Source organism: Triticum urartu, chromosome 5A (assembly GCF_056163025.1).
Source record: "Triticum urartu cultivar PI428250 chromosome 5A, HENAU_Tu73, whole genome shotgun sequence".
Classification (NCBI taxonomy): Eukaryota; Viridiplantae; Streptophyta; class Magnoliopsida; order Poales; family Poaceae; genus Triticum; species Triticum urartu.
The window spans coordinates 175,343,823-175,415,911 of record NC_141877.1 but is presented as its reverse complement, the minus strand read 5'-3'; the positions used below and the strand labels follow the sequence as shown (position 1 = coordinate 175,415,911).

General features: G+C 44.8%; 1 protein-coding gene across 1 annotated transcript; it reads left to right on the top strand.

Moving 5' to 3' along the window:
- The first annotated feature begins 62,836 nt into the window (after positions 1-62,836).
- On the top strand, positions 62,837-63,535 carry LOC147970717 (uncharacterized). The gene is made up of 2 exons (XM_087523584.1): positions 62,837-63,067; positions 63,116-63,535. The coding sequence occupies exons 1-2, from the start codon at positions 62,837-62,839 to the stop codon at positions 63,533-63,535; spliced, it is 651 nt and encodes a 216-aa protein (XP_087379710.1).
- The last annotated feature ends 8,554 nt before the right edge of the window (positions 63,536-72,089 follow it).

Sequence of the window (72,089 nt, the reverse complement as noted above, 5' to 3'; positions counted from 1 at the left end):
GAGGGATCAAGCTGACATCGTCATAATGCGGCGTGGGGATTCTCCAATTCTCCTTGTCATAACCCGGCTGACACTTGGTGAGGTCAGTGTCGTTCCCAATAAGAGTAGCCACCGGACATATATCCTTCACACAGGCGGTGAAATCCTTATCATTAAACACGGTGCCATCTTCCTTTAAACTTGGATACCCAAGAGCAATATCAGTGGGGTCTAGTTCTGGAAGCCACGCCTTGGCCCGGCTCAATGCGGCTATAGCTCCGGCTCTTGCAGATGCTCGTCTTAACTCTTGGATTCGCTAAGGTAGCACAGCAAGCCGCTTCAGCACATCTTGCAGGAGATAGGGAACATCATTTGATAAAGCCACAACGGCCAGAGCACGTTGTGACCCGGTGTAGAGTTGTTCCACCAGAGTATAAACCGCCTTCAGCTTGATCACCATGTTCTGCTTGAGATTTGTGCTCCTGGGGCCTGCGTTATTAAGCACAAGGTGAGTCAGAGGAAACAACTAAAATGGTCATTTAAGGTTTGAGTAAGTCACTCACCAAAGATTGATGAGACCATTCGAGATATCTGGCGCTTTAAGTCGGACAGTTCGGCCATTGCTTCCGCAAGCGATGCCTCCGCTGTCTCGGCCCGGGTCACCAGTGCGGCCTTTTCATCAGCCCAAATTTTCTTCTCCGATTCAAAATTTTTCTTCAGCTTCTCTTGTTCAGAGACGTTGAATTCAAATTTGGAGATAGCCTTTTGATTTTCAATCTCCTGGGCTGCCACGCGGTTCTTCAGGTCAACAATCTCTGATTCAAATTGACTTAGGATGGCCTGCATTGCACCGGATAGTAGTCAAGATTACGGTAAATAATATTAAGTCCCAAGCACTTTGCAAGCAAAGATGTTTGGCACTTGGGGGCTAATGTGTATTGCAAGTGCTACAACCGGGTTAAATGTCTTTTTCCTAAGCCAGATAAGCAGTGCTAGGCAATTTTCTAAAGTCTACATCATATTTACTTATAAGAAATAGACTTGGGGGCTGGTACAGTAAGTATGGTTAAAGAAAGCTAGCATAAGTCATACCTCAGATTTTTGCTGTATCTGCTTCACCATGTCAATTTCCAGGTCACGGCTGCTATGTACTTGATTGATATAGCCGGAGACGATCTCTCCAATACTCAAATGAGTATAGTCAGTGACGTCCAGCTTGGCCTTTCGGCGTTCTACCAATTCCTCTTTAGAACACTTGGCAAGTACAGTTGGCTGTGCCGTCTCAACAAACTGAGTCTTGAGAATCTCAACTTCCGGATCATTTGCCTTGGCGGGGCTAGGAGCCTCCGGGTTACCAGAATCATTGAGGGTTCGCTCAGTAGGCGGGTCAGAGGAAGATATAGGAACATCATGAGATGGTTGAGGCGGCGGCTCGTGAGCAGAGGCGTCAGGAGCAGTTGTGCCCAGCTCTGGTTCAGTCACAACTGGCTCTTGGGGCGGCTTATTCTTTTTTGCCCTTTTGCTGGGTTTTACTTGCACACTATGGAAAAGGTAGAAAGGTTAAATACAAAAAATATGAGTAAAATAAGGCATAAGGTACAACAAGTTCATATTACCCGGGAGCAGTTTTGAAGGCTGGCATGTTGGACTGCATAGACTCACCGGAGGAAGGTGAAATATGCTGATAGTTGGAGTCCGAAGAATTGAGAGGCTGACGAATGAAACCCGCCAAAGGAAAAAAGGTGTAAATCGGAGATAACCTCAGCCTGGCATTTCCTGGTCACATCAGGTAAGCCGGAGGAGAGTTCCGCGTCTTGGCTGGTCCAGGTCTGCCTCCGGCTCTCATAAATCTGTCGCTTCAAAAGAAATTGAGGGTCTTGGTAAGCTAAAGGATGTGAAAATCTTACTTTCCGGGTCACTCTTCGGATTTTCAACCTCGGTAAAGGCTCTGAGTCGGAGGAGATTATAGTTACCTCTTCAACAGCTTGGCTGTTGCCTGTATCCCCCTGAAAGGAATTAATGTCAATAACATGATGATAAAAGAGTTAGAGGAATTAGGATTTACCTCTTCTTCATCATCCTCAGTATCATCCAGTTTCATCATATCTGAGGCGCTGGGTTTCCTCTTTCTTGAAGTTCCAGTCTTAGCGGTTCTTCTTTCGGCTCTTTTCGCTGCTCTGGCATGTTTGGCAGCCTCATGGTCATACTTGACCTTCCAGAAGTTGCTATTTGCCTATGAATAAGGATAAAGGGTTATGAGTAAAGGTAAGGTATAACATAATAAAGATAATTGTGGAGGATAATAACACACTGGAGGGGCCGGGTTCTTCTTGCAGAAAGGAAGTAAGCCAAAGGCATTACTAGTCACCGTGCCCTCTTTCAGCAAAGACTGGGTTGTAGCTTCCACCGCATCATCTGGTAAGTCGTCAGGACTATGACGCAGTGGGTCATCCTTTTCGCCTGAGTAAGTACACATTAAGTCAGGGCGGCGGCTTAACGGAATCACTCGCCAAGCAACCCAGACTCGGACCAGGTCGATGCCATCTTAACCATTCCCCAAAAGAGCTTTGATTTTCTTAATAGTGGGGGTGAGTGACAGACGCTCAATAGCAGTAAACTTGTCCGGCAACGAGTGGTTGGATTCAAGGCGCAAGGCGCAGAAGCCGGGAAGCGGGTTTTCACCATCCGGAGAAGTGTCCTGGCAGTAGAACTACGTTTGGTTCCAATCCTTTGGATGACTCGACAGTTCAGCATAAGGGAAAAGGCAGTCTCTCCGTCGCTGAATTGAGATGCCGCCAAGTTCTAGACTAGGTCCGTTGGCGCGCTCATTCTGCCGGTTCAAATAGAACAACTCCCTGAACAAAAGTAGGCTAGGTTCTTCTCCAAGGTAGACCTCACAGAAAACTTGGAAGTTGCAGATATCTGACACGGAAATGGGCCCGATGTCTTGAGGTCTTAAGTCAAAGAAATGCAGAATGTCTCTAAAGAATTTTGAACTGGGAGGAGTAAATCCCCGGCTCATGTGATCGGTAAAAATGATCACCTCCCCTTCCTTGGGTTGAGGTTTCTCTTCAGATGGTTCAGGAGCACGATAAGACATGACATCCTTCTTGGGCAGATGGCCAGACTTTACAAACTCGGACAGTTTGTTCTCTATTACAATGGATGGGACCCAGTTGCAGGTAACCAGAGGTTTAACAGCTTTGGGTGCCATTGGGTAAATTGAAGCCTACAACAAGATAAAGGAAATTTTTTCTGGTTCATCATAACCCGGAGAATAAACATTATTGGGTTATTTAAGATGGCGGCTTAAGAAGGGGCCTAATGACATGCATGTAACTATGTGATAATGTTTAACAGTTGCAGGTATTAAAGATGATTAAGGTTTTCTTAAGTTGCTAGAGGCAAGCGGTGGTGACGGCCGGTATTATCTTAAACCGGCTACGCGGACTACTATGGCTGAAATAGAGTCAACAAACATAGTTTTTTGGCTAAGTGTGGAACAAACAGGTTTCACAAGTTGCCATCATTATTTTGGATCAAACGATGCTCTGGAAAGGAAAATATTTCTTGATCTAAAACAGTACAGAGAAGTTCATATACTTGCGGAAGGCTTCCAAAACAAGGGAAATGAGATCTGTTCTCATACAGGATAAGCACAAACATTTTCCGCAGCAGTTCTAAGTTGTATTTATAATCTAAACAAGGCATTGGAGGTGAGAGCTAATGGAGGTTTGCGTCGGGCGGCGATGAACAACGACGAACTCAAGACGGTTTCAATATAGATCTGAGAAGGGGGAAAAGAGGAACTCACAGATGCGGAAGAACCGCGGAGGGTCGCCGTCGTTTTCTGGTCAAGTTCAGGGTGATGCAGCGGCCTGAGTCGGTGAAGACGAGGGGGTCGACGGCGGCGGCGGCGGAGGAGCTTGAGCAGCAAAGAAGGAGGTGCGAGGAGGAAGACGACTGAAGGAAATGAAAAAGACCTAGGTCACATCTATTTATAAGGAGGGGCCGACCAAGACGGCACGAGAAACAAGTAGACGGAATATCATTTTACAACAACCACGACGCCTCGATTCTCGGGATGGTCAGTAAAGGCAAAGATCCGTTGGAGGATATGACGGAATGAAATATGAGTTTTATTGAAGATGACGTCACGGAGATTTAACCCGGATCCAGATGATGACGTCACGGCGGGTTCAAGTTTCCGCGCAAAACAGAAGACTGAAGGCCAGTTCATAAGGTTTTTAAAGATTGACATGAACCAGTTCAAATCAATCTGGGGCCTAATGTTGGGGATATAACTATTTATGTAAGCCGCCCAGGAGGGGCCGAGTTACGCAAAGAGAAGCCCATCTGAAGCCCAAAACCAAGACGTGAAGATGGCGGTTCAGTAAAGGGTCTAAAGGCCCACAGGCGATTTATGGCCCATGGTGATAAACCACCATGAGGGCGTGACTTGTATTGTAAGGTAGAAGTAACTAGTCATCGAGCCGGACACTGTTTATGAGCCGGCCGGGACTCTGTAAGCCGTAGGGCGTCAACCCGTGTATATAAGGGGACGACCCGCTAGCGGCTTAGGGTAAGAAACAACAAATCGAGAACCGGGCATAGCGTATCTTGCTCCCTGGTCATCGAAACCTCAAGCAATTCCAACCCAACTAGACGTAGGCCTTCCTTCACCGTAAGGGGCTGAACTAGTATAAACCTCGCATGTCCTTTGTCCCGATGAACCCCTTCAAGCTTCCTAGCTGCGATGGCTCCACGATTAAGTCCTTGCAAGAGGACATCTTCCATGACAATTCCACGACACAACTCAAATAAGTTTTTGCTACTGTAAAATTTGACGTAGTATCAGATTAGTAAACGAAGCTTCTTTCTTTCGCCGTTTGAGTTTCGTTGCTCCGTTTGATTTGATTCTTTTTGCGAACCGGAGTTCTTACGTTGAAACTTCTGGTCAACACTCTTTTAATTAAGTTTTGCTTGTGCATCGTTGCTTGTTACTTATGTATGCTATCGTTTTCTTGCGATAGAACACCCGGAGTGCGAAGCGTGCTACTACGAGTCCCTAGGTTTCACAGATTGTCACCAAGGCAAGTAACACTTTGATCATACCCCTTTATCACCCAGTTTTTATGTATTAGTTCCAATCCTCAAATATTGCATGATTAGGATGTCATTAACTTGTGGGTTCGGAAGTAGTTGTTGAGGTAGAACCTATTGCCCTGTTACATTCAAACCCTTGGGAGTTACTCTACGCGTTTCTTATATTGCTATGCTATGCTCGTAGACGTGGGTTGGGTTTGAGTGAAATCCATGACAGGTGTGAGCTTGTTAATTAATGGTTCAACTTAAGGTGGCAACTTAAATTAACAACCGGGTGGATTGAGGCATCTGGAGTACCCAGTGTTGCCTGTATTTTTTTTGGAAATTACGGAGTACCGGTGTGATCTTCCTATGGACCGCCACCCAGGCTCAAAGGGAACTAAGATGATTCATGCTAGAAACTTCCGTGTGCAGCCACGAGCTATTATGGGCACTAGCATAGTTGAGTAAGTTATATGAAGCTCTTGAAGAGGCAGATCAGCAGGTAGTGGGATGTAGGTTTGGTATGGTCTATCCGGAGTAGAGAGTTAATGTTTCTGAAAGACTGTGACTCGATCATCCGTTTCTCAAACACCCTCTAGTGCGAGAAATCCAACGGAGGCGATTGAGTCTTGTGGGGAAAAGTGTGCAAACCTCTACAGAGTGTACAATATAATCATGGTTAGCCGTGTCCCCGGTTATGGACAATTCTTGAGTATCTAGTACATGGGTTATCGCAAGTATCTCATCATGTTTAACTAATATTGTTGGGTTGTTAATCACTTTAACTGGGATTGAGTTGGAGGAACCTTCTCAATATTGTTCAACCACCATGATAGTTAAATTAAAATCTATTCCTTTGTTGTAGGGAAAAATTGGATTTTCGCAAAACTGTAACCATAGAGCTTTCCACCAGCTAAATATGCATGTAGTGATAGCATTATTCTGTTCTTGCTCTACTGTGTTACTTTGCCAGCATATTCCATGTGCTGACCCGTTTTCGGGCTGCAATGTATTATGTTGCAGACTTTTCAGACGAGGAGTAAGGTTCGTTAGGCCGTTGCCATGCAGCTCAGCTATGCCGTTGGAGTTGATGGACTCACTTTATCTTCCAAGCCTTCCGCTGTTATCGTATTAGATGGCCTTAAGCCGCATTACTGTAATGAGTTCTCTCTTGAGATATTCGATGTAATAAGTGTGTGATTGCTACTCTATTATAAATCCTTCGAGTACTGTGTGTGTCAGCATTACCGATCCAGGGATGACACTGAAGCACAGAGACTTGACCATCTGAGGTCGGGTCTCTACAAGATGGTATCAGAGCACACAATGAGTGTAGGACACGACCACTAAGATAAACCCTAGGTCACCCTTCTCTTCTCATTTCTAACTCCTCTCCATTTTCTACTCTTTAGGGTGACAGAGATGAAGAACAAGTTTGCACAACCGGATGAAGACACACCTTTTGGACGCCACTTGAAGGAAGCAACTAGGTACTTGAACATTGGAATACCAAGCTTCACTGGGACGTACAACGCCACTTTACCTGAAGAGGAGCGCTGGATGATTCAAGTACAAGTTCCAGGAAGGACGTTCTCGCCAACTTCTAAACCCATAGACTTTTCTTTCGAAGCACCCACCTGGAGTCTAGGCAAGAGCATGGCAGCCCACATTACCATGGGATGCATTGGAGAAGTTTATAACAAGGAGCTTAAGGACACTATTTACCAAATATGTGGGCGCCGAGATGAGCAATGGGAAGTAATCAGCACCAGGAAGGATAGATACATTGCAGCTTTCATCCAGGAGTTAAACCAGCACATCCGACATCAGGAAAACCAGATGTGCGCGGACATGATGGACTTGAAGAAGGCGAAGACTAGGATCATTGAGATGGAGGAAGAACTCAAGTTTACCCGCGATGGATATGAGGAGGAAATCAAGACACTACTGGAGAAGAATGACGACTTAGTCAAGAAGATCGGAGTATTCATGGGAGGACCAGCACCAATAAAAGAAGAAGAAGAAGAACCCAAGGAGATACGCCCCGAGGACTACATCATCATCGACGACACCGGTTCCGATCCTAGTGATGATGACTTTGAAGACGAAGCTGGAGTAGACATCATGGAGTCTTCCACCGACCAAAATTTCTAGATGACTACCATATATCACTAGTATTCCCCCATGTATTTAGTAGTAGATGAGCACTTGTGCGATAGTTCTAGATTGTTTGTATGCCCTTGCTTGATTGATTGAGTGAAATGATTGTGTTTATCTCATGTGCATATGGGTAGTGTTTTCTCATTAGACATCTTTTCTATTCTAAATCTCTTCCATCTAAACCCCTCAGATGCCTCCGAGACGTGACACCGGTTTTGCTTTCCCACCGAAGCTCACCTAGTTGATCCAACAGCAGAATAATTTGATGCAATTACTAGTTCAGAACCAGGGCAACAACAACAACAACCAGCCGCCCGTGGACAACCTATCCTGTTTTCTAAGGTTACAACCGCCGGTGTTTTCTAGTAGCACCGAGCCCATAGTTGCAGACAATTGGCTATGCCGCATTGGAAGGGAGTTGACCACCGAAGCTTTGCTGTACATCAATTGGATGGAGTAGCAGCCTCATGGTGGGAGAATTACACATCCACTTTTCCTATAGCCAATGTCACTTGGGACCACTTTCAGCAAGCTTTCCGCACAACCCATGTCTCCACTGGAGCTATGCAGATGAAGAAGCAGGAGTTCCGCAACTTACGTCAGGGGAACCGTACTGTGGCTCAGTACGTGGACGAGTTTAGCAAGTTATCTCGCTATGCCCCTGATGATGTGGCTACGGATGCCGCGAAGCAGGAGAAGTTTATGGAAGGGCTGAATGATGAGATGAGCATGCAGTTGATGGTAGCAACCTTCAACAACTACCAGGAGTTGGTAGACAAGGCTCTTATGATTGAAGGGAAGCAGCAGCAGATTGAGAGCCGTAAGAGGAAGTATGGACAGGGGAAGTATAACTCAGGAGCTCAGCAGAAACCTCGCCTAACCCCGAACTCGGGAGAACTTGTTCATAACCATGGAGGTCAGAACCACACTAGAGGAGGATCGCATAACCACAATATGGATCTAAGAATGGGAATGGGAATGGAACCAACAATAATCATAACCGCCCCAACCCAGCCACACCCGCCAAAAGGGACTTAAGTCATGTTACATGTTTCAAGTGCGGGAAGACTGGACACTACGCCATGGAGTGCCCTGAAGGAAAGAATGGAAATGGAAATGGGAGCGCTGGGAAGAAGCCAAATCCATTCAACAAAGGCCAAGTGAACCACGTTAACGTGGAGGAGGTTGAAGAGCAGCCGGACGCGGTAATAGGTAAGTTTTTGGTTAAGTCATTTACCGCTCTTGTTCTTTTCGATACTGGTGCATCACATTCATACATATCAAGGGGATTTGTGGATAAGGTTAAACTACCAACCCAAACCCTTAGGGCCCCTCTTTTAGTAAGTTCACCCGGAGTAGAGTATATGGCTAGCCGATGGTGTGACCAAATACCCTTAACCATCGGAACACATGTTTTTCCGTCCAACCTAATTATCTTGGAGTCACAAGGATTGGATGCGATATTGGGTATGGAATGGATGTCAAAATTTGGAGGAAGCATTAACTGTGCTAGTAAGTCAATTTATCTCACCACCCCGGTAGGAAAAAGGATTAAGTATGTATCTAGGCATGTGCCTAGGAGGAGTCAAGTGAATGCCCTTACGGGATTTGTTCAAGAGGAAGTGCTTGTAGTGAAGGATTACCCGGATGTTTTTCCAGAGGAGTTACCAGGCATGCCACCGGATAGAGACATTGAGTTTTTGATAGAGCTATTGCCAGGTACAGGACCAATATCCAAGAGACCCTATCGGATGCCCACAAATGATCTGGAAGAAATTAAGAAACAGATCAACGAGTTATTGGAGAAAGGAAATATTCGAATAAGTTCATCACCTTGGGGAGCCCCAGTACTTTTGGTTGAAAAGAAGGATAAATCCCTGAGGATGGTTGTGGATTATCGAGCATTAAATGAAGTGACAATTAAGAACAAGTACCCACTGCCAATAATCAACAATCTGTTTGATCAGTTGCAAGGAGCTAAAGTGTTTTCGAAGATCGATTTGCGATCGGGATATCATCAGTTGAAGATACGAGAGAAGGATATACCGAAGACAACATTCACAAAACGATATGGATTATACGAGTACACGGTCATGTCATTTGGACTGACTAACGCCCCTGCCTATTTCATGAGCATGATGAACAAGGTGTTCATGGAGTATTTGGACAAGTTTGTTGTGGTGTTTATTGATGATATTATGGTATACTCGAAGAACGAGGAGGAGCACAAGGAGCATTTGCGCTTAGTTCTTGAGAAACTCAGGGAACACCAGTTGTATGCTAAGTTTAGCAAATGCGAATTTTTTTTGAAGGAAGTCGGGTTCCTTGGACATGTTATATCGGGAGAAGGTATAGGAGTAGACCCCAGCAAAATTCAGTCAGTCACTGAATGGTTGGCACCCACTTCAGTTAGCGAGATCCGCAGTTTTCATGGACTCGCAGGATACTACCGGAGATTCATTGAGAACTTTTCCAAGATTGCAAAGCCAATGACTGAACTGTTAAAGAAGGATACTAAGTTTAAATGGACAGAAGATTGCGAGGCAAGTTTCCAGGAGTTGAAGAAACGGTTGACTACAGCGCCAGTGCTAACACTGCCAGATATACATAAGGAGTTCCAAGTGTACTGTGATGCCTCACACTTGACTTGGATGTGTGCTTATGCAGGACGGGAGAGTTGTTTCATATGCCTCACGACAACTAAAACCTCATGAGTTGAAGTATGCCATGCATGATTTGGAGTTAGCAGCCGTAGTGCATGCATTGAAGACCTGGAGACATTACCTTATTGGAAAACGTTGTGATGTGTACACGGACCATAAGAGTTTGAAATACATTTTCACCCAGAAGGAGCTGAACCTTAGAGAGAGGAGATGGTTGGAGCTTATAAAGGATTATGACATGAAGCTACACTATCATCCAGGAAAGGCCAATGTCGTAGCAGACGCTTTGAGCCGGAAGAGTTATGCTAATATCCTTGAAAGTAAGGGACTACCGAAGGAATTAGCATAGGACATCATGGAACTTCGATTGGAGATTGTTCCTAGAGGATTTATTGCAACAATGGAGGTCCAGTCGACATTGCTGGACAAGAATCGGGAAGCTTAGGAGCACAAGGAGATTGCCGAGATAAGGGAGAAGATGAGCAAAGGAAAGGCCAAAGGTTTTCATGAAGATGAGCACGATACCCTATGGTTTGAGGACCGAATCTATGTGCCCAATAACCAGGAGATCAGGAAGTTAATACTTCAAGAGTGTAACACCCTCGATGCGACTATAGCTCCCACGTGTCGAGGCACGACTTAGAGACATAATCGCATTGAAGGCATATGTCGCAAGTTAGGCAATCTTCACAACATCCCATGTAATATAACTAATAAAGGGGAGATAACATAGTTGGCTTACACTCGCCACGTTAATAAAGTACATAAATAACATTACATCAACCAAACACTCATGGCCCGACTACGACGCCAAAATAAAAGATAACCCAACAAGCGACACGGTCCTAATCACCCCCAACTGGGCACCACTACTGATCATCGGGAAAGGAAACATAGTAACGTTGAGAGTCCTCGTCGAACTCCCACTTGAGCTCATACGCATCTCCTGGAGCGGAATCATCAGGCCCTGCATCTGGTGTAATAGTAATCTGTGAGCCACAGGGACTCAGCAATCTCGCACCCTTGCGATCAAGACTATTTAAGCTTATAGGTAAGGCAAGGTAAATATGTGGAGCTGCAGCAAGCGACTAGCAAATATGGTGGCGAACTTATTCGCAAAAGAGAGCGAGAAGAGGAGGCAATGCACGAGCGAGAAGCGAGAAAGCAACCTGCGCAAACAATACTCCAACACCGTGTCCACTTCCTGGACTCCGCCGAGAAGAGGCCATCACGGTAACACACTCAGTTGATTCATTTTAACTGATTAAGGTTCAAGTTATCTACAACCGGACATTAACAAATTCCCATCTGCCCATAACCACGGGCACGGCTTTTGAAAGTTCAATCCCCGCAGGGGAGTCCCAACTTAGCCCATGACAAGCTCTCACGGACAACAAAGGAATAGACCTCCTCCCAAGACGTTTCGATCAGACTCGGTATCTCGGTTCTTCAAGACACTTCGACAGGTTAAAACAAGACCAGCAACACCGCCCGAATGTGCCAACAAATCCCGATAGGAGCTGCACATATCTCTTTATCAGGGCACACTCAGATTGTCTAAACATCCGGTAGGCCAGCCCAGAGTTTCCCCTGGTAGCCACCGGCGGCTGACAGTTTGGACCAACACTCAGAGGAGCACTGGCCCGGGGGGGTTAAAATAATGATGACCCTTGAGTCTGCAGAACCCAAGGGAAAGAAAAGGCTAGGTGGCAAATGGTAAAACCAAGGTTGGGCGTTGCTGGAAAAGATTTAATCAAGGTGAACTATCAAGGGGATCCCATTATAACCCAACCGCGTAAGGAACTCAAAAATCCGGGAACATAACACCGATATGACGGAAACTAGGGCGGCAAGAGTGGAACAAAACACTAGGCGAGAGGCCGAGCCTTCCACCCTTTACCAAATATATAGAAGCATTAAGATAACATGGCAATATAATGATATCCCAACAAGTAAATAAAGGTTCCAACAAGGAACGGCCCCCAATCTTCACCTGCAACTAGCAACGCTATAAGAGGGGTTGAGCAAAGCGGTAACATAGCCAATCAACGGTTGGCTAGGACAATGGTGGGTTAGAGGTTTGACATGGCAATTTGGGAGGCTTGAAATCAAGTGGTAGGCATCGTAGCAATGGCATAGCAAAAGAGCGAGCAAACTAGCATAGCAAAGATAGTAGTGATTTCGAGGGTATGATCATCTTGCCTGCACAGTTGTCAGAGTTGACTGGATCCTCAAAAGCAAACTCAACGGGCTCCTCGTTAGCGAACTCGTCTCGCGGCTCTACCCAAACAAGACAAACAAGCAACAAGCATACAATCAACCACGTGCAAACTCAAAAAACACAATGCAAAGATGATATGCTATGCGGGATGCGATGCGGGATGCAAAATGCAAGATATGAAAGGAATTGCATGAAACTGGCCTCAACTTGGAAATCCAAGTTTGCCACTGGAAAGATGAGATGAAATTGCTTGAAAACGATATAAAGAACGTTGGAATCGGAGTTACGGTGTTGAAATGGCAAGCGATTCAAAAATGACACCGGTCTGCGATTTACAGCAAGTAGCCATCTAAATGCAACGAGATGAACATGCTACAGCACCCAAACATGACAAAAAAATACATGGCAGGGATGCACACAAGATGCTTAACAAAAGTCTAGCACTGAGCTACGGCCAATTCATCCATTAACAGGGTCAAACAAGCATGGCAAAAATGCATATGACAAACAGATCTCAGACTTTGTGAAATTAACACTTGTCTGGAAATTCAGATCAGGTAGCACTTTTCGGAGCAACAAAACTACATGCTACAAGACCTGATCATGGCAAAGTAAAGCATGGAATGGAGATACTCAAAGAGCTTAACAAAAGTCCCTTAGTGACCTTGAGCCAAAAGGGATCAGAAAATACAATTGCAAGCATGTGAACATAGCAAAAACATAATCAATTTTCGGACTTTGTGAAAAACTGACACATGCTGAAATATAACTCAATTAGGCATGTTTACGAGCTCGATGCACTCACTACGGTGCAAGTCATGGAAAGACAAGCATACATCCATCAAGAAGGCACAAAATGCAAGCTATACATGGCAATAACAATAGCATAGCATGCACGGATCAACTACAACATCACCGGCAAAATTGCAAATAAGTTGACAATCTGCCCAGATTCACGAAGTAGCAAAAGTAGAGCTCTATTGACTCAAGCTAGGGTGCTCCATAATTGCAAATAAAGACATGGATGGATAGAGCACTACAATATTAACAAAACATCCTTACTGATCATCATCAAAAGAGGCACGGTTCACTAGGAAACAACATGAACATATGGCATCATGAGATAAACAGGTCAAGGACTTAGTGAAATTACTATGTCCCTGAAAACAGAATTATCAAGTGCACCACTTTGCAAGCTTGCACTAGTCACCACACACATCGCAAAAATACATGGGTTGCACCTCTGGAAAGATGACAAAACCCTTAACAAAACACATGTAGAGCATCAGGGCATAGCATGCACACAATAATCATGGCAAAAATGACAAAAACCTAAATGGAATAGCAGATCTGACAATTATCTCAAGTAGCCCTCTTCTAACAGCATTTCGGGCATCAAGATGAACTCAAATGAAAATGACGCAATGGAACGAAGTGATGTACTCTCTCAGATGAACATTTTGATATGGTATATGCATGAATCAAAGCTACGGATGCAAAGATACGGGGTCATGAACATGAGCACTTGGACTGAAAATATCAGGGACTTAGAAAAAAACAACCCTCAGATCTAGGGTTTGACCGGCGCGCGAACCGAGGCGGCGGCGGGCACTGTTCACGGCGGGGATGGAGCTCGCCGGGGCGGGATGACGGCGGCGAGGTGCTCCCGGGCCGGATCTCGCCGGATCCGGCCGGTGGGGAGCCGGAGAGTCCGCGGGGCGGCGGCCACGGCACGGCGGCGGCGGTTGGTGGTGGCGGGCGCGGACGCGGCGGCGGCGGCCGGAGCTCGGCCTGGGGGCGGCGCAGTGAGCTCGACCGGCGAGGCGGCGGTGCGCGGCGGCCGGCGGGGTCCGGTCGCCGGGGCGGAGACGGGCGCGGGCGGCGGAGATCGGGCGCGGGCGGCGGAGGTCTTTGGGCCGCGGGGGCCGGAGGTCTTTGGGCGGCGACGGAGACGGATTTTTAGGGTTTGAGGACGACGGGATCCGGATTTTTCATGGAGGGGGTATAAATAGGCATAGGAGGAGCTAGGAGAGTCCAAATGAGGTGCGGTTTTCGGCCACGCGATCGTGATCGAACGCTATAGATGATGGAGCAGAGTTAGGTGGGTTTTGGGCCAAATTGGAGGGTGTTGGGCTGCAACACACACGAGGCCTTTTCGGTCCCTCGGTTAACCGTTGGAGTATCAAACGAAGTCCAAATGATACGAAACTTGACAGGCGGTCTACCGGTAGTAAACCAAGGCCGCTTGGCAAGTCTCGGTCCAATCCGGAAATGTTTAATCCCCACACATGAAAGAAAGCTAGAAAAGACCACCGGAGGAGAACGAAGCGCCGGAATGCAAAACGGACAACGGGGAAAATGCTCGAATGCATGAGACCAACACGTATGCAAATGCAATGCACATGATGACATGATATGAGATGCATGACAACGAAAACAACACACGGAGACAAAGAACCCGAACCCGAGGAAATAAATATAACTTAACGCCGGAAACGGCAAGAGTTGGAGTACAAATTGGGAAAGTTACATCCGGGGTGTTACAACACTCCACCACTACGAAAGTATCTCGTCCTGAGATCTAGGACTGAAAGAACGCCGGGTACTCAGAACGGAGGTGATCCTCGCGTTCCAAGGTAGCTTCACGGTCGGAATGGTGTGACCACTTGACTTTGAGAAATTTGATTGACTTGTTGCGAGTCTTGCATTCAGTCTCTTCAAGAATAGCGACTGGGTGCTCACGATAGGAGAGATCTTCTTGGAGCTCAATGTCCTCGAAGTTGACGGTGCGGTCAGGAGTCTTGAAGCACTTTCGAAGCTGAGAGACATGGAACACGTCATGAACATTTGCAAAGTTTGAAGGAAGCTCGAGTTGATAGGCAAGGTCGCCTCTCTTGCTGACAATCTTGAAAGGTCCCATGTATCTAGGGGCAAGCTTCCCTTTGATACCGAAGCGACGAGTACCTTTCATAGGAGAGACGCGGAGGTAAACATGATCTCCGATCTCGAAAGCCAAATCACGGTGCTTACTATCATAGTAGCTCTTCTGGCGGGATTGGGCTGCTTTGAGGTTATCACGAATGACTTGGCACATTTCCTCTGCCTCTGTGATTAAGTCATTACCCAAAAGCTGACGTTCACCGGTTTCGGACCAGTTGAGAGGGGTACGGCACTTCCTGCCATATAGAATTTCAAATGGGGCCTTGCCCGAACTTGCTTGAAAACTGTTGTTGTAGGAGAATTCAGCATAAGGAAGACAATCCTCCCATTTCATGCCGAAGGAGATCACACAAGCCCTGAGCATATCTTAAAGAATCTGGTTGACACGCTCGACTTGACCGCTAGTTTGAGGATGGAAAGCTGTGCTGAAGTGGATGTTCGTGCCCATGGCCTTCTGAAAAGAATCCCAGAACTTCGAGGTAAAGATGCTGCCATGGTCTGAAGAGATCACTTGAGGAATACCGTGCAGAGAGACAATTCGAGAGGTATAGAGTTCCACCAATTGAGCTGCAGTGTTCGACTCTTTGACAGGCAGAAAGTGAGCAACTTTGGTGAGTTTGTCGATGACAACGAATATAGTATCATTGCCACGCTTGGACTTTGGGAACCCAGTCACGAAGTCCATTTCAATGTGGTCAAACTTCCATTCTGGAATATCAAGAGGTTGGAGGAGACCTGCTGGCCTTTGGTGTTCTGCCTTCACTCTTCTGCAGACATCACATTCATTCACGAATTGAGCAATCTCGCGCTTCATTCGAGTCAACCAATAAGCTTGCTTGAGGTCCTGATACATCTTCGTGCTCCCAGGGTGGATGGAGAGGAGAGAATTGTGAGCCTCGTTCATGATCACTTTACGAAGTTCACCTTTGGGTACAACAATACGATCCTCGAAGAAGAGAGTGTCCTTGTCATCAAGGCGGTAGCACTTGTACTTGGACTGACTCTTGGCAATCCCAATCTTCACCTTTTTCACCATAGCATCAAGAAGCTGGGATTGGCGAATATGGTCTTCCAAGGTAGGAGAGACTTGAAGGTTGGCGAGGAAACCTTGAGGAACAACTTGCAGGTTAAGTTTGCGGAAAGCTTCACAAAGCTCGGGTTGATAAGGCTTGAGAATCAGACTGTTGTAGTAAGCTTTCCTGCTCAATGCGTCAGCAATCACATTTGCCTTGCCTGGAGTATACTCGATACTCGGATTATACTCTTGAATCATTTCGACCCATCGAGTTTGCCTGAGGTTGAGATTAGGCTGAGTGAAGATGTACTTGAGACTCTTGTGATCAGTGAAAATGTCCACTTTTCTTCCCAATAGAAGATGTCTCCAAGTCAAAAGAGCATGCACAACTGCCGCCAACTCGAGATCATGAGTGGGGTAGTTTTTCTCATTAGGCTTCAACTGGCGGGAGGTATAAGCAACAACTTTCTTCTCTTGCATCAATACCGCGCCAAGACCTTGGAGAGAGGCATCACAAAAGACCTCGTACGGCTTGGATTCATCAGGCGGAGTGAGAACTTGAGCAGTGATCAATTTCTCTTTCAAAGTGTTGAAAGCAATATCACACTCCGTAGACCAAACGTACTTGACGTGCTTCTGGAGAAGATTTGAGAGAGGCTTCGCGGTCTTAGAAAAGTTTTCAACGAATCTTCGGCAATAGCTTGCGAGACCGAGGAAGCTGCGGAGTTGCTTCACGTTTTGAGGAGGTTCCCAATTCACAATTGCAGACACCTTCTCAGGATTCACGGCAATGCCCTTGGCAGAGATGATATGACCAAGATAAAGAACCTCATCGAGCCAAAATTCACACTTGGAGAACTTGGCATAGAACTGATGTTCCCTGAGCTTATCAAGAACCAAATGCAAGTGCTTGGCATGATCTTCCTTGTTCTTGGAGAAAACCAGAATGTCGTCGAGATAGACCAAAACGAAGTCATTGGTGTAGGCGTTGAAGATGAAGTTCATCATGCGAGAGAACGTCGGAGGAGCGTTGACGAGGCCAAAAGACATGACAGTGTATTCATATGAACCAAAGCTTGTCCTGAAAGCCGTCTTGGGAATATCTTGCTCACGGATTCGAATCTGATGATAACCCATACGGAGATCAAGCTTGGAGAATACTTGGGCACCTTTGAGTTGTTCGAACAGCTCATTGATGTTGGGAAGTGGGTATTTGTTCTTGATGGTCTTCTTGTTCACTGGACGGTAATCAACACAAAGTCGGTCCGTTCCATCCTTCTTCTTCACAAAAAGAACACCACAACCCCACGGAGAAGAACTAGGCCGGATGAGACCCATTTTCTCTTGAATATCGAGTTGCTTCTTCAGCTCCTTCAACTCTTCAGGTCCGAGCTTGTAAGGACGTTTGCACACAGGTTCCGTGCCAGGCTCAAGATCAATAACGAATTCGACTGGCCGGTGCGGAGGCATTCCTGGAAGCTCTTCTGGAAAGACGTCTTGATATTTGCAAACGACTTGAATTTGAGAGATGGCATCGAGTTCACCCTTCTCATTGAGAGAAAACAGACGGATGGTATTATCCCGAGCGGCAAAGACAATTACATCCTCAGACGAATGAGTCACTTGAATTTGCCTGGCTGCACAATCAAGCTGAGCCTTGTGCTTAGAAAGCCAATCCATCCTGAGAATAAGATCAATATCCGAGTTACCAAGGATCATTGGAGAAGCTAGAAACTTGAAATCACCCATCGAGATAGAAATATCCGGAACTTCGTTGTTAGCAAGCAAGCATCTACCCTGAGAGACGACTGCTAATGGGTTATGCATAACTTGAGAAAACCACCCATGCTTAGATGCAAAAGGTCTCAAGATAAAGCAATGCGATGCACCCGTGTCAAAAAGAACTTTTGCGGGAACATCATTAACAGGAAGGTTACCCATGATCACATCTGACGAGTCCTCTGCCTGAGCTGCATTCACCATATTGACCTTGGCGTACTTGGGGTTATGCTTGACCACAGCCGTACTTGCCGATCTGACAGGAGGAGGAGGAGGAAGACGCCTCTGGTTGAAACACTTGTTGGCATAGTGACCCTTCTGTTGGCACTTGTTGCACGTGACCTCTGAAAGCGGACGGTGATACGGAGCACTGGAGCTTGTAGGTTGAGACGAAGTCTTGTTCTGAAAGCCAGGGTTGGGTGGTGGGAAGAACCACTGCCACCTTTGCTCTTCTGCTGATACGGCTGACGGAACGGAGGAGGAGGAAGCCAAAACTTCTGCTGCTTGGCCACTTGAGCAGAGGAAGAAGGAGTAACATCTCTGACTCGCTTCTTCGAAGCATCACACCTCAACTGAGCAGCCTCTTGCTTCAGTGCCATGTTGTAGAACTCATCGTATCTCAAGGGCTCGAAGAGAACAAGAGCTAGCTGAATTTCTTCTCTGAGACCACCCCTGAACTGGTATATCATGCTCTTCTCATCAGGGACGTCCTGCGTGGCAAAGCGGGCGAGCTTCAGGAACAACTTGTTGTAGTCATAGACAGACAAAGAGCCTTGCTTCAGATTGCGGAATTCCTCACGCTTGCTTTCAACCATGCTTTGGGGAATATGATGAGCTCAGAAATCTCGACGAAAATCATCCCAAATGATAACACGTCCACCTCTGGAGTCCTTGTACTGCTGGAACCATTCTGCAGCTTGGTCTTTGAGTTGGAAGGAAGCGAACTTGACAAAGTCCTCAGGCCTAATGTTGCTGCACTCGAAATGCTTGCACAGATCCACTAGCCAATCGTCAGCATCGGTTGCTTCAACACAATTGCTGAAAGTCTTTGGCCCATTAGCAAGGAACTGGTTGAGTGAAGCAAAGTGATTCTGATTGCTGCCTTGATTCCCTTGGTTGCCTTGATTGTGCTCTTAAAGAATTTGCATGATCAACTGTGTGTTTGCATTGGTTGCGGCCATCACAGCTTGCCATGCCTCCGGAGGAGGGGGAGGTGGTGGCGGATCAGGATTCGGAGTCGTGCGCGTTGGAGGAGCCATCCTGAAGAGGTTGACCACAATTAGCACATTAATAGACAAATATTGAAGCTGAATCCAACGGAATGAAAAATTGCAACATATAGTCTTCACATCCGAACAAAATGAACGAATGCATTCCTCTTGAAATGGTCACATCTCCATAAATTGAGAAGCCACACAGAATTAAGGTAGAGAAATAAATCAACAAGGTACGGATCAAGAACGAATAATCGGTAAGAAATCCCAATCTCAAACCAATATCTGTGGAAGAAGAACTAGAGCTACTAGAATTCCCACCTATGAAACTCCCGAACCTTTCCGGTTATGCAATCAGGTGTTGGGGATATAGGGGAAGCATAATATCTCACCCAAACTAGCAAATCCTACATCCAGCTATATCCATCCTTCAACACATAACCAAGAAACCTTCGGAAACCATCTACCTCAACCTTTGAAAAGCATCCGTTATACAAGTTATGGCGAAACTCCCGAACTCCTGCCCCAGTACTGGGTGGCGTCAAGGTTATCTCACCAACGAACTGCATAAAAGAGATTCTCGATGTCGGCGTACTAGACTCAGGTATTCCAGAACTGCAACGATAAAATTATGATGACAACATCTCAGAGCTCAACTCCCCGGGACATTTCCACTAAACCCCTGACAGGAGGCACCAAGACAATGTTCTCATCATAAAACCATCGGAACGATTCCGAGATACCCGCGTGACCCTAAATTTTTTTTAGTGAAATTTGAGAAGAGAATAGTCAAAACTCTATGTTAGGATGCCTTACCAGAGCGATCAGGAGACTGGGAAGTAAAAGAATTCCTAAGCTCTCCGATATATAATTCCTAAAAGACTCAAAACATTTTTCTAGACACAACTCGATCGGTAAAAACGATCAAGCAATGGGGCTCCTAAGGTCGGGGAAGGCTCTGATTACCAACTTGTAACACCCTCGATGCGACTATAGCTCCCACGTGTCGAGGCACGACTTAGAGACATAATCGCATTGAAGGCATATGTCGCAAGTTAGGCAATCTTCACAACATCCCATGTAATATAACTAATAAAGGGGAGATAACATAGTTGGCTTACACTCGCCACGTCAATCAAGTACATAAATAACATTACATCAACCAAACACTCATGGCCAGACTACGGCGCCAAAATAAAAGATAACCCAACAAGCGACACGGTCCCAATCACCCCCAACTTCACCCCCAACTGGGCACCACTACTAATCATCGGGAAAGGAAACATAGTAACGTTGAGAGTCCTCGTCGAACTCCCACTTGAGCTCATACGCGTCTCCTGGAGCGGAATCATCAGGCCCTGCATCTGGTGTAATAGTAATCTGTGAGCCACAGGGACTCAGCAATCTCGCACCCTCGCGATCAAGACTATTTAAGCTTATAGGTAAGGCAAGGTAAATATGTGGAGCTACAGCAAGCGACTAGCAAATATGGTGGCGAACTTATTCACAAAAGAGAGCGAGAAGAGGAGGCAAAGCACGAGCGAGAAACTAGAGAGCAACCTGCGCAAACATTACTCCAACACCGTGTCCACTTCCCGGACTCCGCCGAGAAGAGGCCATCACGGTAACACACTCAGTTGATTCATTTTAATTGATTAAGGTTCAAGTTATCTACAACCGGACATTAACAAATTCCCATCTGCCCATAACCGCGGGCACGGCTTTCGAAAGTTCAATCCCTGCAGGGGAGTCCCAACTTAGCCCATGACAAGCTCTCACGGTCAACGAAGGAATAGACCTCCTCCCAAGACGTTCCGATCAGACTCGGTATCTCGGTTCTTCAAGACACTTCGACGGGTTAAAACAAGACCAGCAACACCGCCCGAATGTGCCGACAAATCCCGATAGGAGCTGCACATATCTCTTTTTCAGGGCACACTCAGATTGTCTAAACTTCCGGTAGGCCAGCCCAGAGTTGCCCCTGGTAGCCACCAGCGGCTGACAGTTTGGACCAACACTCAGAGGAGCACTGGCCCGTGGGGGGTTAAAATAATGATGACCCTTGAGTCTGCAGAACCCAAGGGAAAGAAAAGGCTAGGTGGCAAATGGTAAAACCAAGGTTGGGCGTTGCTGGAAAAGCTTTAATCAAGGCGAACTATCAAGGGGATCCCATTATAACCCAACCGCGTAAGGAACGCAAAAATCCGGGAACATAACACCGATATGACGGAAACTAGGGCGGCAAGAGTGGAACAAAACACTAGGCGAGAGGCCGAGCCTTCCACCCTTTACAAAATATATAGATGCATTAAGATAACATGGCAATATAATGATATCCCAACAAGTAAATAAAGGTTCCAACAAGGAACGGCCCCCAATCTTCACCTACAACTAGCAACGCTATAAGAGGGGCTGAGCAAAGCGGTAACATAGCCAATCAACGGTTGGCTAGGACAATGGTGGGTTAGAGGTTTGACATGGCAATTTGGGAGGCTTGAAATCAAGTGGTAGGCATCGTAGCAATGGCATAGCAAAAGAGCGAGCAAACTAGCATAATAAAGATAGTAGTGATTTCGAGGGTATGATCATCTTGCCTGCACAGTTGTCAGAGTTGACTGGATCCTCAAAAGCAAACTCAACGGGCTCCTCGTTAGCGAACTCGTCTCGCGGCTCTACCCAAACAAGACAAACAAGCAACAAGCATACAATCAACCACGTGCAAACTCAAAAAACACAATGCAAAGATGATATGCTATGCGGGATGCGATGCGGGATGCAAAATGCAAGATATGAAAGGAATTGCATGAAACTGGCCTCAACTTGGAAATCCAAGTTTGCCACTGGAAAGATGAGATGAAATTGCTTGAAAACGATATAAAGAACGTTGGAATCGGAGTTACGGTGTTGAAATGGCAAGCGATTCAAAAATGACACCGGTCTGCGATTTACAGCAAGTAGCCATCTAAATGCAACGAGATGAACATGCTACAGCACCCAAACATGACAAAAAAATACATGGCAGGGATGCACACAAGATGCTTAACAAAAGTCTAGCACTGAGCTACGGCCAATTCATCCATTAACAGGGTCAGACAAGCATGGAAAAAATGCATATGACAAACAGATCTCAGACTTGGTGAAATTAACACTTGTCTGGAATTTCAGATCAGGTAGCAGTCTTCGGAGCAACAAAACTACATGCTAGAGGACCTGATCATGGCAAAGTAAAGCATGGCATGGAGCTACTCAAAGAGGTTAACAAAAGTCCCTTAGTGACCTTGAGCCAAAAGGGATCAGAAAATACAATTGCAAGCATGTGAACATAGCAAAAACATAATCAGTTTTCAGACTTTGTGAAAAACTGACACATGCTGAAATATAACTCAAGTAGGCATGTTTACGAGCTCGATGCACTCACTACGGTGCAAGTCATGGCAAGACAATCATACATCCATCAAGAAGGCACAAAATGCAAGCTATACATGGCAATAACAATAGCATAGCATGCACGGATCAACTACAACATCACCGGCAAAATTGCAAATAAGTTGACAATCTGCCCAGATTCACGAAGTAGCAAAAGTAGAGCTCTATTGACTCAAGCTAGGGTGCTCCATAATTGCAAATAAAGACATGGATGGATAGAGCACTACAATATTAACAAAACATCCTTACTGATCATCCTCAAAAGAGGCACGGTTCACTAGGAAACAACATGAACATATGACATCATGAGATAAACAGGTCAAGGACTTAGTGAAATTACTATGTCCCTGAAAACAGAATTATCAAGTGCACCACTTTGCAAGCTTGCACTAGTCACCACACACATCGCAAAAATACATGGGTTGCACCTCTGGAAAGATGACAAAACCCTTAACAAAACACATGTAGAGCATCAGGGCATAGCATGCACACAATAATCATGGCAAAAATGACAAAAACCTAAATGGAATAGCAGATCTGACAATTATCTCAAGTAGCCCTCTTCTAACAGCATTTCGGGCATCAAGATGAACTCAAATGAAAATGATGCAATGGAACGAAGTGATGTACTCTCTCAGATGAACATTTTGATATGGTATATGCATGAATCAAAGCTACGGATGCAAAGTTACGGGGTCATGAACATGAGCACTTGGACTGAAAATATCAGGGACTTAGAAAAAAACAACCCTCAGATCTAGGGTTTGACCGGCGCGCGAACCAAGGCGGCGGCGGGCACTGTTCATGTCGGGGATGGAGCTCGCCGGAGCGGGATGACGGCGGCGAGGTGCTCCCGGGCCGGATCTCGCCAGATCCGACCGGTAGGGAGCCAGAGAGGCGGTGGGGCAGCGGCCACGGCGCGGCGGCGGCGGGCGCGGACGCGGCGGCGGCGGCGGCCGGAGCTCGGCCTGGGGGCGGCACGGCGAGCTCGACCGGCGAGGCGGCGGCGCGCGGCGGCCGGCGGGGTCCGGTCGCCGGGGCGGAGACGGGCGCGGGCGGCGGAGATCGGGCGCGGGCGGTGGAGGCCTTTGGGCCGCGGGGGCCGGAGGCGGGCCCGGCGTGCCAGCGGGGAAGTGGGTGCGGGGCGCAGACAGGTGGTGGCCGGCGGTTGGCGGCGGTGACGGGCGGACGTTGTTCGGCTCCCCCGGACACGTCCGACGGCGACGGAGACGGATTTTTAGGGTTTGAGGACGAGGGGATCCGGATTTTTCGGGGAGGGGGTATAAATAGGCATAGGAGGAGCTAGGAGAGTCCAAATGAGGTGCGGTTTTCGGCCACGCGATCATGATCGAACGCTCTAGATGATGGAGCAGAGTTAGGTGGGTTTTGGGCCAAATTGGAGGGGTGTTGGGCTGCAACACACACGAGGCCTTTTCGGTCCCTCGGTTAACCATTGGAGTATCAAACGAAGTACAAATGATACGGAACTTGACAGGCTGTATACCGGTAGTAAACCAAGGGCGCTTGGCAAGTCTCGGTCCAATCTGGAAATGTTTAATCCCCACACATGAAAGAAAGCTAGAAAAGACCACCTGAGGAGAACGAAGCGCCGGAATGCAAAACGGACAACGGGGAAAATGCTCGAATGCATGAGACCAACACGTATGCAAATGCAATGCACATGATGACATGATATGAGATGCATGACAACGACAACAACACACGGAGACAAAGAACCCGAACCCGAGGAAATAAATATAACTTAACGCCAGAAACGGCAAGAGTTGGAGTACAAATTGGGAAAGTTACATCCGGGGTGTTACAAAGAGGCCCATGACTCACCATACTCGATACACCCCGGAAACACCAAGATGTATTTGGATTTGAAGGAACATTTCTGGTGGACTAGTATGAAGAAGGATATTGCCGAGTATGTAGCCATATGTGATGTATGTCAGCGCGTGAAGGCAGAGCATCAGAAGCCAGCAGGACTGTTGCAGCCTATGCCGATACCCGAATGGAAGTGGGATAAACTGGGCATGGACTTTATCACCGGATTGCCTAGGACCAAAGCGGGATATGATTCCATATGGGTAGTAGTTGATCGCTTGACCAAAGTAGCTCACTTCATCCCAGTCAAAACCACCTATACAAGTGCAAAGTTGGCTAAGATATTTATGTCCAGGATAGTATGTCTGCATGGAGTTCCGAGGACCATCGTATCAGATCGAGGAACACAGTTTACCTCAAAGTTTTGGCACCAGTTGCACCAGACTTTGGGAACAAGATTGGAGTTTAGTACAGCATTTCACCCGTAGACGGATGGACAAACAGAGAGTCAACCAAATTCTGGAGGACATGTTGAGAGCCTATGCGCCAGATTATGGATCTAGTTGGGATGACAATTTTCCATACACAGAGTTTTCATACAACAATAGCTATCAAGCTAGTTTGAAGATGGCACCGTTTGAAGCCCTGTATGGACGAAGGTGCAGAACACCGTTAATGTGGGATGAGGTAGGAGACCGACAGTTGTTTGGACCAGACTTGATCAAAGAGTCTGAGGAGAAGGTTAAATTGATTCGTGACAGACTGAAGATTGCTGAGTCCATGCAGAAGAGTTATGCTGACTCAAAACGCAAGGAGGTAACCTATGAAATTGGAGATCGAGCATATCTACGAGTATCACCCTTGCAAGGAGTGAAACGTTTTGGAGTTAAGGGAAAGTTAGCCCCGAGATTTGTAGGACCGTATCGTATTTTGGAACGGATGGGAGAAGTTGCCTACAAGTTGGAGTTACCCGAGGGATTGTCAGGAGTTCATGACGTGTTTCACGTTTCACAGCTGAAGAAGTGTCATGCTGAGATGGCAGATATACCGCTAAGAGACACAGTACCCCTGGAGGCAATTTAGTTGGACAATGATTTGACTTATGAGGAGAAACCAGTTAAGATTCTCGAGTTTGCCATCAGAGTCACCCGCAGTAAGGTTATCAAGTTTTGCAAAGTTCAGTGGAGCCACCATACCGAGGATGAAGCCACATGGGAACGAGAGGATGATCTTCGCAAAGACCACCCACACCTATTTTCTAGCCAACCCGAATCTCGAGGGCGAGATTCATCTTAAGGGGGGTAGGTTTGTAACATCCCAAATTTTCAAATTTGGAATGTTATACATAGTCATCCATGCATATCATATTTTATTCGCATTTCGTCTCGCGATCCCCAAAAATCCTAAGCAAGTCAAGGACCCTCGGAGAGAGTTGGGGATTTCCCGGTTTTCAAATTTGATTTTTATCAAATTTTGAAACAAGGATTTTTGGTTTTAATTATTTTCTCTCCAAAAATATTTCATACTAAAATATATAAGAGGAGATAATATGACTTCTCCAAGAAAATTGAAATATTGGAGGAAAAATATTAAAATCAAATATTTGTTTTATTTGGAATTTATTGCAATTTTGGTTGCATTAGAAAAATTGCACGTTTTTCAAAATTGCATTTTAGGGCCAAGAAAATGTTCATCTTGTTCTAAATATTTTATTTAGACGGTGAAAACTTATTTTGGCATTTTTAGTTTTTTATTTATTTTTCTAGGATTTTTTTCGGTCGGCGAAATTATTAAAAAAAAGGTTCCCGCGCCCGACTGGGCCTAAGGCCCAGCCAAGCCAGGCCGGCCCAACGGCCGCCGCCTCCTGCGCGCGCGTGCCACCGCCGCAGCCACTCAGACCGGAGTCCGTGTTGGACTCCGCCTCCGCCGCGCCTTGCCCCCTCCTCCAAGTAGCCGCCCCACCCCCTTTATATACGCCGCCACCCCCGCCCCCAAAGACCACCGCCACCGCCGCCAACCCCGCCGCCGCCCGCGCTAGCCGCCGCTGCCACCGCTTGCCGTCGCCGCTTGCCGCCGCCACATCGCCGCTGCCGCCGTGCGCCGCCGCCCTCGCGAGCCGCCGCCCCGCCGCTGCCCCGCCTCGTCGGAGCACCCTCGCCAGAGGTAGCCACCGGACTCCACCGCCGGTTTTTTTAAACCGTTCGGTTTTTTTTAGAATACCCTAGATCTGTTTTTTTGGATTCACCGGTTTTTCTCGGTTCTTCTAGTTAGCGGACGTTCGTCCGTACGTTCGTTTTAACGATCGGTTTTCGCCTGTTAGTTACAGCTAACGAACGCTCGTTCGTTAGTCTGTTCGTGAGTTTTCTTTTATCGGATTTATTCCGCGTTTTTTTCTGATCGTGATTTCTAATCCGATCTTAGTTTCTGTTTATCTTTTCGCTCATTAGTTGGAATTAGGCGATTCAAGCGCCTAGAGTTTCGTCCCGAAACCCTCTTTCCCTTTAACCAACTCAAACAAGTTTTTGCTACTGTAAAATTTGAACTTGTATCAGATTAGTAAACGAAGCTTCTTTCATTCGCCGTTTGAGTTTTGTTGCTCCGTTTGATTTGATTCTTTTTGCGAACCGGAGTTCTTAAGTTGAAACTTCTGGTCAACCCTCTTTTAATTAAGTTTTGCTTGTGCATCGTTGCTTGTTACTTATGCATGCTATCGTTTGCTAGCGATAGAACACCCGGATTGCGAAGCGTGCTACTACGAGTCCCTAGGTTTCGCAGATCGTCAGCAAGGCGAGTAACACTTTGATCATACCCCTTTATCACCCAGTTTTTATGCATTAGTTCCAATCCTCAAACATTGCATGATTAGGATGTCATTAACTTGTGGGTTCGGAAGTAGTTGTTGAGGTAGAACCTATTGCCCTGTTACATTCAAACCCTTGGGAGTTACTCTACGTGTTGCTTATATTGCTATGCTCGTAGACGTGGGTTGGGTTTGAGTGAAATCCATGACAGATGTGAGCTTGTTAAATAATGGTTCAACTTAAGGTGGCAACTTAAATTAACAACTGGGTGGATTGAGGCACTTGGAGTACCCAGTGTTGCCTGTATTTTTTTGGAAATCCCGGAGTACCCGTGTGATCTTCCTATGGACCGCCACCCAGGCTCAAAGGGAACTGAGATGATTCATGCTAGAAACTTCCGTGTGCAGCCACAAGCTATTATGGGCTCTAGCATAGTTCAGTAAGTTACGTGAAGCTCTTGAAGAGGCAGATCAGCAGGTACTGGGATGTAGGTTTGGTATGGTCTGTCCGGAGTAGAGAGTTAATGTTTCTGAAAGACTGTGTCTCGGTCATCCATTTCTCAAACACCCTATAGTGAGAGAAATCCAACGGAGGCGATCGAGTCTTGTGGGGAAAAGTGCGCAAACCTCTGCAGAGTGTACAATGTAATCATGGTTAGCCGTGTCCTCGGTTATGGACAATTCTTGAGTATCTAGTACTTGGGTTATCGAAAGTATCTCATCATGTTTAACTAATATTGTTGGGTTGTTAATCACTTTAATTGGGATTGAGTTGGAGGAACTTCCTCAATATTGTTCAACCACCATGATAGTTAAATTAAAATCTATTCCTTTGTTGTAGGAAAAAATTGGCTTTTCGCAAAACTGTAACCATAGAGCTTTCCACCAGCCAAATATGCATGTAGTGATAGCATTATTCTGTTCTTGCTCTACTGTGTTACTTTGCCAGCATATTCCATGTGCTGACCCGTTTTCGGGCTACAACGTATTATGTTGCAGACTTTTCAGACGAGGAGTAAGGTTCGTTAGGTCATTGCCGTGCAGCTCAGCTATGCCATTGGAGTTGATGGACTCACTTTATCTTCCAAGCCTTCCACTGTTATCGTATTAGATGGCCTTAAGCCACATTACTGTAATGAGTTCTCTCTTGAGACATTCGATGTAATAAGTGTGTGATTGCTACTCTGTTATAAATCCTTCGAGTCCTGTGTGTGTCAGCATTACCGATCCAGGGATGACACTGAAGCACAGAGACTTGACCATCTTAGGTCGGGTTGCTACATTATTTTTGGGACTAACCTATTAACCGGAGGCCCAACCCAGAATTGCTGTTTTTTTGCCTATTTTAGGGTTTCGAAGAAAAGGAATATCAAACGGAGTCCAAACGGAATGAAACCTTCGGGAACGTGATTTTCTCAACGAAGAAGACCCAGGAGACTTGGACCCTACATCAAGAAGTAAAGGAGAAGGCCACGAGGTAGGGGGTGCGCCTACCCCCCCAGGCGCGCCCTCCACCCTTGTGGCCCCCCTGTTGCTCCACCGACGTACTTCTTCCTCCTATATATACCTACGTACCCCCAAACGATCAAATACGGAGCCAAAACCCTAATTCCACCGCCGTAACTTCCTATATCCATGAGATCCCATCTTGGGGCCTGTTCCGGAGCTCCGCCAGAGGGGGTATCCATCACGGAGGGCTTCTACATCAACACCATAGCCTCTCCGGTGAAGTGTGAGTAGTTTACCTCAGACCTTCGGGTCCATAGTTATTAGATAGATGGCTTCTTCTCTCTTTTTTGATCTCAATACAATGTTCTCCCCCTCTCTTGTGGAGATCTGTAGATGTAATCTTCTTTTTACGGTGTGTTTGTTGAGATCGATGAATTGTGGGTTTATGATCAAGACTATCTATGAACAATATTTCAATTTTCTCTGAATTCTTTTATGTATGATTGGTTATCTTTGCAAGTCTCTTCAAATTATCAGTTTGGTTTGGCATACTAGATTGATCTTTCTTGCAACGGGAGAAGTTCTTAGCTTTGGGTTCAATCTTGCAGTGTCCTTTCCCAGTGACAGTAGGGGCAGCAAGGCACGTATTATATTGTTGCCATCGAGGATAACAAGATGGGGTTTTTATCATATTGCATGAATTTATCCCTCTACATCATGTCATCTTGCTTAAGGCATTACTTTGTTTTCTTAAACTTAATACTCTAGATGCATGCTGGAAAGCGGTCGATGAGTGGAGTAATAGTAGTAGATGGAGGCAGGAGTTGGTCTACTTGTCACGGACGTGATGCCTATATACATGATCATACCTAGATACTCTCATAACTATGCTCAATTCTGTCAATTGCTCAACAGTAGTTCGTTCACCCACCGTAAAATACTTATGCTCTTGAGAGAAGCCACTAATGAAACCTATGGCCCCCGGGTCTATCTTCATCATATTAATCTTCCAATACTTAGTTATTTCCTTTGCTTTTTTATTTTGCTTTTATTTTACTTTGCATCTTTATCACAAAAATGCCAAAAATATTATCTTATCATATCTATCAGATCTCACTCTCGTAAGTGACCATGAAGGGATTTACAACCCCTTATCGCATTGGTTGCAAGGAGTTATTTGTTTTGTGCAGGTACTAGGGACTTCGCGCATGACCTCCTACTGGATTGATACCTTGGTTCTCAAAAACTGAGGGAAAACTGACACTACTTTGCTACATCATCCTTTCCTCTTCAAGGAAATCCAACACAGTGCTCAAGAGGTAGCAGTATCTAGCTTCTTTAACTTGACTTGGTCTTCTTAATCTACTCTATGATTCTTCAAAGAACTGATCTCTTGTGCTTGATCTGGTCTTGGATGATATAATCTCGATGTCGGGCCTGTGCACGGTCTGGGCAACAGACCCAGGGTTTGTTGTACCGACATTCAGGCCGTTATTCATCAGCATCATATTACAAGTTCATATTTGAAGGTTTAGCTACCTCACCCCTTTTCAATAGAATCTGTTTTACTAGAGGGTTATGGTTTAAGCGAATTGAGATTGTTTTTATTTGTTCGAGGGACCTTCCAAATGTGTATATGGATTATGAGCATGAAAATGTAGAATCAAATATTTTTAATGTCAATAGTGAAATTATTTTGGAGTTGGAAAGTTAGATTTGCTTCTTTTTATTTGGTATAATTTATGTGTCTACTTGTCATCCGATGGAATTGCATAATTGACACGCAGAAGCTATTGTTTCAAACTTAAGAAACACCAAAATTTAAGCGTTGTCTAGCTTCGTGCATTTGGAAAGTTAGTGGCAGCAAAGTCGAGGTGGTGATCAATCTGTTCAATAGCATCAATTGATCATTGGTTCTTGGCCTACTGTTGGAAATCAACTTCTGAATTTTATCGCCTTTGGTTTTCATTAGGGATAACCAACACTATTGTCAAGGTTTATCTTTGCCGCGGTCTAAGGCAAGAAGAAACAAACATTGACACTACAGTACATGCATCCTTAACTTCAACATTATTTACAAAAACAATAATTTAGTGCACTATCACCTCCATCGATAGCTAAGAATCGTTTTACATGTCAATCATACATAGAATAGGGTATCAACCGTCGTAGTACGTGATTGCCTTTTCAAAGATACAGAAGAGGGAGAGCAAGGGCGACAGAGAGAGAGAGAGAGACAGAGAGAGAGGAGGGAGAGAGGAAGAGAGAGAGGGAGGGGAGAGAGGGAGAGAGATTTGTGGATTTATGGTTTATCAGAGGCAAGAGCTTTATTCTTAAAACTATAATTACATGACCCATTCTCTTCTAATTGGAATTATTAGGGAGGGAAGTTGGAGATGATGGGTCTGGGGAGATGCATCCGCTCCTGGCAGGGGCACCGCTATTCACGTGTGTTTTGGTTGCCGCTTCTCATGTGTAGATGTGATGTAGGATTTAGAGAGTATAGCATTATTATGGGACCTGTATTTCTTGTTCAAATATTTTTATTTATATGTTAGGATCATGACAGTTAAAAACTGTAGAGTAGTTTTTTGTTATCTAGATGTTGTGTCGGGAAGCGCCAAGGGGCAATAAATTAAGAGGATTAATTATCTATGGAAAAAGAAGGTGATTGATGACAAGTTAATTCAACATGAACGAGCGGCTAAAGGGATGTGTGGTGTTTGTAAGAATAGATAGAAAAAATATGTTCATATTTTTGTTGTGATTAAATATTTCATGCAACGTGCTCGTTTTCGGAGAGGAAAATGGGCCTTTTTTACAAATTCATTTGTTGGCCCATGGCAACACACGGGCATTCTACTTGTATAAATAAAGAATGAGTTCACAAAAGTACCAAAAAGTGGTGATTTATTTTCTTAACTAACGTATCTCACGAGTTTTTTGTTGAGTTTTGTGTTGTGAAGTTTTCAAGTTTTGGGTAAAGATTTGATGGACATCAGAATAAGGAGTGTAAAGAGCCTAAGCTTGAGGATGCCCAAGGCACCCCAATGTAATATTCAAGGAAAACCAAGCATCTAAGCTTGGGCATCCCCTCTTTCATCTTAGTCTATCGGTAAATTTACTTGAGGCTATATTTTTATTCACCACATGATATGTGTTTTGCTTGGAGCGTCTTGTATGATATGACTCTTTGCTTTTTAGTTTGCCACAATCATCCTTGCTATACACACCTTTTGAGAGGGACACGCATGAATCATGAATTATTATAATACTCTATGTGCTTCACTTATATCTTTTGAGCTAGGCAATTTTCTCTAGTGCTTCACTTATATCTTTTAGAGCACGGTGGTGGCTTTATTTTATAGAAATTGTTGAACTCACATGCTTCACTTATATTATTTTGAGAGTCTCTAAACAACATTGTAATTTTCCTTGGTTATGTATTTAGTCCTAATATGATGGGCATCCAAGAGGGACATAATAAAAACTTTCATATAAAGAGTGTTGAATACTATGAGAAGTTTGATACCTTATGATTGTTTTGAGATATAAAGCTGGTGATATTAAAGTCATGCTAGTGAGTAATTGTGGATTGGTAGAAATACTTGTGTTAAAGTTTGAGATACCCGTAGCATACACGTATGGTGAACCGGTATGTTATGAAGTCGGATCATGATTTATTTTTTGATTGTCTTCCTTATGAGTGGCGATCGGGGATGAGCGATGGTCTTTTCCTACCAATCTATCCCCCTAGGAGCACGTGTGTAGTACTTTGTTTCGATGACTAATAATTTTTTTGCAATAAGTATGTGCGTTCTTTATGACTAATGGTGAGTCCATGGATTATACGCACTCTCACCCTTCCACCTTTGCTAGCCTCTCTAGTACCACATAATTCTCGCCGGTGCATTAAACCCACCATATACCTTCCTCAAAACAGCCCATTATGTTTTATTATGACACACACCATCATTGTCTTATTGCTTTGCATGATCGTAACATAACTAGCATGATGTTTTGGTGATATTGCTACGCTAGATCATTGCACACCCTTGTACACCACCGGGGGCATTCATATAGAGTCATATTTTGTTTTAGTATCAAGTTGTAAGTAAATAAAAATGTGATGATCATCATTATTAGAGCATTGTCCCATGTGAGGAAAGGATGATGGAAGCTATGATTCCATTACAAGTTGGGATGAGTCTCCGGACTTTATTAAAAAAAATAGAAGAGGCCGCAGAAGCCCACAAAAAAAGAGAAAAGAGAGAAGGGACAATGTTACTATCCTTTTTCCAAACGTGTGCTTCAAAGTAGAACCGTGATATTCATGATAGAGAGTCCCCTATTTTGTCACTTTTATATACTTGGGAATTTTTCATTATAAGAACTTGGCTTGTATATTCCAATGATGGGCTTCCTCAATTTGCCCTAGGTCTTCATGAGAAAGCGAGTTCGATGCACACCACTTAGTTCTTTTTGATGGACATATCCATAGCCAATTGATACACCTAGTTGATGTGAAACTATCTCCTTATTTTTGTCTTCTCCACAACCACCATATTCCATTTTACATATAGTGCTATATCCATAGCTCACGCTCATGTATTGCATGAAAGTCAAAAAAGTTTGAGAACATCAAAAGTATAAAACAATTGATTGGCTTGTCATCGGGGTTGTGCATGATAAAATACTCTGTGTGATGAAGATGGAGCATAGCCAGACTATATGATTTTGTAAGGATTACTTTCTTTGGCCATGTTATTTTGAGAAGACATGATTGCTTTAATAGTATGCTTGAAGTATTATTGTTTTTATGTCAATATTAAACTTTTGTTTTGAATCTTATGGATCTGAATATTCATGCCACAATGAATAAAATTGAATAGATAAATATGTTAGGTAGCATTCCACATCAAAAATTCTGTTTTTATCATTTACCTACTGTAGGACGAGTAGGAATTAAGCTTGGGGATGCTTGATACGTCTCCAACGTATCTAATTTTTTATTGTTCCATGCTATGATATTATCTATTTTAGATATTTTATATGCATTAATATGATATTTAATATTATTTTTGGGACTAGCATATTAACCTAGAGCCCAGTGCTAGTTTCTGTTTTTCCTGTTTTTTGAGTTTTACAGAAAAGGAATATCAAACGGAGTCCAAACGGAATAAAACTTTCGCGATGATTTTTCTTGGACCAGAATACATCCAATGAGCTTGGAGAGGGGGCCAGAAGATTCTCGAGGATCCCACAAGCCACAAGAGTGCGCCCTAGAGGGGGCACCCTGAGGGCTTGTGGGCCCCTCGGAGGTCTCTTAACCCTAATTCCAGCACTATAAATCCCCAAATATTCCCAAACGACTAGAAGCGTCCACCAAAATACTTTTCCGTCGCCATAACCTTCTACTCCCGTGAGATCCCATCTTGGGGCCTTTTCCGGCATCCTGCCGGAGGGGGATTCGATCACGGTGGGCATGTACATCAACTCTATTGCCCTTCTGATGAAGCGTGGGTAGTTTACCACAGACCTACGGGTCCATAGCTAGTAGCTTAGATGGATTCTTCTCTCTCTTTGATCTTCAATACAATGTTCTCCTCAATGTTCTTGGAGTTCTATCCAATGTAATATTCTTTTATGGTGTGTTTGTCGAGATCCGATGAATTGTGTATTTATGATCGGATTATCTATGAATATTATTTGAGTCTTTACTGAATTCTTATATGCATGATTTGATATCTTTGTATTTCTCTTCGAATTATCAGTTTGGTTTGGCCAACTAGATTGGTATTTCTTGCAATGGAAGAGGTGCTTAGTTTTGGGTTCAATCTTGCGATGACAAAGTAGGGGTAGCGAGGCACGATTGTACTATTGCCAACGAGGATAAAAGACGGGGTTTTCATCATATTGCATGAGTTTATCCCTCTACATCATGTCATCTTACTTAAGGCGTTAGTCCGTTCTTATGAACTTAATACTCTAGATGCATGCTGGATAGTGATCGATGTGTGGAGTAATAGTAGTAGATGCAGAATCGTTTCGGTCTACTTATCACGGACGTGATGCCTATATTCATAATCATTGCCTTGGATATCATCGTAACTTTGCACTTTTCTGTCAATTGCTCGACAGTAACCCACCATGCTATTTTCCTTCAAGAGAGAAGCCTCTAGTGAAACCTAGCTATGCCCCTCGGGTCTATTTTCCATCATACATTTTCAGATCTATAAAACAAAAAAACCCAAAATACCTTGCTGCAATTTATTTACTTTTTATTTTGTTTTACGTTTTAGTAATATTTTTTATCTATCTCTATCAGATCTCATCCTTACAAGTGACTGTGAAGGGATTGACAACCCCTTTATCGCGTTGGGTGGAAGTGTTTGATTGTTTGTGCAAGTGCATAGATTGGATACTTGCGTGTACTTCCTACTGTATTCATACATTGGTTCTTAAACTGAGGGAAATACTTATCTCTACTTTGCTGCATCACCCTTTCCTCTTCAATGGAAAAACTAACGAAAGCTCAAGAAGTAGCACTCCCATACATTATTTTCTCACAAAATCCCTATGCACTGGATGTGGTTAGGCTTAAATGTGCTAATCATATGCTCCATTATGCTCCCGTTATATTTCAATTCTTTACTTTTATGTGAGCATCATTGAAATCATCATGCTTAGCTAAAAAGGCATTAAAGAAAAGCGCTTGTTGGGAGACAACCCAATACTTTTGCCTACTATTTTTGTGTGTTCACATGATTAAGCTACTATAGTAATCATGTTTTATAGCTTTTATTTTAATAAAGTACCAAGTAAAGCCTTTGGGGTAGTGTGGATGATAGTTGACTTGATTCTGTGCAAAAACAAAAACTTTTGCGCCCAGTAACATAATTGTTTAAAATCACTAGAGATTCTAAAAATTCTCAAATTTCTACACATGATTAATATACAAATTGCCTACATTGTCCTAATTTATCAGAAGTTTTTTAGTTACAGAAGTATGGTGTTATTCCAGCTCATTACAGACTATTCTGTTTTTTGATAGATTCTGTTTTCAATGCTTAGTTTTCTTGTTTAAAGTTTCTATGGCTTATATTGGTCAATAGAAATTGTAGAAATGATAGAGGACAGTAGGCATTATGTGAGAATGATACGTCTCTGTCGTATATATAATTTTTTATTGTTTCATGCCAATATTCTACAACTTTCATATACTTCCGGCAACATTTTATATTATTTTTGGGACTAACATAATGATCCAATACCAAGTGCCAGTTCCTATTTGTTGCATGTTTTTTGTTTCGTAGAATGTTCATACCAAACAAAGTCCAAGTGCGATAACAATTTTACGAAGATTTATTTTAGTATATTTGTGATTTTTGGGAAAAAGAATCAATGCGAGACGATGCCCAAGGGGCCCACAAACCCTAGGGGCGTGCTCCCCTACCTAGGGCATGCCTAGCAGGCTTGTTGCCACCACATAAGTCGGTTGGTGCCCTTCTTTCGCCGCAAGAAAGATAATATCCTCATAAAAATCGTGTTAAAATTTCATCTCAATCGGAGTTACGGATCTCCAGGAATTTAAGAAACACTGAAAGTCTAGAAATAGGGATCGCGGAAACAGAAGAAAACAGAGAGAGATCCAATCTTGGATGGGCTCCCGCCCCTCTGGGCACCATGGAGGCCACGGACCAGAGGGAGAACCTCTCCACATCTAGGTGGAGGGGCATGGAGTTGGAAGCACAAGGGGGAGACTCTCTCCCTCCCTCTCTCGGTGGCGCCGGAGTGCCGCTGGGGGAACCATCGCTGCGGTGATCGTCTTCATCAACATCACCGTCTTCATCACCTTCTTATGTTTTTTTGGGTCCACTCTCCCGCACCCTGCTGTAATCCCCTACTTGAACATGGTGCTTTATTCCACGTATTATTATCCAATGATGCATTGCCATCCTATGATGTTTGAGTTGATATCTTTTTTTCTTTGGGTTGATTGATGATCTTGATTGGTTTGAGTTGTATGTTTTATATTGGTGCTATCCTATGGTGCCCTCTGTGCCGCGCACACGTGAGGGATTCATGCTGTAGGGTGTTTCCTTAATGATGTTTAGTAGTTGCGGATGCTTGCTAGAGTTCCAATCATAAGTGCATATGATCCAAGTAGAGAAAGTATGTTAGCTTATGCCTCTCCCTCATATAAAATTGCAACATTAATTACAGATCTTGTTAACAATTGCCTAAGACAATTCCGCACACCAATCCATCATTATTCCATACTCGCTATTTGAAATATATTCTAACCTTGTGTCAACAACCCCTATTTTATATTTTAGCTCTCTGATATCATGAAAAGTTATCCTCTTTATACACAAAACATAGTTTTATTTCTCATTTCTGGATGAAAGCAAACACTCGGTGTACGAAGGGTTGTATTGGTGGCAGATAGGACTTGAGGGAATATTGATCTTACCTTTACCTCCTCGTGGGTTCAACACTCCATACTTATCAGTTCCATCTTTGTAAATTGGTACGATGATTCCTTGCACTTGGGGATTATCAAGCTCTTTTCTGGAGCCGTTGCTGGGGAGCAATAGCGTGGGGTTAATATTTTCATGTATGCTTGTTTTCTTTATTCACCAAGTAGATTTTATTTTCCTTTTGTTGTTGCTTTATTGTTCTCTTTGTTTAGTTGTGGGTGAAACAAAAAAAATAGGGAAACAAGAAACCTTTTCAAAAAGATAAGTGAAAGTAAGAAAGACGAGCACTGTTGAAGTGGGGGAGCTCCTTGAACTTTGTTCATGCCCATGGAAACTTTGCAAATCTTGAATTACAGAAACTTTTCAACAAAAATAATTACCCCCTTGCACAAATCCATTGTATTATAAAAATAATGTGCCAAGTTGAGCCTTTTGGATGGTCTATGGTGATAGTTGATTTGATTTTGCTGAAAAACAGAAACTTTTGCGCCCAGCTCTGGAATTTTCATAATTCACAAAAACATGCTTTTGATCTAAATTTGTTACACAAGATTGATATTCAAATTTCCTAGATTGTCCTAAGTTTTCAGAATTTTTGGAGTTATAAAAGTACACAAAATTTCCAGATCACTACAGGGTGTTATGTTTTTGACATATTTCGTTTTCTTTGTGTTGTTTGCTTATTTTGATGAATCTATGGGTAGTATCGGGGGTATGAACCATGGAGTAGTTGGAATACAGTAGATATTACACCAATATAAATTTAGAATGAGTTCACAACAATGCTTAAAGTAGTGATTTGTTTTATTATTCTAACGGATATCACTAGGGTTTTGTTCAGTTTTGTGTGATTGAAGTTTTCAAGTTTTGGGTGAGACCACGATGGATAAAGAAATAAGGAGTGGCAAGAGCCTAAGCTTGGGGATGACCGAGGCACCTCAAGGTAATGCTGGTATGAGATAGTCCTTGGTTGGTTTATAGAATGTTCTTTGCACTTCACTTATATCTTTTGAGTATGAATTTAAAGAATGCTCTTTGCACTTCGTTTATATCTTTTGTGTATGAATTTATAGAAGTCTCTTTGCACTTCATTTATATCTTTTAAGTATGGCTTTGTAGAATGCTTCCTGTGCTTCACTTATATCATTTGAAGTTTGGATTGCCTGTTTCTATACACATAGAAAACCGCCATTTGTAGAATGCTCTTTTGCTTCACTTATATTTGTTAGAGCGGGGGAATATCTTTTGTAGAAAGAATTAAGCTCTCATGCTTCACTTATATCTATTTAGAGAATTCACATGAATTGGTAATTCACATGCTTAGTCATTAAATCCTCTCCACAGTTTTCATGGGCCTCTTTTTATAGATAAAGGGGTCACCATAGTGGCAAATCAATCTTTTACACATTGATTAGATAGCAAATAGTGTTGTCATACCTAACTCTGCAGGAGGACAGAGTGCATTAAATGCACCGCTCGGTGTGACATCGTAGTGTGCCGGACAAGGCTTTTGCCAACTTCACGCCTGCTTGCTTGGCATGTCTCAGTACGGGTGTCATTTGCAGGTGTTTTCCGTAGAAAGTGGCTGCCATGTGGCAGGAAGGAGCCAATTAGTCACTTAGGAGCTGGACACAACATTGATCGACGACTTGCGTCGCTGTGAGGTGGTGCGGTGGAACTTTGGCGGGGCAGTCCGCCCGTGTTGTGCCCGGCAAGCCTATCGGGGCGGTCTGGTGGATTGTCTTCAGGGCAATCCTCATCCTCGCCAGGCTTACCTGCCCGGCTAGGGAGGGGTTTCCCTTCGCGATATCTTGCTTCTCTGGCTTGACTTGGTCTTCTTGATCTGCACTTTCATTCTTGAAAGAACTGATCTCTTGTGCTTGGTGTGACCTTGGGTGCTGCAATCTTGTCCTTAGGCCTGCGCAAAGTATGGTCAACAGACCCCGGGTTCGTTGCACCGACAGGAGCCCCCTGGACGGGCCCGAACATCCTGCCGGACGTCATCGCAGTAGGCCCTAACCAGCGCACCAGCATGAGGGTAGCGGTGGCTCGCCTTCTTGAGATCTTCTTTGCTTCTTCATTAACCTGAGCCCAGGTCAGTTTCCGGTTCTTCCGCGCACGTCGCGTAACGCCAATTGAAGTGGGGCCATCTTTGTGAAGGCTCGTGAATGGCTTTAACGCATGATTGAGTAACTGCCAATTCACTCTTCCCACCGCGCCCTTATCCTTAGCCACGTATGCCGCATGCATCGAGTGGGGTAGGTAATGGAGGCGCGTGATGCGTGACGGCGTCAAGGTAGGGGTCCAGTCTTCTCGAATTGGTGGAGGAGGATGGCGGTTACCCGCCGGGGGATCATCCCCATCCCCAGCCCGCCTATAAAAGGAGGGGTGAGGGAGGAGTGGGTGTACTCATCCATATACATCTCCTCCTCCATCCTCTGCTTTCTTCTGGGTATGTTGAAAGGGAGAGCCCGGGGCCAGGCCCCGGGCCCTATCTTGGGGTTGGTCAGGCCTTTGTTGGGGTGGGATTCCTCTCTCATCTTCATGCGAGCCTCGGGAGGGCGCACAGGCGGTGCGGTGGTAGCGCTGGAGGTAGTGACTCTACTGTGCTCTTTGTCGGGCCGCCCATGGCTTCAATTTTAGTTAGGGGCGACGCAAATAACACCACACCGAGGCCCGTAACGGACGAAGGGCGTGGTAGTCGATTGTGGCCTATTCCCCCTTTTCCTGTGGCGTCAGAGGGAGGCTACAGAAATGGTTCGCCATTGGTGAAGGTGGACCCTCCCTCCTAGGGCACTGCCCGTCAAGCGTACGGCAGAGCCCCTTTTCCTTATACATGCTTCCTTAACGGGCGGTGGCTCCTGATCTTTGGGCCGTCAGAGACGACCATGCTCTCTGTTGAGTTTCCCGGAATGCATGGTGCTGCCTTGGCCGGCATGGTAGGAGCTTCGAGTGAAAGCAGTATGGAAGTTGGCGGCCACCCATGATGCGTCAAGAACGGCGACCGCTCCGACGATTCATGTTTGCTAGTGTCACCATCCGCACCTGCCCTCCGATTCTTCCTCCTCGCCTGCGAATGGCGCCATCCTAATCCTAGGGAGGCGTCGAATCCCAGCCATGCCTTCCCTCCGCTTTCGTTTCTCCTTGTAGTTTCGAAGAAGGAGAGGAAAAAGTGAAGGCATCACGGGCATTTTATCAGTTTTTTAATCTTAAATCTGTAGGCACTTGCCAAATTTTATCTCAAATTATGTAATCTCTTTAATCCATGTTTGTGTCATGTAAGGTCTGTACTTGTTTGATCAGCATATTAATGAAAAAGATGAACGTTGTCGGGGACTGGTGCATGTAATATGTCCATGTAGAGGTGAGATGCCTCTATACTTTTAAGTAAACAAGTATCCCCTAGCAGGCTATCCTGCCGGTACCCTCAGTTTCGTTGCCGCGGAGTTAGGCCTACCGAGCACAAATCATGAAGAGGGACAAACCCCCCACCAATCCTTTTTCGCCAAAGGCCACTGCGACCATCCTAACCGAAGCAACGTTCAAGTCAAAGGATGGGAGCACCTAAGTTTCAAAAGGCAGCGAGGTTTTCTTATGCACAAGTCCTTACTTACAGAACATGTATGGATAAGAGAAGAATTTATCTGTTTGGCTTGCCGGGGATCGCATGTAGGCTCGTCTTCTCATCTCCTCTTTGGGACCAAATCCGCAACAGGATCCTGCAGTTTATGCAGATGAAAATGATGCTACATGCGATCTTATCTACATGAACATGCAATGCTCATGATATGCTTATGCATGCATGCAACTTGTCGGGGGCCCCATCGCTTCATTTATTTCTCTGTTGCTCAGGGTCTGCGTGTGGCTTTGTATAAGGGGTTACATGCAACTGAGGCAAAGCCTGTACAAAATGGTGGCTGTCGGGCAGGGCCTGACAGCCGCGCCTTACGGGTAGAACTTGCGGAGATGCTCAATATTCCATGAGTTTTGCAATTGAATGCCATCTCCAATCTCTAGACGGATCGCGCCAGGTCTAGTGACTCATATTACCCGTTAAGGGCCTTCCCACTTTGGCGTCAACTTGTTTGTACTCTTGGCTGACTTAATGCGCCTAAGGACAAGGTCGTCTTCCTCAAACCACCGGGCATGAACCCTGCGGCTGTGATAGCGATGCAGGGCTTGCTGGTAGCATGCAGCACGCGTAGCATCCTAGAGATAGTTCTCCTCGAGAAGCACAACGTTGTCACGCCGGTGCTATTCCTGCACTACTTCATCATAGGCTAGCACTCGAGGTGACCCGTAAATGAGTTCCGTGTGGATAACTGCTTCTGCCCCATAGACTTGGGAGAAGGGAGTCTGCCAGGTAGCTCGATTTGGTGTTGTTCTGAGGGACCAAAGAACCACCTGCAACTCGTCGGTCCATCACCTGCTGCACTTCTGCAACTTATCAAATGTTCTTGTCTTCAGTCCTCACAACACTTCAGCGTTCGCCCTCTCAGCTTGCCCATTGCTCCCGGGATGTGCAACAGAGGAAAATGATATCTTTCTTCTAAGGGCATGAACATATTGCATGAAGGCGCGACTCATGAATTGGGTGCCGTTGTCAGTGATGATCCGGGCAGGGACTCTGAAGCGGCACACTAATCCTTTCAAGAACTTGATAGCCGACTGAGCAGTCACGTTTCTCACGGCTACTACTTCGAGCCACTTTGTAAACTTGTCGATTGCAATGAACAAGAATTCAAAGCCCTCGGCAGCACGGGGGAAAGGGTCGAGGATATCGAGCCCCCATACCAAAAAACGGCCATGACAAAGGGATTGTCTGAAGAGCTTGGGCAGGTAGATGGATATTCTTGGAATGGAACTGATAGGATTCACATTTAGTGACTAGCTCGACCGCATCTTGCAGGGCTATGGGAAAATAGAATCCTTGCCGGAATGCTTTCCCAACCAAAGCCCTCGATCCAATGTGGGAGCCACACATGCCTTTGTGTATTTCTGCCAATAGTTCCTTTCCTTCTTCCCGGCAAATGCACTTCAATTTCACACTGTTAGCCCTTCTCCTGTATAGTGTGTCATCGACGAATTGATACATACTGGCCCTCCGGGCTACTATTTCATCTTCTTCTTGCTCTTCGGGAAGTTCCCCGGTTTGGAGGAAATGAACTATGTGTCATGCCCAAGTTGGAGCCTGCACTACAAAAAAAAGACACATCCGTGACATTTTGGGTCGAACAATTTTTTTTCTGTCATGCTTATGACACTTCTATGACGATAATTGTGACAAAACCTGGTATCCTCATAGATGTGGTGGGCTCCTACTTGTATGACAAAAAATCATTACGAAAAATGGGCTTTTCGTCCTGGGCTGGCCGGAGACGTGGCCGCATGACATTCTTTAGGCCGCCAATGACGGAAAAACCGTGGTATAAGTGAGGGCATGGAAAATATCGGGGAGTTCCCGGTTACGGTGGGTGGTCGGGGCCGAGTGATGCACGGAGGGATTGCGCGTTTCTCTCATACACGTACGAGCGTGGGTGTGAGGCGTTGGGCTCTAACTGAACCCAAGCGAGGCGTTCTCCTACTGAACTCGAGCGATTGCACTGGCTACATGTTACTAAACTTGGGAAATCGATCGATCCCTGGCTATTAACTAAAGCCGATCGAACCTGCTGCCATTTGATGAACAGTGATAATTGTTGGGGGTTGGATGAACAGTTCCCAGTGGGGTTTGGATGAACAGGACCTCATGGTAGTAGAGGCCGTTGCCGCTGGATGAATAGGACCCCGATCGAGCCGGTTGGGGGTGGTTAAACAGGACCCCGTGGAGGGTTGGTTGAACAGTAGCCGCTGGAGGACTGGATGATCAGTAGCCCGTGGAGGGGTGGTTGAATAGTAGCCGGTGGAGGCTGGATGAACAGGAGCCCGTGTATGAACAGTAGCTGGTGGAGGCAGGAGGGAGACGTCGTGGATGAACAGTCGCAGGTGGAGGCTAGAGGAGGTCGATGATGGATGAACAGTAGCCAGTGGAGGCTGGGGTGAGGCAGTAGACAGTGGATGAACAGTAGCCCGTGGAGTCCCGTTTTGTGGCACACCACACCCCTCCTATTGAACAGGACCCCCGTTTCGATCGTAGGAGGTCGAAGAGAAGTCCGTTTCCTCCGTTTTGCGGTATGCCACACCTCTCCCGGTCAACAGGACCCCGTTTCTACCGTAGGAGGTCGAAGAGAAGTCCGTTTCCTCCATTTTGCGGTACACCAGACCCCTCCCGGTGAACATGATACCGTTTCGACCATAGGCGGTCGAACACAAGGCCGTTTCCTCCATTTGACGGTACGCCAGGCATCGTTTTGGCTGTTCCGTCCAAGCTGGATGTCTCCCGATGAACATGACGCATTCTGTTGCCTCTCGATGAACGACATAGTTTCTCCGTTCCGACCAAGCCGGTTGGCTACCGATGAACAGGACGCCGTCGCTGCTCTCCACTGCCTCTCCATGTACACGAGCCTTGGTTGTACGTATGCATGAGTAGGCGTTCGAGACCCCACCTGTACGTACGTGGCCGTATGTACTTTCTTGCACCCTCGATGTAAAGTACATATACATGATATTGACAGGACTGCGTGACATGCTACATCCGCGCCTCTACTACGACACTAGCCCTTCCTTACTCAGCCACGATACATCGCTGCAGCCTGTAGACAGACCGATCGACTAGTATGTATGTACACATTCGCGATTAGACACATAACCCTACGTACGGTTCGACCGGGTGGGTCCTAGCTGTCAGGGAGGTAAGGAGGCACTTCCTTGCATGCGAAGATATAACTGGTGCATCCCAGGTGTTAGGGGGAGAATCATATTTGTTTGCCCGTAATATGGACGCACTTCCTTGCGTGCGAAGATGTAGCTGGTGGGTCCCAACAGTCAGGGGGAAACATTTTTTTTGCAAAATACGGTAGCCCATCCGGTGGCTTCCTGCTATCGGGTGGAGGAATCATTATTTTGCGTGTAATAAGGAGGCACTTCCTTGCTGTGGCCGTGGACCCAGCTGTCATCCTCTCCACGTACAATACTGTTCCAATGGAAGTCATTCCTTTACCACATTGAGCACGCCGCGCCGAGAGCACCAAGGCGGTGGACGATACGTCTCCAACGTATCTATAATTTTTGATTGCTCCATGCTATTATATTATCTGTTTTGGATGTTAATGGGCTTTATTTTACACTTTTATATCATTTTTGGGACTAACCTATTAACCAGAGGCCCAACCCAAATTGTTGTTTTTTTCCTATTTCAGTATTTCGCAGAAAAGGAATATCAAATGAAGTCCAAACGGAATGAAACTTTCGGGAAAGTGATTTTCTCAACAAACGTGATCCAGGAGACTTGGAGTGGGCGTCAAGAAACAATCGAGGAGGCCACGAGGCAGGGGGCGCACCTACCCCCCTGGGCGCGCCCTCCACCCTCTTGGGCCCCTCGTTGCTCCACCGACCTACTTCTTCCTCCTATATAAGACCACGTACCCCGCAAACATCCAGGAGCACCACGAAAACCTAATTCCACCGCTGCAACCTTCTGTACCCGACAGATCCCATCTTGGGGCATTTTCCGGAGCTCCGTCGGAGGGGCATTGATCATGGAGGGCCTCTACATCAACTCCATGGCCTCTCCGGTGATGTGTGAGTAGTTTACTTCAGACCTTCGGGTCAATAGCTAGTAGCTAGATGGCTTGTTCTCTCTCTTTGGATCTCAATACAAAGTTCTCCTTGATTCTCTGGGAGATCTATTCGATGTATTCCTCTTTTGCGGTGTGTTTGCCGAGATCCGATGAATTGTGGGTATATGATCCAGATTATCTATGAACAATATTTGATTCTTCTCTGAATTCTTTTATGTATGATTGGTTTATCTTTGGAAGTCTCTTCGAATTATCAGTTTGGTTTGGCCTACTAGATTGATCTTTCTTGCAATGGGAGAAGTGCTTAGCTTTGGGTTCAATCTTGCGGTGCTCGATCCCAGTGATAGTAGGGGAAACGACGCGTATTGTATTTTTGCCATCAAGGATAAAAAGATGGGGTTTATATCATATTGCATGAGTTTATCCCTCTACATCATGTCATCTTGCTTAAGGCATTACTCTATTCTTTTGAACTTAATACTCTAGATGCATGTTGGATAGCGGTCGATGTGTGGAGTAATAGTAGTAGATGCAGAATCATTTCGGTCTACTTGTCGCGGACATGATGCCTATATACATGAGCATGCCTAGATATTCTCATAATTATTCTCTTTTCTATCAATTGATCGACAGTAATTTGTTTACCCACCGTAATACTTATGCTATCTTGAGAGAAGCCACTAGTGAAACCTATGGCCCCGGGGTCTATTTTCCATCATACAAGTTTCCAACCTATTTTATTTTGCAATCTTTACTTTGAATCTATATCATAAAAATACCAAAAATATTTATCTTATTATTATTATTATTATTATTATTATTATTATTATTATTATTATTATTATCTCTATCAGATCTCACTCTTGCAAGTGGCCGTGAAGGGATTGACAACCCCTTTATCGCATTGGTTGAGAGGTTCTTATTTGTTTGTGTAGGTATGAGGTGACTCGCACGTGGTCTCCTACTGGATTGATATCTTGGTTCTCAAAAACCGAGGGAAATACTTATGCTGCTTTACTGCATCACCCTTTCCTCTTCAAGGGAAAACCAACGCAGTGCTCACGAGGTAGAAAGAAGGATTTCTGGCGCCGTTGCCGGGGAGATCTACGCCAAGTCCAGACATACCAAGTACCCATCACAACTCTTATCCTCCGCATTACATTATTTGCCATTTGCCTCTCGTTTTCTTCTCCCCCACTTCACCCTTGCCATTTTATTCGCCCTTTTTTTCCTCTCACCCTCTCTTTCCATTCGCCTCTTTTTTTCTTGCTTCGTCATTATGGCTAGTCCTTTATCTACTCCTTTGTCTCCCGAGAATGAAGTTCTTAATTTTAAACAAAGGGAGGGATAAAATCTAAAAGATGCTTGGTACAAAATTTGCATTGCGCAAAATAGATCTACTAGGAAGCAATGTACTTTCATTCTTCTTCGCAATTTTTATGTTGGCATCACTCCTTGGAATAGATATATTCTTGATACCATTACCGAAGGAAATTTCTTGGGTAGCCATACTTTTGATTCTTATAATGCTATGATAGATTTGTTTGGCCCACCACCTCTTTTGGTTAATGGAACTATTTTAACTTTTGAACACGTGATGCAATGGCTTGAAATTATTGAAAATAAAGTTTCCACCGTAGAGTTGATTGAAAATTTGGATAGAAAGGTCCATAACTAAATTACCCAATACGGATCTAAGGTAGGAGTTGCTCTTAAATTTTTTAAAGAAAAGGGACCTATGGTTAATGAAAAGATAGATCAAGATTCCACTAGAATTGATAAAATTGAGGATATTATTACCAACCTTGGGTCTAACTTTTCTTCTGTGAAAAACACTCCTACTAATGCTCAGATTGCCAAATTGATGTATGTTTCTAAAAATAAGGGTGAAACTTCTAGTAAGGAAAATGCGGACCTCAAGTCCATAAGTGTTCACTCCAACTTTCTCACTATCCTTAAGGAACCTTTTGCTACAAATGATTTTCTTGATTTCGTGCCTAGGAGTTTGATAATTAATAAAAAAAATAAACTCCTAAGGGTAATAGGTTTCTTATTGAATAATTGCATACCAAAGATGGCAATACCTAGATCTATCCTTGCTTTTATGCCTAGCTAGGGGCGTTAAACGATAGCGCTTGTTGGGAGGCAACCCAATTTTATTTTTATTACTTGTTTTTTTGATCCTGTTTAGTAATAAATAATTTATCTAGCCTCGTTTTTGGTTGTGTTTTTTGTGTTTAATTAGTTTTTGTGCCAAGTAGAACCGTTGGGAAGACTTGGGGAAAGTCTTTTTGATCTTGCTGTAAAAAACAAACACTTTAGCGCTCACGAGAATTGCTGCCATTTTTATTTGGAAAGTGATATTTAGTTAATTCTTTTTTCAGATGATTAATAGATAAATTCCGCACGTCCATAAATTTATTTTAGAATATTTGGGGTTCCAGAAGTTTGCTTTAGCTACAGATTAATACAGACTATTCTGTTTTTCACAGATTCTGTTTTTCGTGTGTTGTTTGCTTATTTTGATGAATTTATGGCTAGTAAAAGAGTTTATAAACCATAGAGAAGTTGGAATACAGTAGGTTTAACACAATATAAATCAATAATGAGTTCATTACAGTACCTTGAAGTGGTGTTTTGTTTTCTTTTGCTAATGGAGCTCATGAGATTTTCTATTTTGAGTTTTGTGTTGTGAAGTTTTCAAGTTTGGTTAAAGATTTGATGGAGTATGGAACAAGGAGTGTGAAGAGCCTAATCTTGGGGATTCCCATGGCACCCCAAGGTAAAATTCAAGGACACCAAAAATCCTAAGCTTGGGGATGCCCCGGAAGGCATCCCCTCTTTCGTCTTCGTCTATCGGTAACTTTACTTGGAGCTATATTTTTATTCACCACATGATATGTGTTTTGCTTGGAGCGTCTTGTATGATTTGAGTCTTGGATTTTTAGTTTACCACAATCATCCTTTCTGTACACACCTTTTGAGAGAGACTCACATGATTTGAAATTTATTAGAATAGTCTATGTGCTTCACTTATATCTTTTGAGCCATATAGTTTTTGCTCTAGTGCTTCACTTATATCTTTCAGAGCACGGCGGTGGTTTTATTTTATGGAAATAATTGATCTCTCATAATTCACTTATATTATTTTGCGAGTCCTTAGAACAACATGGAAATTTTGTTTTAGGAATAATATAAAAACTTTCGTGAAGTGCATTGAATACTATGAGAAGTTTGATACTTGATAATTGTTTTGAGATATGGAGATGGTGATATTAGAGTCATGCTAGTTGAGTAGTTGTGAATTTAAGAAATACTTGTGTTGAAGTTTGTGATTCCGGTAGCATGCATGTATGGTGAACCGTTATGTGATGAAGTCGGAGCATGATTTATTTATTGATTGCCTTCCTTATGAGTGGTAGTCGGGGACGAGCGATGGTCTTTTCCTACCAATCTATCCCCCTAGGAGCATGCGTGTAATACTTTGTTTCGATAACTAATAGATTTTTGCAACAAGTATGTGAGTTCTTTATGACTAATGTTGAGTCCATGGATTATATGCACTCTCAGCCTTCCACCATTGCTAGCCTCTCTAGTATCGCTCAACTTTCGCCGGTACCATAAACCCACCACATACCTTCCTCAAAATAGCCACCATACCTACCTATTATGGCATTTCCATAGCCATTCCGAGATATATTGCCATGAAACATTCCACCGTTCCGTTATTATGACACGCTTCATCATTGTCATATTGCTTGCATGATCATGTAGTTGACATTGTATTTGTGGCAAAGCCACCATTCATAATTCTTCATACATGTCACTCATGCATCATTGCACATCCCGGTACAACGCCCGAGGCATTCACATAGAGTCATATTTTGTTCTAAGTATTGAGTTGTAATTCTTGAGTTGTAAGTAAATTAAAGTGTGATGATCATCATTATTAGAGCATTGTCACAGTGAGGAAAGGATGATGGAGACTATAATTCCCCCACAAGTCGGGATGAGACTCCAGATGAAAAAAGAAAAGGAAAATAGGCCAAAAAGAAAAAATAAAGAAGGCCAAAAAAATAATGAGAGAAAAAGAGAGAAGGGACAATGTTACTATCCTTTTCCCACACTTATGTTTCAAAGTAGCACTATGATCTTCATGATAGAGAGTCTCCTCTATTATAACTTTTATATACTAGTGGGAATTTTACATTATAGAACTTGGCTTGTATGTTCCAATGATGGGCTTCCTCAAAATTTCCCTAGGTCTTCATGAGCAAGCAAGTTGGATGCACACCCACTTAGTTCTTTTGTTAAGCTTTCATACACTTATATCTCTAGTGCATCCGTTGCACGGAAATCCCTACTCACTCATGTTGATATCTATTGATGGGCATCTCCATAGCCCGTTGATACACGTAGTTGATGTGAGACTATCTTATCCTTTTTGTCTTCTCCACAACCACCATTCTATTCCACATATAGTGATGTACCCATGGCTCACGCTCATATATTGCGTGAAGATTGAAAAAGTTTGAGAACATCAAAAGTATGAAACAATTGCTTGCTTGTCATCGGGGTTGTGCATGATTTAAATATTTTGTGTGGTGAAGATAGAGCATAGCCAGACTATACGATTTTGTAGGGATAACTTTCTTTGGCCATGTTATTTTGAGAAGACATGATTGCTTTGTCAGTATACGTGAAGTATTATTATTTTTATGTCAATATTAAACTTTTATCTTGAATCTTTCAGATCTGAACATTCATGACACAATAAAGAAAAATTTCATTGAGAAATATGTTAGCAAGCATTCCACATCAAAAATTCTTTTTTATCATTTACCTACTCGAGGACGTGCAGGAATTAAGCTTGGGGATACTTGATACGTCTCCAACGTATCTATAATTTTTGATTGCTCCATGCTATTATATTATTTGTTTTGGATGTTAATGGGCTTTATTTTACACTTTTATATCATTTTTGGGACTAACCTATTAACCGGAGGCCCAGTCCAAATTGCTGTTTTTTTGCCTATTTCAGTATTTCGCAGAAAAGGAACATCAAACGAAGTCCAAATGGAATGAAACCTTTGGGAACGTGATTTTCTCTACAAATGTGATCTAGGAGATTTGGAGTGGGTGTCAATAAACAATCGAGGAGGCCGCGAGGCAGGGGGCGCGCCCTCCACCCTCGTGGGCCCCTTGTTGCTCCACCGACCTACTTCTTCCTCTTATATAAGTCCACGTACCCCGCAAACATCCAGGATCACCACGAAAACCTAATTCCACCGCCGCAACCTTCTGTACCCAAGAGATCCCATCTTGGGGCCTTTTTGGAGCTCCGTCGGAGGGGGCATTGATCACGGAGGGCCTCTACATCCAACTTCATGGCCTCTCCGGTGATCTGTGAGTAGTTTACTTTAGACCTTCGGGTCAATAGCTAGTAGCTAGATGACTTCTCTCTCTTTGGATCTCAATACAAAGTTCTCCCCGATTCTCTTGGAGATCTATTCGATGTAATCTTCTTTTGCAGTGTGTTTGTCGAGATCTGATGAATTGTGGGTTTATGATCTAGATTATCTATGAACAATATTTGATTCTTCCCTGAATTCTTTTATGAATGATTGGTTTATCTTTGCAAGTCTCTTCGAATTATCAGTTTGGTTGGCCTACTAGATTGATCTTTCTTGCAATGGGAGAAGTGCTTAGCTTTGGGTTCAATCTTGCCGTGCTCGTTCCAAGTGACAGTAGGGGAAACAACACGCATTGTATTGTTTCCATCGAGAATAAACAGATGGGGCTTATATCATATTGAATGAGTTTATCCCTCTACATCATGTCATCTTGCTTAAGGCATTACTTTGTTCTTATGAACTTAATACTCTAGATGCATGCTGGATAGCGGTCGATGTGTGGAGTAATAGTAGTAGATGCAGAATCGTTTGGTCTACTTGTCGCGGACGTGATGCCTATATACATGATCATGCCTAGATATTCTCATAATTATTTGCTTTTCTATCAATTGCTCGACAGTAATTTGTTTACCCACCGTAACACTTATGCTATCTTGAGAGAAGCCACTAGTGAAACCTATGGCCCCTGGGTCTATTTTCAATCATACAAGTTTCCTATCTATTTTATTTTGCAATCTTTACTTTCAATCTATATCATACTAGTATGCATGCACGCGCAATGCGCGTATTTGCGTTGCAGAGTGATTGTGGCGAAAATAAGTCATGAAAATGACGGAGAAATGAAACAAATGCCTATTGTGCATGTACTCGGAATTAGCATAAGAAAGCTTCTCGTGTTCTTACGCGATCCTTATCACATGAATATGTAATTTACACAAAAATTGGTGTACCTATTGCGGAAAATACATAGAGTCATCTCGAAAAACACATTCTCTAAATGAGAATAATCTGAAAAAAGTACATATGAGCTCACTTCTGAAAACACATTCTAAAAATAATACATATGATCCCACTTTGATAAACAAAATTCTGAATGACAAAATTTTCTAGAAAAGAGTTGCACGCATACATCTCCTGTTTTATGTGCAAATAAAAAGTTTCATGGAAGAATTAAACAACTTTATATGCATGTGCAAAAATGCAAAAATGATGTGTTGTAAAACGCTATTTAGAAGCACTAAAATGTACGTATATTTTATATGGAGGCAAAATAAAAAGGCAATTATTCATAAAATTTTGTTTCCTGCGCATTTTTTGTGAAGATATATGCGTGAAAATTTTGTTTTATACTTTTTGACATTGTCAAAATGCATTAAAAAAGGGTTCATACATACCTAGGTTTAGGTAGTGCCTGCCCTACCTATTGCTATGTTTCACTGTAGCGTTTACTACAGCTTTCCACCCAGAATGCGGCAGTGAGGCCATGCATCGTACGCTAAAATAGAAGTACGTATGTGGGCGCTAAACCTTGTCTGGTTACTTTGTATTTTATCTTTTATCCTTCTACTTTTCACCTGATGTTCGATAGGTTTCTCTGACCACACAGGCCATGTTGCTCTGCAGATGTCAGCATAGGTACAACTATAAAACAATTTGTTGGCGGTGCGAATAGGGCACGGTGATTGTTTGATCCAACGAACTGACAATGGGTCCCTTACTCTACGCCAACCCATCGAGGTTTTTGGAACGACCCACATAATACGTAATGACACTGTAGCAGCGAATCCCTGCTCTATAAGCCGTTGGATGGAGCCCAATGAACGGCCAAAAATGCATTTCAATGCGTGAATTTAAACATTCAAAACTCATACACTATATAGTAGTATAGAAAAAATACCAAAAATATTTATCTTATTATTATTATCTTTATCAGATCTCACTCTTGCAAGTGGCCGTGAAGGGCTTGACAACCCCTTTATCCCGTTGGTTGCGAGGTACTTATTTGTTTGTGTAGGTGCGAGGTGACTCGCGCGTGGTCTCCTACTGGATTGATACCTTGGTTCTCAAAAACTGAGGGAAATACTTACGCTGCTTTACTACATCACCCTTTCCTCTTCAAGGGAAAACCAACGTAGTGCTCAAGAGGTAGCAGTGGACGACGGCGAGGCCTAGGCAGGGGACGACGCGGAGCCGGGGAAGACGCGACAGTGGATGCCCAGGCGGAGAGGAGTACGAGGGTTGACTTGTTCGGCTGCGGTGTGAGGCTGCCATCGCCGCAGAATAACAGGGGTTGTGGGTGAGTAGAGGGATGGCCTGGCCATAGGTTTGATTAGGGTGGGGTGGTCAGGCCTACGCGGCAGCAGAGTCGGCCACGGGAGGTAGGAGCAGGCGACACGACCGGCGTTGGTTTGGGCAGCTGGAGCAAGAAGGCCAGAGGTTGAAGAAGCACTACGGGCGTTGGATGGACATCGTACATTCACTGGAGCTAGAATCATTCATATTAACTATGTTGACAAAGCCCTCCATCCGCGTCAACTTAGTAGGCCCACAAGTTAGCCTCCCACTATGGTTGGTCCTAGCTAGCAGGGGGAGTAGTCATATTTTTGTGCGTAATAAGGAGGCACTTCCTTGCTTGCGAAGATATAGCTGGTGGGTCCGACCTGTCAGCGGCGGGAGTGTTTTTTCGCTAAATACAGAAGCCCTTCCGGTGGGTCCCAGCTGTTAGGTGGAGGAATCATTATTTTTTGCGTAATAAGGAGGCATTTCCTTGCGTGCTGCCATGGACCCAGTTGTCAGCCTCTCCATGTACAGTCCAGTTCCGATGGATGTCGTTCGATGACCACGTTGACCATGCCACGCCGAGAGCACCAGGGTGGTTGACGACGGCGAGGCCTGGAAGGGGATGACGCGGAGCCGGGAAAGACGCGACAATGGATGCCCATGCTGAGGCGAGGAGTACGAGGGTTGACTGGTTCGACTTCGGTGTGAGGCTGCCGTCGCCGCAGAATAACACGGGTTGTGGGTGAGTAGACAGTAGAGGGATGGCGTAGCCAGCGGTGGGAGTAGGGTGAGGCGGTGAGGCCTGCGTGGCAGCACAGCCGACCACTGGAGGCAGGAGTAGGTGGTCTCGCCGATGCTAGTTTGGGCGGCTGGTGCAAGAAGAGCAGCGATTGAAGAAGCAGCTGGACCATTCGACTAAAATCCAACGGTCACTGCTGCTAGAATTGTTTGTTGATTTAGTTGACAAAGCCCTGCGTACGTGTCAACTTAGTAGGCCCACAGATGTCAGTAGGAGGAATCATTTTTTTGCGTAATAAGGAGGCAGTTGCTTGCTTGCGGCCATGGACCATGGGGGTCCCTACTGTCATCCTCTCCATGTACATACCTATTCCGATAGCCGTCGTTTGTTTAATGTTGAGGACGCCGCGTCTAGAGCACCAACGCGGTGGACGATGGTGAGGCCTAGGAATGGAATGACCCGGAGCCGGCGAAGACACAACAGTGGATGCCCATGCTGAGGCGAGTATGACGGTTGACTAGTTCGGCTCCGGCGTGAGGCTGCCAGCACCAAAGAATAACAGGAGGTGCGGGTGGGTAGAGGGATGGCCAGGCCAACGGAGGGAGTAGGGTGGGCTAGTGAAGCCTGTGCGGCATCACAGCTAGCCACAAGAGGAGGGAGCAGGCAGCCCACCGACGCTAGTTTAGGTGGCTGGAGCAGGAATGTAACACCCACGATGCGGCTATATCTCCCACGTGTCGGAGCACGACTTGGAGGCATAACCGCATAGTAGGCATGTCACAAGAGGGGTAATCTTTACACATCCCATGTACTGAATATGAAAGGGATAAAGAGTTGGCTTACAATCGCCACTTCACACAATACATGAATGTAGCATTACGTCATCTAGAATACAATCAAGGTCCGACTACCGAACCAAATAAAGAAAGACAACCCCTAATGCTAGATCCCCGATTGCCCCGACTGGGCTCCACTACTGATCAACTGGAAACGAAACAAGACTACGATCAAGATCTTTATCGGGCTCCCACTTGAGCTCAGTTGCGTCACCTGCACTGGCATCATCGGCACCTGCAACTGTTTGGAAGTATCTATGAGCCACGAGGACTCAGCAATCTCACACTCGTGAGATCAAGACTATTTAAGCTTATGGGAAGGAAAAGGTAGTGAGGTGAAGCTGCAGCAAGAACTAGCATATATGGTGGCTAACATAGGCAAATAAGAGCAAGAAGAGAAGCAATGCAATGGTCGTGAAGCTAGAAGAGATCAAGAAGTGATACTGAAACTACTTACGTTCAAACATAACTCCAAGAACCGTGTTCACTTCCCGGACTCCGCCGAGAAGAGACCATCATAGCTACACACGCGGTTGATTCATTTTAATTAAGTTAAGTGTCAAGTTTTCTACAACCGGACTTACCAAATTCCCATCTGCCCATAACAGCGGGCATGTCTTTCGAAAGTTCAAAACCCTGCAGGGCTGTCCCAACTTAGCCCATCACAAGCTCTCACGGTCAACAAAGGATATTCCTTCTCCCAGGAAGACCCGATCAGACTCGGAATCTTGGTTACAAGACATTTCGACAATGGTAAAACAAGACCAGCAAAGCCGCCTGATGTGCTGACAAATCCTGATAGGAGTCGCACGTATCTCTTTCTCGAGGCACACCAGATAGGTCAAGCTATGAGTAAAACCAACACTCGAGTAGCCCCGAGGTGGCCCCGTAGGCTGCCTGTTTCGGACCAACACTCAGAGGAGCACTGGCCCCCCCGGGGGGGTTAAAATAAAGATGACCCTTGAGTCTGCAGAACCCAAGGGAAAAAGGCTGAGGTCGAAAATGGTAAAACCAAGGTTGGACCTTGCTGGAGGAGTTTTATTCAAGGCGAACTGTCAAGGGGTTCCCATTATAACCCAACCGCGTAAGGAACGCAAAATCAAGGAACATAACACCGGTATGATGGAAACTAGGGCGGCAAGAGTGGAACAAAACACCAGGCATAAGGCCGAGCCTTCCACCCTTTACCAAGTATATAGATGCATTAAATAATTAAATAAGAGATATTGTGATATCCCAACATATCCATGTTCCAACATCGAACCAGCTTCAACTTCACCTGCAACTAGCAACGCTATAAGAGGGGCTTAGCAAAGCGGTAACATAGATAAAACAATGGTTTGCTAGGAAAAGGTGGGTTAGGAGTTTGCCATGGAAATATGGGAGGCATGATAAAGCAAGTGGTAGGTATTGCGGCCTAGCAATAGAGCGAGGAACTAGCAAGCAAAGATAGAAGTGATTTCGAGGGTATGGTCAACTTGCCTACAAAGCTCTTAGAGTTGACGAAAGCTTGATCCTCGTAAGCATACTCAACGGGTTACTCGATCACGTAATCGTCTCCCGGCTCTACCTAAAGCAAGAACACAAGCAAAGGAAACAACAATCAATCACGGTGCAATGCACAATCAACATGATGCAAAACATGACATGATATGCAAGATGTCATATGCAATGCATATGCATGCTTCGGAAAGGAAAGATTGAACCAGGCATCAACTTGGCAAACCAAGTGCGCCGCTGGAAAGATAAGACGATTTCGGTCGAAATCGATACAAAGATCACCGGAATCGGATGCACGGTTTGCAAATGGCAAGCAAAACGAGAATGGCACAATTCTGCGATTAACAGCACGATGCCATCTAGAATGCAACAAGAAACTAAACTACCGCACTCCAACATCGAAACAAAGCATATGGCAGTGATCTACTCAATATGCCTGACAAAAGCTGAACACTGAGCTACGGCTAAATCACACAAGAGCAGGTTCAAAGAAGAATGGCAAAAGTGCAAAAGATATCAGCTTCACAGACTTGGTGAAAATAACAACATGCCAGGAATTAACATCAGGAAGCAATGTTTAGAGCAAGCTAACAACATGCTACAGGAACAGATCATAGCAAACAAAGGCATGTCATGAATCTACTCAAGGCCTAGAACAAAAGTCCCTTACTGACCATGAGCCAAAAAGGATCAAAAGATATGATCGCACCCATGTAAACATAGCAAGATTGGTTAACAGATTCAGACTTAGCAGAAAACTGAGCATGGCAAAAACAGAATTATGAAGGCATGTTTGCGAGCTCGATTCACTCAACACAAGGAATTGCATGACAAGATAAGCATAGCATCAGCAAGAAGACATGTTCATGAAGCTAACCATGGCAAGAACAAGTTTATAGCATGCATGGATCAACTACAAAAACCTTGGCCAAATTGATTAACATGTAGACAATCTGCCAGGAACATTTTATAGCAAAAGTAGAGCAAGATTAAGTCATGCTAGGGCACTCCATAATTGCAAATAGGGGCATGAATGGATAGAGCATAACCATATGTCAACATCATCCTTACTGAACATACTGAAAAGAAGCATGGATCTCACTTTAGCAACATGAATACATGGCATAAAAATAACAGCATACAAAGACTGAAAAATCATGAGATCCTGAAATCAGCAATATCACGAAGGCTACTCTGCATGCTTGTGCTATTCACCACATTGATCACAAAAATACATGGCATAGACCCCTGTAAAGATGGCATGGCATATCCCAAAACACATGTAGAGCTCATGCCCATATGCAGCACAAAATAATCATGGGAAAACTGACAAATGCTCATAATCTAATAAGAATCAGCACCTAACATTTTATAGCACTCTTGCATCGACTATTTGGGCATCAAGATGGACTCAAACAAGCATGTCACAATGGAACAAAATGAAGAGCGCATCATGATGAACATTTTGATATCTCATATGCATGAAACAGAGCTACGGTCGTGGATATATGGCACGATGAACAAGCACCCCCAATGCCGAGCACTTAGCCATATTTCCAGAAAAAAATTGAGCGGGCGTGATATATCTAAACAACGCATCGAGCACGACATAGCGGGTAGGCCGGGGCTCACCTTGCAGGCCGAGGCCCAGGACGGAGGAAGCAGGCCGAGGTGGCCCGTTGGAATGCGGGGTTGGGCCGGCGGGAGACCATGGCCCACGCGGGGGGTGCTCGTCCTCCTCCCGTGCTCCTCATGGGCAGGAGGCCATGGCGGCGGCGCAAAAGACAAGGAACGCCGGCGGCAGCAGGGTGGCCTCTCCGGTGACGACGGCGAGCGCGGAGGCCGGGAATGGATGCGGAGGAGGACCCAGAGGACGGATCCAGTCGGAGGAGAGAGGACCGGGACTCCGGCGATGGGCTCCGGCGGTTGGTGGCGCTGCGAGGAATTGAGGGAGTGAGACAGGGAGAAAGAGAGAAGAGAGGAAGAAGCAGGGAATGGGGGAGCCTGGCCTGGTCGGCGGCAGGGGAAGGCGGCGGCACCGCGTGCTCCGGCGAGGCACGGTCGCCGGAGACGGGCGGCAAGGACGCGCTGGCGGCGGGGGCGCGGATCGAGGGGCTCCTCCCTTTGATCGGCTGCGGGAGCGGGGCTCCTAGATCGGGCACGGCGAACGGGCGCGGTCGGGCTCGCGCGGGCCCGCGATGGGCTCGGCGGGCCGCGACCGCGGGGACGACGGTGGTGGACAGGTGGCGGCTCCGGATTGGGCAGGGGCGGTGGCGGACATGTCCGGTCGCCGGGCGGACATGTCCGGCGGAGCGAGGAAGAGGAAAGCTAGGGTTTATCTGCGCGAGGATTTCGGAGGGGAGCACCTTTTATAGCTAGGAGGAGGTAGGAGTGTCCAAATGGAGAGCGATTTTCGGCCACGCGATCGTGATCGAACGGCCGTGAGGATGGAGGGGTTTTGGATGGGTTATTGGACCACTTTGGAGGTGTGTTGGGCTGCAACACACATGAGGCCTTTATGGTTCCCCAGTTAACCGTTGGAGTATCAAACGGACTTCAAATGGCACGAAACTTGACAGGCGGTCTACCGGTGGTGTACCAAGGCCGCTTGGCAAATATCGGTCCATTCTGAGAGAGTTTAACACCCGCACACGTAAAGAGGCAAAAGGGGGCGCCGGAGGACGTAGGAGTGTCGGATTGTAAAACGAACAATGGGGAAAATGCTCAGATGCATGAGACGAACACGTATGTCAATGCAATGTACATGATGACATGATATGAAATGCATGGCATGAAAAAAAAATGCAAAACGAAGAGAAAACCCAACCACGAGGGAAAATCATATCGCATCTCCGGAAAAGGCAAGAGTCGGAGTTACGAATATGGAAAGTTGTATCCGGGGCGTTATAAGGAAGATCAGATATTGAAGAAGCACGCCGGCCATTGGACGGACATCCAACAGTCACTACTGCTAGAATCATGTGTTGACTGACAAAGCCTTGCATAAACAAGTCAGCCTCGAAATCTATGGCGTGTACAACCCATTTGCTCTTATTTTTATAATTTACTACCCATTTGCTAATTCATATGGAATTTATTGCAGCCCATTTTCCATTTTTAGAATTGCTGCCCATTTTCTGGTCAGTGCTAGGGTTAAAAAATTGAACCAAAAAATGTGTGAAATTTAAAAAATTCGCATATTTTTGCTGGGGAACCAAATATTCTTAATCCAAAAATTAGTAGCCATACTAAAACAAATTTAAAAATAAAGTAGTACTATGTCATGTTAAAATCCAATGTAAAATATCAGTGAAGAACGAAACAAAAAATGAAACTAATTGCCCATTTGCTACAATTTTTTTTGGAATTTGTAACCCCTTTCATATTACTTTTAAGATATACTACCCATACTCTTTGGCCGGGCCGGAATGCATCCCTCCTCGTCTTGATAGATTTGTAGCCCAATAAGTCGGAGAAAACAGATAGGCCTAGCTTGGGTATTCTTCAAAAAGAAATAATGGGCTACCTATTTTCCCAAAGAAAAAACTGCTTGGCTGGTCATGTTGTTAGACGGGCCACAGAGACTGCACAACCCAGTTTATAGCCTGCTCCTCCAAACAAATCCTAAAAAAGTTGTGCAATTCTATCATTAATTGACTATATGTTGACAATGATGTGCATACCAGATATCAGCAGGGTGGATTAGAGTAAAAAACGACGGGTGCATCTGAGTAGTAAAAGAGGCTCTTGCTTGTGTTCGGGAGTGGATTTGGTGGGTTTGTATTGTCATACTCACAACTACAGTCCTCTCCCGATTCAGTATGTTGACAGGGCCAGATGGCGGCGCCACGGCGAGCGCACCGAGGCGGAGGATATAGTGGTGTCGCGAATGTGTTGGGCTAGGTTGGGCATTCTTATCAAAAAATAATAATGGACCGAAACTATTTACGACGTTGACTATGATTTGCATGGGTCCGCTGGTTGCAGGAAGAAAATGGTGGGAGAAAAAAGACTGGCCGCTATCTTTGCCTAAGAATAATACTGACTTAATGTAATGACACTCTCATAGGAAATAATATCCTCCTATTAAAATTTGACTTTTCAAATCGTGAATTTAAACAACTGGTGCATGAACATTTAACTTTATTTATTTACTTATTTATGTTTAGGGGACCATGAGCATGTAGCTGGGCCGGATTCATGTCAGATCCTCCCTTCCAGTTAATTACGGGCTCCTGTATTGGGCCTTCATCAGTGGGCTGCATGTTATCGACAAGTGGAAAATGTGTTCGATACCCAAAATAGTATGCGCTACGTACAATACAAGGCACTAAAGGATCGGACCGTGCAAGGACTTCCAAAACATTGTGTTTGTTGTTCTAACAACACATTTATTCAACCAATAGATGAAATATACTAATGATTGTACATTGAAAACAATAGCAGCAGCAACTAGGCCTGGGGGTGCAACAGAAGTAGTAAGCTGGCCAGAAGAGTAAAGCTGCAGCTCTCTCTTCCTAACCAAACATCAGCCATCATTTCAAAAGGGTTACCAAAAAAGAACAAGTGTATGCATCAAACTAAATAAAGATCCTAGTACACCAAGTGTACGCATCTAACTAACTGGCTCATTTAGACGTTACTATTTATTAAGCTGTGGAGATTGGCTGACGGCTTAAACCAGATGGGTGCCTAATGGGGGAAACTCCAGCCAGTAGGTCAAACTATGATACTTGCGACCCTCTCTCCTACTTTGGGCTGCAAAGTGTGGCGGCACATCAGGGTATGGTGCATGGAGAGACGTATGGTACATTGTGTAGACACAGTTTTTCCTGATGAACGAAACTGCGCTGCCATCCATCATGATCCTTGTCGTTGGTTATCTCCTAGTTAGTCGGATAATTCAGTCTGAGAAACAGAGAGCGTGTACCAAGGCTACTTACCAGCCTCTAGTAAAAAATTCCTGAAGGCCCAGAGAAGCTGGGATCCTGGTCAAAGACCTTGAAGTGACTGTGATTGTATTTCGCGAAACAACATGTCAGGTATGTGCAAATGAGCATCAATCGTTCTCCATCCTCTGATTGAGCCAGGAACCACCTGCAACTACCATGACACTTTTCTTAGAAATGTTATAGTATTAGGAAGGGTAGGGACACCAGGCATCCTACAACATCATATCAAGTTGGAGTCAAATAAAAAAGGGCTCGTACTGTAGTCAATCTTAAGAATAGCATATTATGAGCATGAATATCTTTTCAGTAAATGTTGACAGTAATATAAGAAAGCCATCATGATATCATAGGAAAGTAACATACTGCTGTAACAGCTGTTTGTAGCGATGACTAGAGTAGGCCAGCAATACGTCCAGCCATAGAAGGAGTCCACAGTGTAAATGAAGCCCTTGTGTTCAATGGCATCAGAGAACCATGGAGGATGTATGATCCTGCGATGGACGTGCAGATTTATCCACTTACCGTAGTGACCTATCAGACAGGAGATACCACGGTTGAAGAACGCAATTAGCCTGAAGTCTTTATAATTCGCAGATCTTGTGGGCACTTGGCAGATTACAACCTTGAGTAAATCAAACTTGGTATCATGTTGGATACTGTAAGATTCCGAGTATTCTAGGCTGCGGTGCCAAAGTAGTGCACTGTTAATTGAAGGAAGGGGGATCAATCACTGGGTGTAGACCTCCATGAGCATCGATCTACCGCGACCATCGACGAGAACCATCCAAGACGTGTTCATGCCGAGCCAGTACACATTGTTAATGTAGTTGAGGGTGACAGGGATTGGTTCGAAGTCAAGGGGGTTGATGCTCGCCACCCTACAGTCGTTATGCTGCATGACACACCATTGTGAAGATCAGGCGACATAAGAAAGCAAGGAGCTGGCTTAAAAAGCTCCGGACTGAGGGCTTTGAGTAAAGGTACAACCCCGACGAGCACGCGATGAGAGACATGGTACTGAGATTGTCCACATGCGAAACAATGTGCTTGATTACCTCTGTGGTGAGCAAATTCCAGCCACTCTTTTGACGGACGTTGCTTGGTTCTGCCATTGTTAGTGCTTGGGTTTCGGAAGAGGGGCAGGCGCCTTAGCGGGAATGGAAGATTGGACGATTATGTGCGGATGAAGATGGAGAAGCGAATATGTGCTGCGGGAAGTGGACAGGTGATGATGACAACAGCATGCCGCTTGATCTACGAGACACATCCCAACAATGTAGGGTCATATCGATGCCAGACAACTTGCTTGAGTGATCATAGTACAAGTACTCCCTACAGTACCTACTACCATGCCCTAGTTTGCATATAGAATAGTGGAGTAGGACTCTACTCTACTACTAGCACCGAAGGAGTAGTATATTCTAATCTAAAATAGTTACAAACTTCAATGCCCGAGCGTGGAACGAGTACAAACCGCCATCGGTGCTAACTCCAATCCCCAGCGAACGTTTGTCGGGAGACATGGCAGTTGCAAACGCCCGCGATGAAGTTACAATACGTGTGTAAGGGTGGCGGTTTTGTCAAATACTATGGCTTAAAAACATGCCACTGTCGGATGGAAATCTGACGGTTACATGGGATTCGCCAAGATTGAGCTCGTGGCGAACAATCGCCAGATATCATTACTAAAAAAAGATGAAAAAACCCGGGGCTATAACTTACACTGGCTGACCACTAACAATGATACTAACATAGTTGTAAAATGGCCAAAGACCATGTCTATGTGGTGTTTGGAATTATATGCAAACTAGCTAGATGCCCGTGCATTGCACGAAACATCAAGATGCATTTTTTTACAAAACACCTATTGTGATTGACCCATGCAGGAGTATTCCCATGTGTAAAAACTAATGATATCTCGCGAATTTTATCAGAGAAATGGTATCTTGAGAATTTCATCGAAAAAATGATATCTTGAGAAAGATGAGAGATAAGGTGAGGAGGAGTGGGGTGTGGTAGTGACTGGTGGTCAGACTGGGCAGAGGCATGGGCATGGACGGTGCTGGCTGCGGCCACCATGCCAGATTGTTCCAGAGACTTCCTTTTTTAATTGCTCAACAATGAGGTTGTGGGAGATAAGGATGAACGAGGCAAGGCCTTATTTATAAATGTGAAGAGAGGTGCGTGTATCTTTTATAAAATTGTCACAGTTTTCTTTCTATTCATCAGATATAGATTGGATGGTCTATATTACAAGATGGCAGGCAAACCATTATCACCAACTCGGGTTTTTATAAGAGTGGAGACTAGGGAGTACTAGGGAGTACTAGTAAGGACACCATCTACTGATTCCTGTGCTACTCCTGCGCTCCATTCAGTGGGCCCAATGTCCCCTACAACCACTCCCTCCTACGCTCCATTCGGTGGGAGCAACGTCCCCTACAACCACTCCTGTTTCATGGACATCCTGGTGGATGCCTGCAAGGTACCCTGCGTCTACAAGAGTTTTGGCTATGAGAGGTACGTCGACCAGCACTCACTGGTGGAGCATAGTTCCAGATGCGCGCACGCGCCCTACTACTGCTATGAGTGCACGCCACTGTTTCAGGGCTCACCGGCAAGCCTCATGCATCACCTCACGACACCGTCCGTCACTCACTACTAGCCCGCGGCGGTGAACATCAAGTACGAGACATGCTACACGTTCGCTGTGCCAGAGTCGCTGGAGGATCACCACTGCCTGCTAGTCGCGGAGGAGGAAGACATCGTCTTCCTCTTTGCCGTGGGCACTATCAAGGCCCGTGCAGGCCACTACCCCATCTCTGTAGTGTGCGTCAGGGGCAACGCCACTGACGCTGACACGCGGCCGGTGTACGGGTGCGTGCTAACTATTACTGCCCCTCGGAGTTACGAGGGCGCCCACACCGCCTCCATCACGCTGACTGGGACTGTGTTGAGCTACTCTGTTCTCGGCAATGTGGACATGGAAGACGCCTGGTATGATTTTCACCCCAAGATGCTGCACGAGGAATCCAAGGAGGTTCACCTGGTCATATGCATTACCAAGTCAAATGTTCATCATTAGTCTTCGCTCAATGCAATCCACTGTCTAAGCATGTGGAGACTTCTTATTTATATAGTATATAACCTTCCATGCATGATCTTGCTCTATTAGAGTACCACGCTTGAATAAAAGTGTATCCATTTATGGTTTAGTCTAGAATCTTCCATGTATGCTTTTGCTCCATTAGAGTTCCCGCTTGCCATTTATGAGATTAATTGAGAATTTTTACTACAGTAATGGTGAAAGACTTATGATGAACCCGTTCTTACATCTCCTCTGCCCCCTTCCAAGTCATCCTGATTTAATCCCTTCGTCTAGGTGTATAAGCATGGTTAATACTTAATAGTATAGCTAACTGTTGACTATAAGAAAGTGCCATGTCATCTATAACCAACTTATAGCCAACATGTATAAAAATTAGCTATAAGTATGTGCTACTTTATTAATACACGTCCCACTTTCCACTCTCACATAATGCCTAGGAGCATGTGCTGCAGCTGGCTCTTGCATGAGAGCCCCTTACATTCTCTCTCATATCCTCTCTCCTCCAACTAAGCATTAGAAATATTACTTTACTTCTTACAGCCTGCTGACTGTACCTTATTGTACTCGCTCTAAGTCACCTAAGGAAAACCAAATAATCCCAAAACACTTAGGCCCGGTGCATTAACTCCCACCTCGTTTCTTGTTTCTTGACATATCAACCAATAAGAGATGTGGGGCGTGCATGTTTTCAATGACTCAAGACTACCAAACACGACATGCAATGGTTAGTTCATTGCATGCAATGCTATTAATTATCAAATAAACGTTAAGTTCTCTTGTTTTCCCCTCATTCTTGGTCACTGTGCACAACTTAAGATGACTTGTTCACCTAGACGGAGGGAGTAGATTCATGGTGGTCTAGAAAAAAATAAACAAAATCGATAATCAAAAACTAATTCTTAAAGATCATTTCTTGCAAAGCATAATAAGTGTTATTTCTTCACAAGTTTTGGATGCAGGTTGAACAGTTTAACGCTTTTGTTTGCAAAAGATACTTTTTTATATATTTCACCCGGATGTTTGAGAGCTCTAGAGAACAAATATCCAAAGAAACCTATTGATACTCGTTACACATGAGATGACCCCACATACTTTGTCAAAATAAACAACTCCCCGATCAATGCATTTCACTGTTCCGGTGCACCACAGGGGCACCTTAATATATATAGTACGACCATAAATTTAGCTAACATTATATATAGTACGATATATGCTCATGCATGTCAACAAAAAATATGTCATTGGAACCTATGTTCAAATACGAAACCAACGATATAGTTTTTGTTGACATGCACTAACATTTTGTCAGTTAAACCTTTAGTCAAATTTAATGGGGGACTAATAAACCATGACTGAGGTAGTACTAGTGTAGAGGGCGGCGCTGCACTGGAGTCTCACACAGCTCATGGCGTGGCACTAAAGCCATCATATCACAAAATCCCACCACTCCTAGTAATAAGTGGTCTGGTAAAATAAACGAACAAGCAACCATCACATCCCTCTTTCTTTTTTGCATTTCATCTCTCTGCATTTTACATTGTCTTGTTCACCTCGCACACTCGATCCCTAGCTACTACTCCTAGTATCCCTAGCTACTACTCGTAGGGCCAGTTCTTTTGGCGGCTTAAAAAATAAGCCATCTCTTCCCCAGCTTTTCCCATAAGACTAGTCACAATGGAGAGTAACATAAGGCACCTCACTCATTCATTTGCGCTTCTAAACTACTACCTCCGTCCTGATTTATTAGTCACCATTGTATTTTGTGCCAAATTGTGACCAAAGATTTAACAGATAAAATGTTAGTGCATGTCAACAAAAGTTATATAATTTTTGGTGACATGCATAAACATTTCATTAGTTAAATTTATGGTCAAAATTTGACACAAATTACAATGGGGACAAATGTACTAGGACGGAGGTAGTAGTTATGGCATTACTAATCTAGAAGCCTAAAAGTACTGGCCCTGGTACTCCTAGTAGTAGTACTCAAGTTGGAATTCCAATTCCATGGCACAACTTGTTAGACAAAAAATTTGATACAGGGTGTACGAAGCGGTTTGGGAATTTGCATGCCTTCCCGACCAATGAGATACTCCGTACAAAGTATGATAAAGAAATAACCATAGAGAAGGAAGCTAAAGTAAACAATCAAACGAGCATTTTTGCATTTCTTTTGCATTGAATTGTTTCACAAGCTTGACTAGTGCTGTTTGTCTACTTTTACAAAAACCATATCGTAATGTTAAAATGTGTATTTGCATGCACATAAGTAATAGTAGTAGCACAGTCTGCAAGCATATATAGAGAGAGACGTGTAGTGCGATATGTAGTTAAGTTTGTGCTACATGCACGTACTTACAAAATGCATACGGATACACAAGGTTTCCAAACTTTTCCTTTTACATACTTAATTAAGGACGCTAATAATTCATGAATGTTCGGGATTTATCATTTGCGTCCCAAAACTAATGAGATCTCCTTACAAAACTAAATTATTCCAAATAAAGCCACGACGCTCGCAGGAGTGCTTGCGGCGCGCCATGAGTGCCCTGGTGCGTGGTTGTTTCCCAGCGTGCCGACACAACGCCTCTTCCTCAGCCTCACAACTCGCGAGGTGCTGATTGGCAGCTTGCCGGCGGGCGAGCGCGATCTCACCGGTGTGGTGATCCAGCGCCAACAGGTACTCCCCTCGCTGGAAGCATGCACCAGGTCCACGTACCGCCAAGCGTAGATAAGGCGCTTGGGCCCGACTGCACTCAGGGCTTTGGCACGGGCATCCTCTGCCACCTTCATGGCCCTCGCACGAGCCTTATGCCAAAGAGCCAATTGCTTGACTCTCTCGGACGCGACATAGGCTTGCCAGTCAGCATGCTTCGCGACGCACTTCTCTTCCTCGGCCTTCTTCTCCGCCTCTATTTTGGCGCACTCTGCCGGAGGCAAAGCCTCACACGAGGCAACCTCCATTTCTTTCCAAAGCTCCGCAAGGCTAGGGGGCTTGGCGGGCAGCGCGACGTTCTCCTCGTAGTGAGGAGCCGACGCGTCCTCTGACGCGCGTGCTATCGAGACTGGGAATGACGACGCGTCCACCTGGATGCATCGCGACGAGGAGTGGAACACCGATGCGTCCTCCTTGACTAGTGGCGGCGAGGAACGGAACGACGACGCGTGACTGTCCGAGCGGTGCAGCAAGGGGCACCTAGGGCTTGGGAGGGGCGATGCCATGGTGGTCGACATGAGAGGGAGAGGGAGGAGATAGAAATGAACGTGATCATTCTTCCGAATGCCGTGGGAGGCACAATATTTATAGCGAGCAATGGCAGACCTACATAAGATATGCTGCGTGATTAACGTAACAACTACGTGGGCATATTTGTTGGAGTAAATTATGGGGGAGGGAAGGGGTGGAAATATTGCTGGTCACAACAGATTGGACGAGCACGGGGGGAGGAGAGTCATGCATGCAAATGTTTTCCACACAGGGTGGAGTGGTGGGACTGCCGAAGGGAGAAGGAGAGTCAAGTAGGCAGATTGTTTTCACACATGGAGAGGAAAAGATTTGGAGATGAACAGGCTTCCTACAGGTATTGGGAACGGTGCATAATAAGTCATCGTGCATGCCGGGATAGGTATAGTCTCAAATCATTAAAAACATACACGCCCCACACATGTTCAGATTTCAAGTTGCACTAAATTATTGCATGCGATGATTAAGGCTCGCCATAGTGGTGGTATCTTAGCTGTTATCATGCACATGGGAATGCTGATGTGGCAAAGAATTAAAGAAGATAGGGGGGGTTAGAGTAACATAGGTACATAACATATCATGTTAAATACTATGCTACTTTGTGTCATGCATGGCACTATAAAGGTAGTCCCGTATCATACACTAGTATCATGCACATGATAGTAGTATATGATACTTTCCACTATGAGTAGCCTAAAGGGAATATTAACTAATCTCTACTCTTAAAAAAAGCAGAGTTGGTGATGATGGTGTGCCTGCCATCCTGCAATATAGGTCGTCCGATCTATATCTAACGGATAGGAAGGTAACTATGACAATTTACCCGCACTCCTCTCCACATTTGCAGATAAGGCCTTCCCTCGTTCATCCATTTATCCCACAAGATAAACTACTCATACAAATGCATCTTGATGTTCCATGCAATGCACGGGCATCTTGCTAGTGCATGTAAAAATCTTTGTCATTTACTAGTGTTCATGCATGCATGCAATGCGATAATGCATTGGTAAACACATTTTTTTGTGAAGAACGAGAGCATTAATTAAGTATGTTTGCGTACTACAAAAACTATTCCACCACCTCTATCTTGGTAAGGGTAGGTGAAAATTTTGAATCGAGCCCTTTAAGCTAGAAGGGAGGTAGTAGTACATTAATAGCTAACCTTGTTTTGATGACTACATAGGACATGGCACTCACCTGGACGGAGGAACTAGTGTGCATTGTGCATATAAGTTTTGTGTGAAGTCAATGTACCTCTACTTTGACCAAACTTATAGAAAAATATATCAACATTCACAATGTCAAATCAATATTTTTATACTCATTATGAAATGTAGTTTCATAAAATATATATTTGGTATTGTAGATGTTAATATTTTGAGTATAAATTTTGTCAAAAACTTTGCAAACTTTGACTTGACAAGAAATCTTATGCGGAGTAAAAAGGACCAGAGGGAGTATCATTCATGCAGAGTAGGCAAAAAAATTGCTCATTTATAGTCGTCCGAAGTCTCAAAGGGCGCGACCGCGCGAGGGAGGCGAAGGTCATGGGAGGTGCGGCGGTTGACGGAATGAAGTGAAGTTACATGCACGCGCCGGCATGGCATGCGAGCACGCAGAAGCTATACCATCAGGCCTATGATATAGGTCTAGAAGACATGACATCTAGTGGGCTCCGCATAGGACTCGAGAACTCTTTGGGGGCATGTAACCATTTATCCACCGGGCAAGCCACCACCCCACGCTGTTCGCACGCCCTACTCATCGTCGTCTTCTACCTTACAACAGTTCGCTCCCAGTCATCCCGTCCTTTCACATTACAACAGTTCAACTTCTCCTAACCCGCCTCCAAAATCCATGGCCTCCCAAATCTCCATGTTCGCTGTTGAGTACCAGGTTAGAACCATCACCGGCGACGAGTTCATCGTCATCGACACCCGTAGATCCGTGATGGTGGAAGCATGCCTTGCAAGCTTCCTATGCTTGTTCAAAAGTTCAAAGGATGGGTGGGTCACTGGGCTAGATGAGTACACCACCGTCTTGGAAAGAGAGAAGCTTCTAAAGGAGGCAGAGAAGAAGAAGCCCGTCATGATCAAGGTTTGCATACATAATGTGCCAGGAATTTGAGTTCTTCCTCAAAGACAAAAGAGTGGAATTCATTATTGTAGACTTTACGAACGACAGGAGCGTCATGGGTCACATAGGCCTCGTTGTAGGCCAGCCCTTCGATATCCAGAAGGCAAGCCTAGTGTCCTCCTCTCAGCCTTCAATACTCACCCTGGCAGCAGCCATGATTGATCCTTCGTACGCTCAACTGAAGAAACCTCACCCGGAGTTTCATTGTGCATGGGAGCCGAAGACAATAGATGAAGATCACATCCTGTACGCAGCAACGGATGCCTACCTTGGTTTAAATATCTACAAGGATTGGATGAAGAAGCAGAGCCCAGTGTTCGGTTCAAGCAAAGAAGTGTCGGCGAAGAGGAAGACGGGGATGTGGACTCAGACTCCGAGTAAGGTGGCAGTGCCATTGCTCATGCTGGTTCTACTGCAGTGTCAAGAGGACTAGTTGCTTAGTTTTATTTCAGGGCTGTGTTGTGATGAGCCCCCAGTAGAACTATGTTTATATTCTTTCTTGTTATTTGAACTCTTTAGTATGTACACTAGTACTAGTATGTCTTACTACTATTCTTCTCGTAGTTGGTACTATTGCTCGTATATTCGCATTCCTACTGTACTTAATACATACTAGTAGTATAATTTGGGTCAGTCGATTTGTGAAAGAAGTTTGATAGAGCGAAGGAAGAAGACGGCAGAGAAGCTACCCCAATATCTATATTAGGGTGGTAGGGTGCCCATGATCTATCTTATGAGTGTTGGGTGTGGAATGCAGTTTGCTGGAAAAAATGAATCGTGCTCGGGGTTAAATGGATGGTGGGTGTGGGGGAACATTGCGGTAGCAAGCGGTTCAGGGGAGGGCAAGGCGACGGTGGCAAGTGGTTCGGCCTGTGGTGGACTGGAGACTAGATGCCTGAGAGAGAAGATGAACAGTGCATAAATTTTGGAGGTTGAAGAAGCCCTTCTGGCCGTCGTGTTGCATCCAACGGCTCACAAAAGTCGACTAATCCAAATTCTTACCTCAGATTGTAGGATCCACGTGGCATTCCAGGTCTCGAAGGTAGATTCCACGTCCGCACCCAGTTTGCGGGCTCGGCGTGGGTGCAACCGGCTTCCATCGCGACAGCCACCATGGGTGCCTCCTCCGCGCGGGCGGAGACGACAATGACACGCTAGCTCCTCCTCGCCAGCGTGCTGGGGCACGTTCTCGTCCTCCTCTTCGTATGCTGTGGGCATAGACGCAGCTCCACCAGCTGCTCGCGTGCTTGGCAGCGCGGCGGCATCGCGAGGAGGGACTGCAAATGACGTGAGGGGCCGAGCCTTCGGCTTCATGGCATAGGGATGGGGGGGGCATGGCGGTGATGGGCGAGAAGTGGTCGGCTGGAGTAGGCGGGCACTGGCATGCGGAACGGCTGCGGCATATTGATGAGTGCGCATATGGGAGCTTAGTTTAGTGTTATATAGGGTTGGTCAAACTTAAAAGAACACCGTACTAGTACACGTAAACATTAGACCAAGGCAGCACTTATACTACCATATTAGTTAACGCAACATACGGAATCCTATGCAAGCGCGTGCACCGCGACCACACGGTCGATCGAACGATGCGTCACCGTGTCGCACTCGAAGGACAACCACCAAACCTTTTTGTGTGTGTGAAAACAATATCCCTCAATATTACTCTACCTTTTTCCTAGAAAAGTTCTTCATGCTACAATATTTCCATATAATTGGATTTAGCTTCAGTTCGTTCTTATTTGGATTTGGACGTTTTAGGTGTGCCCTAGTTTTTTTAATACTGATTCTGTGTGTGACTGAGAGAGAATGCGTGTATGTGTCCATATGTGTGTTGTGGCGGAAGGGCAATATGGAGACGGTGTTCGTGTGATAGAGACATAGAGAGGTGTGAATGTGCAAATGATCATGCATGAGTGAGACATAGAGATATGTCGATATGTTGTGTATACATGAGAGAACGGTCTTCTATTTGTACTTGTGTGTGTGCGAGAGAGAGAGAGAGAGACAGAGAGAAGAGCATCCGTAACACAACAACCATCTCTCTCGAGTTGTCCGTCCTTCGCACGATCGCATGTAACACATGCATCAATGCACACATTTTTACACCCCCACCCGGCCCTTGCCCACCTCAAGGCCCGCACATCGCTCTCTATCTTGCACGCACAATCTCTTCATGAAAACCCTATTTAGCATGTAGCTTTCCGTCGCATACACACACAATCTCTCCATAGGTTTGATTTCTCTCAATATCTGACACACACACACACACACACACTGCACACACACTCCCCCTCCCCCGAGCACACAATTCATCCCCATCCAAGGTCATATGGCGACCACTCTCGGTTGTGCTACTCTGCACCCCAGCATGCACACCACCTCAATCTTCAAAGAGCTCATCGTGGAGATCAAACACGTCGACCACAGTGCACTAGAAAATGCGGGGCCATTTGGAAGCATGATGATGTGACAACGGCTGACTAACTCCTCCCCCATCTCTCTCCCGAATAAAATTATCAATCCCTCAACCCACGAGATCCTTCCCCTCTCGTCCATGTTTTTCCAGCTCTCTCATCAAACCCGTTGTCTCTTCTCCTTCCACGTGTACAAAATCCGGATGCACGCGCATCTCATGTATATTACATGTCTCCATCTTTCTCACATACCTAACTTCTCTCTCTCTCGCGCGCGTTAGATTTGTCTCCTACTCTCTCTCCCACATACATACAATCTTTCCTGCCCTATCCGCTTCATCTTCGCAAGCTCTCTCTACACATTTCATTCAAACATTGGTATGTGTTCTAGATGTTGCTTTTATAATGGATCGTGTAGAGTTATGGTTTGTTTTGTTGCATCCTACAAAGTAATAACTATGAAATGCATTTAGATTTTCGACTGGGATTATGTGAGTATGAGCATATTGTGAAGTACTATAGACCTCGTATAAATCTTGTAATTCAACAATTATTCTTACTATTGAATTGTATAAAGCATTACATTCGAAGTCAGTAGCCTAATATATTTATTTCACGATTACAACAAATGATTAATTCCACTACAAACTATGAGAACAAATGTGTACTCCCTCCGTTTTTATTTAAGTCCGCGTATTAGCATTGGTCAAAGTCAAGTTTTGTAAACTCTCACAAA

Coding starts and splice junctions, on each gene's coding strand:
- LOC147970717 (XM_087523584.1), top strand. CDS start 62,837: ATGTCCCCTACAACCACTCCCTCCTACGCTCCATTCGGTGGGAGCAAC. Junction 63,068..63,115: donor CACTGTTTCAGGGCTCACCG/GCAAGCCTCATG, acceptor ACTCACTACTAG/CCCGCGGCGGTGAACATCAA.